Raw genomic sequence first — 72,089 nt, forward strand, 5'->3', positions numbered from 1 at the left:
CCATCACATGGTAGTGTAGTGGTTAGCACAATGCTTTACAGTACCAGTGACCCGGGTTCAATTCCCATCACACGGTAGTGTAGTGGTTAGCACAATGTTTACAGTACCAGTGACCCGGGTTCAATTCCCATCACACGGTAGTGTAGTGGTTAGCACAATGTTTACAGTACCAGTCACCCGGGTTCAATTCCCATCACACGGTAGTGTAGTGGTTAGCACAATGTTTACAGTACCAGTCACCCGGGTTCAATTCCCATCACACGGTAGTGTAGTGGTTAGCACAACGTTTTACAGTACCAGTGACCCGGGTTCAATTCCCATCACACGGTAGTGTAGTGGTTAGCACAACGTTTTACAGTACCAGTGACCCGGGTTCAATTCCCATCACACGGTAGTGTAGTGGTCAGCACAATGTTTACAGTACCAGTGACCCGGGTTCAATTCCCATCACACGGTTGTGTAGTGGTTAGCACAACGTTTACAGTACCAGTGACCCGGGTTCAATTCCCATCACACGGTAGTGTAGTGGTTAGCACAATGTTTACAGTACCAGTGACCCGGGTTCAATTCCCATCACACGGTAGTGTAGTGGTTAGCACAATGTTTACAGTACCAGTGACCCAGGTTCAATTCCCATCACACGGTTGTGTAGTGGTTAGCACAACGTTTACAGTACCAGTGACCCGGGTTCTATTCCCATCACACGGTTGTGTAGTGGTTAGAACAATTTTTACAGTACCAGTGACCCGGGTTCAATTCTCATCACACGGTAGTGTAGTGGTTAGAACAATTTTTACAGTACCAGTGACCCGGGTTCAATTCCCATCACACGGTAGTGTAGTGGTCAGCACAATGTTTACAGTACCAGTGACCCGGGTTCAATTCTCATCACACGGTAGTGTAGTGGTTAGCACAATGTTTACAGTACCAGTGACCCGGGTTCAATTCCCATCACACGGTAGTGTAGTGGTCAGCACAATGTTTACAGTACCAGTGACCCGGGTTCAATTCCCATCACACGGTAGTGTAGTGGTCAGCACAATGTTTACAGTACCAGTGACCCGGGTTCAATTCCCATCACACGGGAGTGTAGTGGTCAGCACAATGTTTACAGTACCAGTGACCCGGGTTCAATTCCCATCACACGGTAGTGTAGTGGTTAGCACAATGTTTACAGTACCAGTGACCCGGGTTCAATTCCCATCACACGGTAGTGTAGTGGTCAGCACAATGTTTACAGTACCAGTGACCCGGGTTCAATTCTCATCACACGGTAGTGTAGTGGTCAGCACAATGTTTACAGTACCAGTGACCCGGGTTCAATTCCCATCACACGGTAGTGTAGTGGTCAGCACAATGTTTACAGTACATGTGACCCGGGTTCAATTCCCATCACACGGGAGTGTAGTGGTCAGCACAATGTTTACAGTACCAGTGACCCGGGTTCAATTCCCATCACACGGTAGTGTAGTGGTTAGCACAATGTTTACAGTACCAGTGACCCGGGTTCAATTCCCATCACACGGTAGTGTAGTGGTTAGCACAATGTTTACAGTACCAGTGACACGGGTTCAATTCCCATCACACGGTAGTGTAGTGGTTAGCACAATGTTTACAGTACCAGTGACCCGGGTTCAATTCCCATCACACGGTACTGTAGTGGTTAGCACAATGTTTACACTACCAGTGACCCGGGTTCAATTCCCATCACACGGTAGTGTAGTGGTTAGCACAATGTTTACAGTACCAGTGACCCGGGTTCAATTCCCATCACACGGTAGTGTAGTGGTTAGCACAATGTTTACAGTACCAGTGACCCGTGTTCAATTCCCATCACACGGTAGTGTAGTGGTTAGCACAATGTTTACAGTTACAGTGACCCGGGTTCAATTCCCATCACACGGTAGTGTAGTGGTTAGCACAATGTTTACAGTACCAGTGACCCGGGTTCAATTCCCATCACACGGTACTGTAGTGGTTAGCACAATGTTTACAGTACCAGTGACCCGGGTTCAATTCTCATCACACGGTAGTGTAGTGGTTAGCACAATGTTTACAGTACCAGTGACCCGGGTTCAATTCCCATCACACGGTAGTGTAGTGGTTAGCACAATGTTTACAGTACCAGTGACCCGTGTTCAATTCCCATCACACGGTAGTGTAGTGGTTAGCACAATGTTTACAGTTACAGTGACCCGGGTTCAATTCCCATCACACGGTAGTGTAGTGGTTAGCACAATGTTTACAGTACCAGTGACCCGGGTTCAATTCCCATCGCATGGTACTGTAGTGGTTAGCACAATGTTTACAGTACCAGTGACCCGGGTTCAATTCCCATCACACGGTAGTGTAGTGGTTAGCACAATGTTTACAGTACCAGTGACCCGGGTTCAATTCCCATCACACGGTAGTGTAGTGGTTAGCACAATGTTTACAGTACCAGTGACCCGTGTTCAATTCCCATCACACGGTAGTGTAGTGGTTAGCACAATGTTTACAGTTACAGTGACCCGGGTTCAATTCCCATCACACGGTAGTGTAGTGGTTAGCACAATGTTTACAGTACCAGTGACCCGGGTTCAATTCCCATCACACGGTAGTGTAGTGGTTAGCACAATGTTTACAGTACCAGTGACCGGGGTTCAATTCCCATCACACAGTAGTGTAGTGGTTAGCACAATGTTTACAGTACCAGTGACCCGGGTTCAATTCCCATCACACGGTAGTGTAGTGGTCAGCACAATGTTTACAGTACCGATGACCCGGGTTCAATTCCCATCACACGGTAGTGTAGTGGTCAGCACAATGTTTACAGTACCAGTGACCCGGGTTCAATTCCCATCACACGGTGGTGTAGTGGTTAGCACAATGTTTACAGTACCAGTGACCCGTGTTCAATTCCCATCACACGGTAGTGTAGTGGTTAGCACAATGTTTACAGTACCAGTGACCCGGGTTTGATTCCCATCACACGGTAGTGTAGTGGTTAGCACAATGTTTACAGTACCAGTGACCCGGGTTCAATTCCCATCAAACGGTACTGTAGTGGTTAGCACAATGTTTACACTACCCGTGACCCGGGTTCAATTCCCATCACACGGTAGTGTAGTGGTCAGCACAATGTTTACAGTACCAGTGACCCGGGTTCAATTCCCATCACACGGTAGTGTAGTGGTTAGCACAATGTTTACAGTACCAGTGACCCGGGTTCAATTCCCATCACACGGTAGTGTAGTGGTCAGCACAACGTTTACAGTACCAGTCACCCGGGTTCAATTCCCATCACATGGTAGTGTAGTGGTTAGCACAACGTTTTACAGTACCAGTGACCCGGGTTCTATTCCCATCACACGGTTGTGTAATGGTTAGAACAATTTTTACAGTACCAGTGACCCGGGTTCAATTCCCATCACACGGTAGTGTAGTGGTTAGCACAATGTTTACAATACCAGTGACCCGGGTTCTATTCCCATCACACGGTAGTGTAGTGGTTAGAACAATGTTTACAGTACCAGTGACCCGGGTTCTATTCCCATCCCACGGTTGTGTAGTGGTTAGCACAATGTTTACAGTACCAGTGACCCGGGTTCAATTCCCATCACACGGTAGTGTAGTGGTCAGCACAATGTTTACAGTACCAGTGACCCGGGTTCAATTCCCATCACACGGTAGTGTAGTGGTTAGCACAATGTTTACAGTACCAGTGACCCGGGTTCAATTCCCATCACACGGTAGTGTAGTGGTTAGCACAACGTATACAGTACCAGTCACCCGGGTTCAATTCCCATCACATGGTAGTGTAGTGGTTAGCACAACGTTTTACAGTACCAGTGACCCGGGTTCTATTCCCATCACACGGTTGTGTAATGGTTAGAACAATTTTTACAGTACCAGTGACCCGGGTTCAATTCCCATCACACGGTAGTGTAGTGGTTAGCACAATGTTTACAATACCAGTGACCCGGGTTCTATTCCCATCACACGGTAGTGTAGTGGTTAGAACAATGTTTACAGTACCAGTGACCCGGGTTCTATTCCCATCCCACGGTTGTGTAGTGGTTAGCACAATGTTTACAGTACCAGTGACCCGGGTTCAAGTCCCATCACACGGTAGTGTAGTGGTTAGAACAATGTTTACAGTACCAGTGACCCGGGTTCTATTCCCATCCCACGGTTGTGTAGTGGTTAGCACAATGTTTACAGTACCAGTGACCCGGGTTCAATTCCCATCACACGTTAGTGTAGTGGTTAGCACAATGTTTACAGTACCAGTGACCCGGGTTCGATTCCCATCACACGGTTGTGTAGTGGTTAGAACAATGTTTACAGTACCAGTGACCCGGGTTCTATTCCCATCACACGGTTGTGTAGTGGTTAGAACAATGTTTACAGTACCAGTGACCCGGGTTCGATTCCCATCACACGGTAGTGTAGTGGTTAGCACAATGTTTACAGTACCAGTGACCCGGGTTCAATTCCCATCACACGGTGGTGTAGTGGTTAGCACAATGTTTACAGTACCAGTGACCCAGGTTCAATTCCCATCACACGGTAGTGTAGTGGTTAGCACAATGTTTACATTACCAGTGACCCGGGTTCAATTCCCATCACACGGTAGTGTAGTGGTTAGCACAATGTTTACAGTACCAGTGACCCGGGTTCAATTCCCATCACACGGTGGTGTAGTGGTTAGCACAATGTTTACAGTACCAGTGACCCAGGTTCAATTCCCATCACACGGTAGTGTAGTGGTTAGCACAATGTTTACATTACCAGTGACCCGGGTTCAATTCCCATCACACGGTAGTGTAGTGGTTAGCACAATGTTTACAGTACCAGTGACCCGGGTTCAATTCCCATCACACGGTAGTGTAGTGGTTAGCACAATGTTTACATTACCAGTGACCCGGGTTCAATTCCCATCACACGGTAGTGTAGTGGTTAGCACAATGTTTACATTACCAGTGACCCGGGTTCAATTCCCATCACACGGTAGTGTAGTGGTTAGCACAATGTTTACAGTACCAGTGACCCGGGTTCAATTCCCATCACACGGTTGTGTAGTGGTCAGCACAACGTTTACAGTACCAGTGACCCGGGTTCTATTCCCATCACACGGTTGTGTAGTGGTTAGCACAATGTTTACAGTACCAGTGACCCGGGTTCAATTCTCATCACACGGTAGTGTAGTGGTTAGAACAATTTTTACAGTACCAGTGACCCGGGTTCAATTCTCATCACACGGTAGTGTAGTGGTCAGCACAAGGTTTACAGTACCAGTGACCCGGGTTCAATTCCCATCACACGGTAGTGTAGTGGTTAGCACAATGTTTACAGTACCAGTGACCCGGGTTCAATTCCCATCACATGGTAGTGTAGTGGTTAGCACAATGTTTACAGTACCAGTGACCCGGGTTCAATTCCCATCACACGGTAGTGTAGTGGTTAGCACAATGTTTACAGTTACAGTGACCCGGGTTCGATTCCCATCACACGGTAGTGTAGTGGTTAGCACAATGTTTACAGTACCAGTGACCAGTGTTCAATTCCCATCACACGGTAGTGTAGTGGTCAGCACAAAGTTTACAGTACCAGTGACCCGGGTTCAATTCCCATCACACGTTAGTGTAGTGGTTAGCACAATGTTTACAGTACCAGTGACCCGGCTTCGATTTCCATCACACGGTAGTGTAGTGGTTAGCACAAAGTTTACAGTACCAGTGACCCGGGTTCAATTCCCATCACACGGTAGTGTAGTGGTTAGCACAATGTTTACAGTACCAGTGACCCGGCTTCGATTTCCATCACACGGTAGTGTAGTGGTTAGCACAAAGTTTACAGTACCAGTGACCCGGGTTCAATTCCCATCACACGGTAGTGTAGTGGTTAGCACAATGTTTACAGTACCAGTGACCCGGGTTCAATTCCCATCACACGGTAGTGTAGTGGTTAGCACAATGTTTACAGTACCAGTGACCCGGGTTCAATTCCCATCATACAGTAGTGTAGTGGTTAGCACAATGTTTACAGTACCAGTGACCCGGGTTCAATTCCCATCACACGGTAGTGTAGTGGTTAGCACAATGTTTACAGTACCAGTGACCCGGGTTCAATTCCCATCACACAGTAGTGTAGTGGTTAGCACAATGTTTACAGTACCAGTGACCGGGGTTCAATTCCCATCACACAGTAGTGTAGTGGTTAGCACAATGTTTACAGTACCAGTGACCCGGGTTCAATTCCCATCACACAGTAGTGTAGTGGTTAGCACAATGTTTACAGTACCAGTGACCGGGGTTCAATTCCCATCACACGGTAGTGTAGTGGTTAGCACAATGTTTACAGTACCAGTGACCGGTGTTCAATTCCCATCACACGGTAGTGTAGTGGTTAGCACAATGTTTACAGTTACAGTGACCCGGGTTCAATTCCCATCACACGGTAGTGTAGTGGTTAGCACAATGTTTACAGTACCAGTGACCGGGGTTCAATTCCCATCACACGGTAGTGTAGTGGTCAGCACAATGTTTACAGTACCAGTGACCCGGGTTCAATTCCCATCACACGGTAGTGTAGTGGTTAGCACAACGTTTACAGTACCAGCGACCGGGTTCAATTACCATCACACGGTAGTGTAGTGGTTAGCACAATGTTTACAGTAGCAGTGACCCGGGTTCAATTCCCATCACACGGTAGTGTAGTGGTTAGCACAATGTTTACAGTACCAGTGACCCGGGTTCAATTCCCATCACACGGTAGTGTAGTGGTTAGCACAATGTTTACAGTACCAGTGACCCGGGTTCAATTCCCATCACACGGTAGTGTAGTGGTTAGCACAATGATTTACAGTATCAGTTACCCGGGTTCGATTCCCATCACACGGTAGTGTAGTGGTTAGCACACTGTTTACAGTACCAGCGACCGGGTTCAATTCCCATCACACGGTAGTGTAGTGGTTAGCACAATGTTTACAGTACCAGTGAACCGGGTTCGATTCCCATCACACGGTAGTGTAGTGGTTAGCACAACGTTTTACAGTTACCAGTGACCCGGGTTCAATTCCCATCACACGGTAGTGTAGTGGTTAGCACAATGTTTACAGTACCAGTGAACCGGGTTCGATTCCCATCACACGGTAGTGTAGTGGTTAGCACAATGTTTACAGTACCAGTGACCCGGGTTCAATTCCCATCACACGGTAGTGTAGTGGTTAGCACAATGTTTACAGTACCAGTGACCCGGGTTCAATTCCCATCACACGGTAGTGTAGTGGTTAGCACAATGTTTACAGTACCAGTGACCCGGGTTCAATTCCCATCGCACGGTACTGTAGTGGTTAGCACAATGTTTACAGTACCAGTGACCCGGGTTCAATTCCCATCACACGGTAGTGTAGTGGTTAGCACAATGTTTACAGTACCAGTGACCCGGGTTCAATTCCCATCACACGGTAGTGTAGTGGTTAGCACAATGTTTACAGTACCAGTGACCCGTGTTCAATTCCCATCACACGGTAGTGTAGTGGTTAGCACAATGTTTACAGTTACAGTGACCCGGGTTCAATTCCCATCACACGGTAGTGTAGTGGTTAGCACAATGTTTACAGTACCAGTGACCCGGGTTCAATTCCCATCACACGGTAGTGTAGTGGTTAGCACAATGTTTACAGTACCAGTGACCGGGGTTCAATTCCCATCACACAGTAGTGTAGTGGTTAGCACAATGTTTACAGTACCAGTGACACGGGTTCAATTCCCATCACACGGTGGTGTAGTGGTTAGCACAATGTTTACAGTACCAGTGACCCGTGTTCAATTCCCATCACACGGTAGTGTAGTGGTTAGCACAATGTTTACAGTACCAGTGACCCGGGTTTGATTCCCATCACACGGTAGTGTAGTGGTTAGCACAATGTTTACAGTACCAGTGACCCGGGTTCAATTCCCATCAAACGGTACTGTAGTGGTTAGCACAATGTTTACACTACCCGTGACCCGGGTTCAATTCCCATCACACGGTAGTGTAGTGGTCAGCACAACGTTTACAGTACCAGTCACCCGGGTTCAATTCCCATCACATGGTAGTGTAGTGGTTAGCACAACGTTTTACAGTACCAGTGACCCGGGTTCTATTCCCATCACACGGTTGTGTAATGGTTAGAACAATTTTTACAGTACCAGTGACCCGGGTTCAATTCCCATCACACGGTAGTGTAGTGGTTAGCACAATGTTTACAATACCAGTGACCCGGGTTCTATTCCCATCACACGGTAGTGTAGTGGTTAGAACAATGTTTACAGTACCAGTGACCCGGGTTCTATTCCCATCCCACGGTTGTGTAGTGGTTAGCACAATGTTTACAGTACCAGTGACCCGGGTTCAATTCCCATCACACGGTAGTGTAGTGGTTAGCACAATGTTTACAGTACCAGTGACCCGGGTTCAATTCCCATCACACGGTAGTGTAGTGGTCAGCACAACGTATACAGTACCAGTCACCCGGGTTCAATTCCCATCACATGGTAGTGTAGTGGTTAGCACAACGTTTTACAGTACCAGTGACCCGGGTTCTATTCCCATCACACGGTTGTGTAATGGTTAGAACAATTTTTACAGTACCAGTGACCCGGGTTCAATTCCCATCACACGGTAGTGTAGTGGTTAGCACAATGTTTACAATACCAGTGACCCGGGTTCTATTCCCATCACACGGTAGTGTAGTGGTTAGAACAATGTTTACAGTGCCAGTGACCCGGGTTCTATTCCCATCCCACGGTTGTGTAGTGGTTAGCACAATGTTTACAGTACCAGTGACCCGGGTTCAAGTCCCATCACACGGTAGTGTAGTGGTTAGAACAATGTTTACAGTACCAGTGACCCGGGTTCTATTCCCATCCCACGGTTGTGTAGTGGTTAGCACAATGTTTACAGTACCAGTGACCCGGGTTCAATTCCCATCACACGTTAGTGTAGTGGTTAGCACAATGTTTACAGTACCAGTGACCCGGGTTCGATTCCCATCACACGGTTGTGTAGTGGTTAGAACAATGTTTACAGTACCAGTGACCCGGGTTCTATTCCCATCACACGGTTGTGTAGTGGTTAGAACAATGTTTACAGTACCAGTGACCCGGGTTCGATTCCCATCACACGGTAGTGTAGTGGTTAGCACAATGTTTACAGTACCAGTGACCCGGGTTCAATTCCCATCACACGGTGGTGTAGTGGTTAGCACGATGTTTACAGTACCAGTGACCCGGGTTCAATTCCCATCAAACGGTACTGTAGTGGTTAGCACAATGTTTACAGTACCAGTGACCCGGGTTCGATTCCCATCACACGGTAGTGTAGTGGTTAGCACAATGTTTACAGTACCAGTGACCCGGGTTCAATTCTCATCACACGGTAGTGTAGTGGTTAGCACAATGTTTACAGTACCAGTGACCCGGGTTCAATTCCCATCACACGGTAGTGTAGTGGTTAGCACAATGTTTACAGTACCAGTGACCCGTGTTCAATTCCCATCACACGGTAGTGTAGTGGTTAGCACAATGTTTACAGTTACAGTGACCCGGGTTCAATTCCCATCACACGGTAGTGTAGTGGTTAGCACAATGTTTACAGTACCAGTGACCCGGGTTCAATTCCCATCGCATGGTACTGTAGTGGTTAGCACAATGTTTACAGTACCAGTGACCCGGGTTCAATTCCCATCACACGGTAGTGTAGTGGTTAGCACAATGTTTACAGTACCAGTGACCCGGGTTCAATTCCCATCACACGGTAGTGTAGTGGTTAGCACAATGTTTACAGTACCAGTGACCCGTGTTCAATTCCCATCACACGGTAGTGTAGTGGTTAGCACAATGTTTACAGTTACAGTGACCCGGGTTCAATTCCCATCACACGGTAGTGTAGTGGTTAGCACAATGTTTACAGTACCAGTGACCCGGGTTCAATTCCCATCACACGGTAGTGTAGTGGTTAGCACAATGTTTACAGTACCAGTGACCGGGGTTCAATTCCCATCACACGGTAGTGTAGTGGTCAGCACAATGTTTACAGTACCAGTGACCCGGGTTCAATTCCCATCACACGGTGGTGTAGTGGTTAGCACAATGTTTACAGTACCAGTGACCCGTGTTCAATTCCCATCACACGGTAGTGTAGTGGTTAGCACAATGTTTACAGTACCAGTGACCCGGGTTTGATTCCCATCACACGGTAGTGTAGTGGTTAGCACAATGTTTACAGTACCAGTGACCCGGGTTCAATTCCCATCAAACGGTACTGTAGTGGTTAGCACAATGTTTACACTACCCGTGACCCGGGTTCAATTCCCATCACACGGTAGTGTAGTGGTCAGCACAATGTTTACAGTACCAGTGACCCGGGTTCAATTCCCATCACACGGTAGTGTAGTGGTTAGCACAATGTTTACAGTACCAGTGACCCGGGTTCAATTCCCATCACACGGTAGTGTAGTGGTCAGCACAACGTTTACAGTACCAGTCACCCGGGTTCAATTCCCATCACATGGTAGTGTAGTGGTTAGCACAACGTTTTACAGTACCAGTGACCCGGGTTCTATTCCCATCACACGGTTGTGTAATGGTTAGAACAATTTTTACAGTACCAGTGACCCGGGTTCAATTCCCATCACACGGTAGTGTAGTGGTTAGCACAATGTTTACAATACCAGTGACCCGGGTTCTATTCCCATCACACGGTAGTGTAGTGGTTAGAACAATGTTTACAGTACCAGTGACCCGGGTTCTATTCCCATCCCACGGTTGTGTAGTGGTTAGCACAATGTTTACAGTACCAGTGACCCGGGTTCAATTCCCATCACACGGTAGTGTAGTGGTCAGCACAATGTTTACAGTACCAGTGACCCGGGTTCAATTCCCATCACACGGTAGTGTAGTGGTTAGCACAATGTTTACAGTACCAGTGACCCGGGTTCAATTCCCATCACACGGTAGTGTAGTGGTTAGCACAACGTATACAGTACCAGTCACCCGGGTTCAATTCCCATCACATGGTAGTGTAGTGGTTAGCACAACGTTTTACAGTACCAGTGACCCGGGTTCTATTCCCATCACACGGTTGTGTAATGGTTAGAACAATTTTTACAGTACCAGTGACCCGGGTTCAATTCCCATCACACGGTAGTGTAGTGGTTAGCACAATGTTTACAATACCAGTGACCCGGGTTCTATTCCCATCACACGGTAGTGTAGTGGTTAGAACAATGTTTACAGTACCAGTGACCCGGGTTCTATTCCCATCCCACGGTTGTGTAGTGGTTAGCACAATGTTTACAGTACCAGTGACCCGGGTTCAAGTCCCATCACACGGTAGTGTAGTGGTTAGAACAATGTTTACAGTACCAGTGACCCGGGTTCTATTCCCATCCCACGGTTGTGTAGTGGTTAGCACAATGTTTACAGTACCAGTGACCCGGGTTCAATTCCCATCACACGTTAGTGTAGTGGTTAGCACAATGTTTACAGTACCAGTGACCCGGGTTCGATTCCCATCACACGGTTGTGTAGTGGTTAGAACAATGTTTACAGTACCAGTGACCCGGGTTCGATTCCCATCACACGGTAGTGTAGTGGTTAGCACAATGTTTACAGTACCAGTGACCCGGGTTCGATTCCCATCACATGGTAGTGTAGTGGTTAGCACAATGTTTACAGTACCAGTGACCCGGGTTCTATTCCCATCACACGGTTGTGTAGTGGTTAGAACAATGTTTACAGTACCAGTGACCCGGGTTCAATTCCCATCACACGGTAGTGTAGTGGTTAGCACAATGTTTACAGTACCAGTGACCCGGGTTCTATTCCCATCACACGGTTGTGTAGTGGTTAGAACAATGTTTACAGTACCAGTGACCCGGGTTCGATTCCCATCACACGGTAGTGTAGTGGTTAGCACAATGTTTACAGTACCAGTGACCCGGGTTCAATTCCCATCACACGGTGGTGTAGTGGTTAGCACAATGTTTACAGTACCAGTGACCCAGGTTCAATTCCCATCACACGGTAGTGTAGTGGTTAGCACAATGTTTACATTACCAGTGACCCGGGTTCAATTCCCATCACACGGTAGTGTAGTGGTTAGCACAATGTTTACAGTACCAGTGACCCGGGTTCAATTCCCATCACACGGTAGTGTAGTGGTTAGCACAATGTTTACATTACCAGTGACCCGGGTTCAATTCCCATCACACGGTAGTGTAGTGGTTAGCACAATGTTTACATTACCAGTGACCCGGGTTCAATTCCCATCACACGGTAGTGTAGTGGTTAGCACAATGTTTACAGTACCAGTGACCCGGGTTCGATTCCCATCACACGGTAGTGTAGTGGTTAGCACAATGTTTACAGTACCAGTGACCCGGGTTCAATTCCCATCACACGGTAGTGTAGTGGTTAGCACAATGTTTACAGTACCAGTGACCCGGGTTCAATTCCCATCACACGGTTGTGTAGTGGTCAGCACAACGTTTACAGTACCAGTGACCCGGGTTCAATTCCCATCACACGGTAGTGTAGTGGTTAGCACAATGTTTACAGTACCGGTGACCCGGGTTCAATTCCCATCACACGGTAGTGTAGTGGTTAGCACAATGTTTACAGTACCAGTGACCGGGGTTCAATTCCCATCACACGGTAGTGTAGTGGTTAGCACAATGTTTACAGTACCAGTGACCCGGGTTCAATTCCCATCACACGGTAGTGTAGTGGTTAGCACAATGTTTACAGTACCAGTGACCCGGGTTCAATTCCCATCACACGGTAGTGTAGTGGTTAGCACAATGTTTACAGTACCAGTGACCCGGGTTCTATTCCCATCACACGGTTGTGTAGTGGTTAGAACAATTTTTACAGTACCAGTGACCCGGGTTCAATTCTCATCACACGGTAGTGTAGTGGTTAGAACAATTTTTACAGTACCAGTGACCCGGGTTCAATTCTCATCACACGGTAGTGTAGTGGTCAGCACAATGTTTACAGTACCAGTGACCCGGGTTCAATTCCCATCACACGGTAGTGTAGTGGTTAGCACAATGTTTACAGTACCAGTGACCCGGGTTCAATTCCCATCACACGGTAGTGTAGTGGTTAGCACAATGTTTACAGTTACAGTGACCCGGGTTCGATTCCCATCACACGGTAGTGTAGTGGTTAGCACAATGTTTACAGTACCAGTGACCAGTGTTCAATTCCCATCACACGGTAGTGTAGTGGTCAGCACAAAGTTTACAGTACCAGTGACCCGGGTTCAATTCCCATCACACGTTAGTGTAGTGGTTAGCACAATGTTTACAGTACCAGTGACCCGGCTTCGATTTCCATCACACGGTAGTGTAGTGGTTAGCACAAAGTTTACAGTACCAGTGACCCGGGTTCAATTCCCATCACACGGTAGTGTAGTGGTTAGCACAATGTTTACAGTACCAGTGACCCGGGTTCGATTTCCATCACACGGTAGTGTAGTGGTTAGCACAAAGTTTACAGTACCAGTGACCCGGGTTCAATTCCCATCACACGGTAGTGTAGTGGTTAGCACAATGTTTACAGTACCAGTGACCCGGGTTCAATTCCCATCACACGGTAGTGTAGTGGTTAGCACAATGTTTACAGTACCAGTGACCCGGGTTCAATTCCCATCATACAGTAGTGTAGTGGTTAGCACAATGTTTACAGTACCAGTGACCCGGGTTCAATTCCCATCACACAGTAGTGTAGTGGTTAGCACCACGTTTACAGTACCAGTGACCGGGGTTCAATTCCCATCACACAGTAGTGTAGTGGTTAGCACAATGTTTACAGTACCAGTGACCCGGGTTCAATTCCCATCACACAGTAGTGTAGTGGTTAGCACAATGTTTACAGTACCAGTGACCGGGGTTCAATTCCCATCACACGGTAGTGTAGTGGTTAGCACAATGTTTACAGTACCAGTGACCGGTGTTCAATTCCCATCACACGGTAGTGTAGTGGTTAGCACAATGTTTACAGTTACAGTGACCCGGGTTCAATTCCCATCACACGGTAGTGTAGTGGTTAGCACAATGTTTACAGTACCAGTGACCGGGGTTCAATTCCCATCACACGGTAGTGTAGTGGTCAGCACAATGTTTACAGTACCAGTGACCCGGGTTCAATTCCCATCACACGGTAGTGTAGTGGTTAGCACAACGTTTACAGTACCAGCGACCGGGTTCAATTACCATCACACGGTAGTGTAGTGGTTAGCACAATGTTTACAGTAGCAGTGACCCGGGTTCAATTCCCATCACACGGTAGTGTAGTGGTTAGCACAATGTTTACAGTACCAGTGACCCGGGTTCAATTCCCATCACACGGTAGTGTAGTGGTTAGCACAATGTTTACAGTACCAGTGACCCGGGTTCAATTCCCATCACACAGTAGTGTAGTGGTTAGCACAATGTTTACAGTACCAGTGACCGGGGTTCAATTCCCATCACACAGTAGTGTAGTGGTTAGCACAATGTTTACAGTACCAGTGACCCGGGTTCAATTCCCATCACACAGTAGTGTAGTGGTTAGCACAATGTTTACAGTACCAGTGACCGGGGTTCAATTCCCATCACACGGTAGTGTAGTGGTTAGCACAATGTTTACAGTACCAGTGACCGGTGTTCAATTCCCATCACACGGTAGTGTAGTGGTTAGCACAATGTTTACAGTTACAGTGACCCGGGTTCAATTCCCATCACACGGTAGTGTAGTGGTTAGCACAATGTTTACAGTACCAGTGACCCGGGTTCAATTCCCATCACACAGTAGTGTAGTGGTTAGCACAATGTTTACAGTACCAGTGACCGGGGTTCAATTCCCATCACACAGTAGTGTAGTGGTTAGCACAATGTTTACAGTACCAGTGACCCGGGTTCAATTCCCATCACACAGTAGTGTAGTGGTTAGCACAATGTTTACAGTACCAGTGACCGGGGTTCAATTCCCATCACACGGTAGTGTAGTGGTTAGCACAATGTTTACAGTACCAGTGACCGGTGTTCAATTCCCATCACACGGTAGTGTAGTGGTTAGCACAATGTTTACAGTTACAGTGACCCGGGTTCAATTCCCATCACACGGTAGTGTAGTGGTTAGCACAATGTTTACAGTACCAGTGACCTGGGTTCAATTCCCATCACACGGTAGTGTAGTGGTTAGCACAATGTTTACAGTACCAGTGACCGGGGTTCAATTCCCATCACACGGTAGTGTAGTGGTCAGCACAATGTTTACAGTACCAGTGACCCGGGTTCAATTCCCATCACACGGTAGTGTAGTGGTCAACACAACGTTTACAGTACCAGTGACCCGGGTTCTATTCCCATCGCATGGTACTGTAGTGGTTAGCACAATGTTTACAGTACCAGTGACCGGGGTTCAATTCCCATCACACGGTAGTGTAGTGGTCAGCACAATGTTTACAGTACCAGTGACCCGGGTTCAATTCCCATCGCATGGTACTGTAGTGGTTAGCACAATGTTTACAGTACCAGTGACCGGGGTTCAATTCCCATCACACGGTAGTGTAGTGGTCAGCACAATGTTTACAGTACCAGTGACCCGGGTTCAATTCCCATCACACGGTAGTGTAGTGGTCAACACAACGTTTACAGTACCAGTGACCCGGGTTCTATTCCCATCACAAGGTTGTGTAGTGGTTAGAACAATTTTTACAGTACCAGTGACCCGGGTTCAATTCCCATCACACGGTAGTGTAGTCTTTAGCACAATGTTTACAATACCAGTGACCCGGGTTCTATTCCCATCACACGGTTGTGTAGTGGTTACAACAATTTTTACAGTACCAGTGACCCGGGTTCAATTCCCATCACACGGTAGTGTAGTGGTTAGCACAATGTTTTACAGTACCAGTGACCCGGGTTCTATTCCCATCACACGGTTGTGTAGTGGTTAGAACAATGTTTACAGTACCAGTGACCCGGGTTCGATTCCCATCACACGGTAGTGTAGTGGTTAGCACAATGTTTACAGTACCAGTGACCCGTGTTCAATTCCCATCACACGGTAGTGTAGTGGTCAGCACAACGTTTTACAGTACCAGTGACCCCGGTTCAATTCCCATCACACGGTAGTGTAGTGGTTAGCACAATGTTTACAGTACCAGTGACCCGGGTTCGATTTCCATCACACGGTAGTGTAGTGGTTAGCACAAAGTTTACAGTACCAGTGACCCGGGTTCAATTCCCATCACACGTTAGTGTAGTGGTTAGCACAATGTTTACAGTACCAGTGACCCGGCTTCAATTTCCATCACACGGTAGTGTAGTGGTTAGCACAAAGTTTACAGTACCAGTGACCCGGGTTCAATTCCCATCACACGGTAGTGTATTGGTTAGCACAATGTTTACAGTACCAGCGACCCGGATTCAATTCCCATCACACGGTAGTGTAGTGGTTAGCACAATGTTTACAGTACCAGTGACCCGGGTTCAATTCCCATCACACGGTAGTGTATTGGTTAGCACAATGTTTACAGTACCAGTGACCCGGGTTCAATTCCCATCACACGGTAGTGTAGTGGTTAGCACAATGTTTACAGTACTGGTGACCCGGGTTCAATTCCCATCACACGGTAGTGTAGTGGTTAGCACAATGTTTACAGTACCAGTGACCCGGGTTCAATTCCCATCACACGGTAGTGTAGTGGTTAGCACAATGTTTACAGTACTGGTGACCCGGGTTCAATTCCCATCACACGGTAGTGTAGTGGTTAGCACAACGTTTTACAGTACCAGTGACCCGGGTTCAATTCCCATCACACGGTAGTGTAGTGGTTAGCACAATGTTTACAGTACCAGTGACCCGGGTTCCATTCCCATCACACGGTAGTGTAGTGGTTAGCACAATGTTTACAGTACCAGTGACCCGGGTTCAATTCCCATCACACGGTAGTGTAGTGGTTAGCAGAATGTTTACAGTACCAGTGACCCGGGTTCAATTCCCATCACACGGTAGTGTAGTGGTTAGCACAACCTTTTACAGTACCAGTGACCCGGGTTCAATTCCCATCACACGGTAGTGTAGTGCTTAGCACAATGTTTACAGTACCAGTGACCCGGGTTCAATTCCCATCACACGGTAGTGTAGTGGTTAGCACAATGTTTACAGTACCAGTGACCCGGGTTCAATTCCCATCACACGGTAGTGTAGTGGTTAGCACAATGTTTACAGTACCAGTGACCCGGGTTCAATTCCCATCACACGGTAGTGTAGTGGTCAGCACAATGTTTACAGTACCAGTGACCCAGGTTCAATTCCCATCACACGGTAGTGTAGTGGTTAGCACAATGTTTACAGTACCAGTGACCCGGGTTCGATTCCCATCACACGGTAGTGTAGTGGTTAGCACAAGGTTTACAGTACCAGTGACCCGGGTTCGATTCCCATCACACGGTAGTGTAGTGGTTAGCACAATGTTTACAGTACCAGTGACCCGGGTTCAATTCCCATCACACGGTAGTGTAGTGGTTAGCACAATGTTTACAGTACCAGTGACCCGGGTTCGATTCCCATCACACGGTAGTGTAGTGGTTAGCACAATGTTTACAGTACCAGTGACCCGGGTTCGATTCCCATCACACGGTACTGTAGCGGTTAGCACAATGTTTACAGTACCAGTGACCCGGGTTCAATTCCCATCACACAGTAGTGTAGCGGTTAGCACAATGTTTACAGTACCAGTGACCCGGGTTCAATTCCCATCACACGGTAGTGTAGTGGTTAGCACAATGTTTACAGTACCAGTGACCCGGGTTCAATTCCCATCACACAGTAGTGTAGCGGTTAGCACAATGTTTACAGTACCAGTGACCCGGGTTCAATTCCCATCACACGGTAGTGTAGTGGTTAGCACAATGTTTACAGTACCAGTGACCGGGGTTCAATTCCCATCACACGGTAGTGTAGTGGTTAGCACAATGTTTACAGTTACAGTGACCCGGGTTCAATTCCCATCACACGGTAGTGTGGTGGTTAGCACAATGTTTACAGTACCAGTCACCCGGGTTCAATTCCCATCACACGGTAGTGTAGTGGTTAGCACAATGTTTACAGTACCAATGACCCGGGTTCGATTCCCATCTCACGGTAGTGTAGTGGTCAGCACAATGTTTACAGTACCAGTGTCCCGGGTTCAATTCCCATCACACGGTAGTGTAGTGGATAGCACAATGTTTACAGTACCAGTGACCCGGGTTCGATTCCCATCACACGGTAGTGTAGTGGTTAGCACAATGTTTACAGTACCAGTGACCCCGGTTCAATTCCCATCACACGGTAGTGTAGTGGTCAGCACAATGTTTACAGTACCAGTGACCCGGGTTCAATTCCCATCACACGGTAGTGTAGTGGTCAGCACAATGTTTACAGTACCAGTGACCCGGGTTCAATTCCCATCACACGCTAGTGTAGTGGTTAGCACAATGTTTACAGTACCAGTGACCCGGGTTCAATTCCCATCACACGGTAGTGTAGTGGTCAGCACAATGTTTACAGTACCAGTGACCCGGGTTCAATTCCCATCACACGCTAGTGTAGTGGTTAGCACAATGTTTACAGTACCAGTGACCCGGGTTCAATTCCCATCACACGGTAGTGTAGTGGTCAGCACAATGTTTACAGTACCAGTGACCCGGGTTCGATTCCCATCACACGGTAGTGTAGTGGTTAGCACAATGTTTACAGTACCAGTGACCCGGGTTCAATTCCCATCACACAGTAGTGTAGTGGTTAGCACAATGTTTACAGTACCAGTGACCCGGGTTCAATTCCCATCACACGGTAGTGTAGTGGTCAGCACAATGTTTACAGTACCAGTGACCCGGGTTCAATTCCCATCACACGCTAGTGTAGTGGTCAGCACAATGTTTACAGTACCAGTGACCCGGGTTCAATTCCCATCACACGGTAGTGTAGTGGTTAGCACAACGTTTTACAGTACCAGTGACCGGTGTTCAATTCCCATCACACGGTAGTGTAGTGGTTAGCACAATGTTTACAGTACCAGTGACCCGGGTTCAATTCCCATCACACAGTAGTGTAGTGGTTAGCACAATGTTTACAGTACCAGTGACCCGGGTTCAATTCCCATCACACAGTAGTGTAGTGGATAGCACAATGTTTACAGTACCAGTGACCCGGGTTCAATTCCCATCACACTGTAGTGTAGTGGTTAGCACAATGTTTACAGTACCAGTGACCCGGGTTCAATTCCCATCACACAGTAGTGTAGTGGTTAGCACAATGTTTACAGTACCAGTGACCCCGGTTCAATTCCCATCACACGGTAGTGTAGTGGTCAGCACAATGTTTACAGTACCAGTGACCCGGGTTCAATTCCCATCACACGCTAGTGTAGTGGATAGCACAATGTTTACAGTACCAGTGACCCGGGTTCAATTCCCATCACACGGTAGTGTAGTGGTTAGCACAATGTTTACAGTACCAGTGACCCGGGTTCAATTCCCATCACACGGTAGTGTAGTGGTTAGCACAATGTTTACAGTACCAGTGACCCGGGTTCAATTCCCATCACACAGTAGTGTAGTGGTTAGCACAATGTTTACAGTACCAGTGACCCGTGTTCAATTCCCATCACACGGTAGTGTAGTGGTTAGCACAATGTTTACAGTACCAGTGACCCGGGTTCAATTCCCATCACACGGTAGTGTAGTGGTTAGCACAATGTTTACAGTACCAGTGACCGGGGTTCAATTCCCATCACACGGTAGTGTAGTGGTTAGCACAATGTTTACAGTACCAGTGACCGGGGTTCAATTTCCATCACACGGTAGTGTAGTGGTTAGCACAATGTTTACAGTACCAGTGACCCGGGTTCAATTCCCATCACACAGTAGTGTAGTGGTTAGCACAATGTTTACAGTACCAGTGACCCGTGTTCAATTCCCATCACACGGTAGTGTAGTGGTTAGCACAATGTTTACAGTACCAGTGACCCGGGTTCAATTCCCATCACACGGTAGTGTAGTGGTTAGCACAATGTTTACAGTACCAGTGACCGGGGTTCAATTCCCATCACACGGTAGTGTAGTGGTTAGCACAATGTTTACAGTACCAGTGACCCGGGTTCAATTCCCATCACACGGTAGTGTAGTGGTTAGCACAATGTTTACAGTACCAGTGACCGGGGTTCAATTCCCATCACACGGTAGTGTAGTGGTTAGCACAATGTTTACAGTACCAGTGACCCGGGTTCAATTCCCATCACACGGTAGTGTAGTGGTTAGCACAATGTTTACAGTACCAGTGACCGGGGTTCAATTCCCATCACACAGTAGTGTAGTGTTCAGCACAATGTTTACAGTACCAGCGACCCGGGTTCAATTCCCATCACACGGTGGTGTAGTGGTTAGCACAATTTTACAGTACCAGTGACCCGTGTTCAATTCCCATCACACGGTAGTGTAGTGGTTAGCACAATGTTTACAGTACCAGTGACCCGGGTTCAATTCCCATCACACGTTAGTGTAGTGGTTAGCACAATGTTTACAGTACCAGTGACCCGGGTTCAATTCCCATCACACGGTAGTGTAGTGGTTAGCACAATGTTTACAGTACCAGTGACCCGGGTTCAATTCCCATCACACGGTAGTGTAGTGGTTAGCACAATGTTTACAGTTCCAGTGACCCGGGTTCAATTCCCTTCACACGGTTGTGTAGTGGTTAGCACAACGTTTACAGAACCAGTGACCCGGGTTCATTTCCCATCAAACGGTAGTGTAGTGGTCAGCACAATGTTTACAGTACCAGTGACCCGGGTTCAATTCCCATCACACGGTTGTGTAGTGGTTAGCACAATGTTTACAGTACCAGTGACCCGGGTTCAATTCTCATCACACGGTTGTGTAGTGGTTAGCACAATGTTTACAGTACCAGTGACCCGGGTTCAATTCTCATCACACGGTTGTGTAGTGGTTAGCACAATGTTTACAGTACCAGTGACCCGGGTTCAATTCCCATCACACGGTAGAGTAGTGGTTAGCACAATGTTTACAGTACCAGTGACCCGGGTTCAATTCCCATCACACGGTAGAGTAGTGGTTAGCACAATGTTTACAGTACCAGTGACCCGGGTTCAATTCCCATCACACGGTAGAGTAGTGGTTAGCACAATGTTTACAGTACCAGTGACCCGGGTTCAATTCTCATCACACGGTTGTGTAGTGGTTAGCACAATGTTTACAGTACCAGTGACCCGGGTTCAATTCCCATCACACGGTAGTGTAGTGGTTAGCACAATGTTTACAGTACCAGTGACCCGGGTTCGATTCCCATCACACGGTAGTGTAGTGGTTAGCACAATGTTTACAGTACCAGTGACCCAGGTTCAATTCCCATCACACGGTAGTGTAGTGGTTAGCACAATGTTTACAGTACCAGTGACCCGGGTTCAATTCCCATCACACGGTAGTGTAGTGGTTAGCACAACGTTTTACAGTACCAGTGACCCGGGTTCAATTCCCATCACACGGTAGTGTAGTGGTTAGCACAATGTTTACAGTACCAGTGACCCGGATTCAATTCCCATCACACAGTAGTGTAGTGGTCAGCACAATGTTTACAGTACCAGTGACCCGGATTCAATTCCCATCACACGGTAGTGTAGTGGTTAGCAGAATGTTATACAGTACCAGTGACCCGGGTTCGATTCCCATCACACGGTAGTGTAGTGGTTAGCAAAATGTTTACAGTACCAGTGACCCGGGTTCAATTCCCATCACACGTTAGTGTAGTGGTTAGCACAATGTTTACAGTACCAGTGACCCGGGTTCAATTCCCATCACACGGTAGTGTAGTGGTTAGCACAATGTTTACAGTACCAGTGACCCGGATTCAATTCCCATCACACAGTAGTGTAGTGGTCAGCACAATGTTTACAGTACCAGTGACCCGGATTCAATTCCCATCACACGGTAGTGTAGTGGTTAGCAGAATGTTATACAGTACCAGTGACCCGGGTTCGATTCCCATCACACGGTAGTGTAGTGGTTAGCAAAATGTTTACAGTACCAGTGACCCGGGTTCAATTCCCATCACACGTTAGTGTAGTGGTTAGCACAATGTTTACAGTACCAGTGACCCGGGTTCAATTCCCATCACATGGTAGTGTGGTGGTTAGCACAATGTTTACAGTACCAGTGACCCGGGTTCAATTCCCATCACACGGTAGTGTAGTGGTCAGCACAATGTTATACAGTACCAGTGACCCGGGTTCGATTCCCATCACACGGTAGTGTAGTGGTTAGCACAATGTTTACAGTACCAGTGACCCAGGTTCAATTCCCATCACACGGTAGTGTAGTCGTTAGCACAATGTTTACAGTACCAGTGACCCGGGTTCGATTCCCATCACACGGTAGTGTAGTGGTTAGCACAATGTTTACAATACCAGTGACCCGGGTTCGATTCCCATCACATGGTAGTGTAGTGGTTAGCACAATGTTTACAATACCAGTGACCCGGGTTCGATTCCCATCACACGGTAGTGTAGTGGTTAGCACAATGTTTACAGTACCAGTGACCCAGGTTCAATTCCCATCACACGGTAGTGTAGTCGTTAGCACAATGTTTACAGTACCAGTGACCCAGGTTCAATTCCCATCACACGGTAGTGTAGTGGTTAGCACAATGTTTACAATACCAGTGACCCGGGTTCGATTCCCATCACACGGTAGTGTAGTGGTTAGCACAATGTTTACAGTACCAGTGACCCAGGTTCAATTCCCATCACACGGTAGTGTAGTGGTTAGCACAATGTTTACAGTACCAGTGACCCGGGTTCAATTCCCATCACACGGTAGTGTAGTGGTTAGCACAATGTTTACAGTACCAGTGACCCGGGTTCAATTCCCATCACACGGTAGTGTAGTGGTTAGCACAATGTTTACAGTACCAGTGACCCGGGTTCTGGGGACAGTTCAATAGTCTGATAACAGCGGGGTAGAAGCTGTCTTATCATACTGGGGACCGTTCAATAGTCTGATAACAGCGGGGTAGAAGCTGTCTTATCGTACTGGGGGACCTTTCAATAGTCTGATAACAGCGGGGTAGAAGCTGTCTTATCGTACTGGGGACCATTCAATAGTCTGATAACAGTGGGGTAGAAGCTGTCTTAACGTAGTGGGGGTCCGTTGAATAATCTGATAACAGCGGGGTAGAAGCTGTCTTATCGTAGTGGGGGACTGTTCAATAATCTGATAACAGCGGGGTAGAAGCTGTCTTATCGTACTGGGGACCGTTCAATAGTCTGATAACAGCGGGGTAGAAGCTGTCTTATCGTACTGGGGTACCGTTCAATAGTCTGATAACAGCGGGGTTGAAGCTGTCTTATCGTACTGGGGAACCGTTCAATAGTCTGATAACAGCGGGGCAGAAGCTGTCTTATCGTACTGGGGGGCCGTTCAATAGTCTGATAACAGACTATTGAAGAAGCTGTCTTATCGTACTGGGGACCGTTCAATAGTCTGATAACAGCGGGGTAGAAGCTGTCCTATCGTACTGGGGACCGTTCAATAGTCTGATAACAGCGGGGTAGAAGCTGTCTTATCGTACTGGGGGACCGTTCAATTGTCTGATGAAAGCGGGGTAGAAGCTGTCTTATCGTACTAGGGGAACGTTCAATAGTTTGATAACAGCGGGGTAGAAGCTGTCTTATCGTAGTGGGGGACCGTTCAATAGTCTGATAACAGCGGGGTAGAAGCTGTCTTATCGTACTGGGGAACCGTTCAATAGTCCGATAACAGCGGGGTAGAAGCTGTCTTATCGTACTGGGGGACAGTTCAATAGTCAGATAACAGCGGGGTAGAAGCTGTGTTATCGTACTGGGGGACCGTTCAATAGTCTGATAACAGCGGGGTAGAAGCTGTCTTATCGTACTGGGGGAACGTTCAATAGTCTGATAACAGCGGGGTAGAAGCTGTCTTATTGTACTGGGGGACCATTCAATAGTCTGATAGCAGCGGGGTAGAAGCTGTCTTATCGTACTGGGGGACAGTTCAATAGTCTGATAACAGAGGGGTAGAAGCTGTCTTATCGTACTGGGGGACAGTTCAATAGTCACATAACAGCGGGGTAGAAGCTGTCTTATTGTACTGGGGGACCATTCAATAGTCTGATAACAGCGGGGTAGAAGCTGTCTTATCGTACTGGGGGACCGTTCAATAGTCTGATAACAGCGGGGTAGAAGCTATCTTATCGTACTGGGGGACAGTTCAATAGTCTGATAACAGCGGGGTAGAAGCTGTCTTATCGTACTGGGGGACAGTTCAATAGTGAGATAACAGCGGGGTAGAAGCTGTCTTATTGTACTGGGGGACCGTTCAATAGTCTGATAACAGCGGGGTAGAAGCTGTCTTATCGTACTGGGGACCGTTCAATAGTCTGATAACAGCGGGGTCGAAGCTGTCTTATCGTACTGGGGGACCGTTCAATAGTCTGATAACAGCGGGGTAGAAGCTGTCTTATCGTACTGGGGACCGTTCAATAGTCTGATAACAGCGGGGTAGAAGCTGTCTTATCGTACTGGGGGACCGTTCAATAGTCTGATAACAGCGGTGTAGAAGCTGTCTTATCGTACTGGGGAACCGTTCAATAGTCTGATAACAGCGGGGTAGAAGCTGTCTTATCGTACTGGGGGACCGTTCAATAGTCTGATAACAGCGGGGTAGAAGCTGTCTTATCGTACTGGGGGACCGTTCAATAGTCTGATAACAGCGGGGTAGAAGCTGTGTTATCGTACTTGGGGACCATTTAATAGTCTGATAACAGCGGGCTAGAAGCTGTCTTATCGTACTGGGGACCGTTCAACAGTCTGATAACAGCGGGGTAGAAGCTGTCTTATCGTACTGGGGGACCGTTCAATAGTCTGATAACAGCGGGGTAGAAGCTGTCTTATCGTACTGGGGGACCATTCAATAGTCTGATAACAGCGGGGTAGAAGCTGTCTTCTCGTACTGGGGGACCATTCAATAGACTGATAACAGCGGGGTAGAAGCTGTCTTATCGTACTGGGGTACCGTTCAATAGTCTGATAACAGCGGGGTAGAAGCTGTCTTATCGTACTGGGGTACCGTTTAATAGTCTGATAACAGCGGGGTAGAAGCTGTCTTATCGTACTGGGGTACCGTTCAATAGTCTGATAACAGCGGGGTAGAAGCTGTCTTATCGTACTGGGGGTCCGTTCAATAATCTGATAACAGCGGGGTAGAAGCTGTCTTATCGTACTGGGGGACCATTCAATAGTCTGATAACAGCGGGGTAGAAGCTGTCTTATCGTACTGGGGGACCGTTCAATAGTCTGATAACAGCGGGGTAGAAGCTGTCTTATCGTACTGGGGGACCGTTCAATAGTCTTATAACAGCGGGGTAGAAGCTGTCTTATCGTACTGCGGGACCGTTCAATAGTCTGATAACAGCGGGGTAGAAGCTGTCTTATCGTACTGCGGGACCGTTCAATAGTCTGATAACAGCGGGGTAGAAGCTGTCTTATCGTACTGGGGGACCGTTCAATAGTCTGATAACAGCGGGGTAGAAGCTGTCTTATCGTACTGGGGGACCGTTCAATAGTCTGATAACAGCGGGGTAGAAGCTGTCTTATCGTACTGCGGGACCGTTCAATAGTCTGATAACAGCGGGGTAGAAGCTGTCTTATCGTACTGCGGGACCGTTCAATAGTCTGATAACAGCGGGGTAGAAGCTGTCTTATCGTACTGGGGGACCGTTCAATAGTCTGATAACAGCGGGGTAGAAGCTGTCTTATCGTACTGGGGGACCGTTCAGTAGTCTGATAACAGCGGGGTAGAAGCTGTCTTATCGTACTGCGGGACCGTTCAATAGTCTGATAACAGCGGGGTAGAAGCTGTCTTATCGTACTGCGGGACCGTTCAATAGTCTGATAACAGCGGGGTAGAAGCTGTCTTATCGTACTGGGGTACCGTTCAATAGTCTGATAACAGCGAGGTAGAAGCTGTCTTATCGTACTGGGGGACGGTTCAATAGTCTGATAACAGCGGGGTAGAAGATGTTTTATCGTAGTGGGGGTCCGTTCAATAATCTGATAACAGCGGGGTAGAAGCTGTCTTATCGTAGTGGGGGTCCGTTCAATAATCTGATATCAGCGGGGTAGAAGCTGTCTTATCGTACTGGGGGACCGTTCAATAGTCTGATAACAGCGGGGTAGAAGCTGTCTTATCGTACTGGGGGGCCGTTCAATAGTCTGATAACAGCGGGGTAGAACCTGTTTTATCGTACTGGGGGGCCGTTCAATAGTCTGATAACAGCGGGGTAGAAGCTGTCTTATCGTACTGGGGGACCGTTCAATTGTCTGATGAAAGCGGGGTAGAAGCTGTCTTATCGTAGTGGGGGTCCGTTCTATAATCTGATAACAGTGGGGTAGAAGCTGTCTTATCGTAGTGGGGGTCCGTTCAATAATCTGATAACAGCGGGGTAGAAGCTGTCTTATCGTACTGGGGGACCGTTCAATAGTCTGATAACAGCGGGGTAGAAGCTGTCTTATCGTACTGGGGGGCCGTTCAATAGTCTGATAACAGCGGGGTAGAAGCTGTCTTATCGTACTGGGGGGCCGTTCTATAGTCTGATAACAGCGGGGTAGAAGCTGTCTTATCGTACTGGGGGACCGTTCAATTGTCTGATGAAAGCGGGGTAGAAGCTGTCTTATCGTACTGGGGGACCGTTCAATAGTCTGATAACAGCGGGGTAGAAGCTGTCTTATCGTACTGGGGGGCCGTTCAATAGTCTGATAACAGCGGGGTAGAACCTGTTTTATCGTACTGGGGGGCCGTTCAATAGTCTGATAACAGCGGGGTAGAAGCTGTCTTATCGTACTGGGGGACCGTTCAATTGTCTGATGAAAGCGGGGTAGAAGCTGTCTTATCGTAGTGGGGGTCCGTTCTATAATCTGATAACAGTGGGGTAGAAGCTGTCTTATCGTAGTGGGGGTCCGTTCAATAATCTGATAACAGCGGGGCAGAAGCTGTCTTATCGTACTGGGGGACCGTTCAATAGTCTGATAACAGCGGGGTAGAAGCTGTCTTATCGTACTGGGGGGCCGTTCAATAGTCTGATAACAGCGGGGTAGAAGCTGTCTTATCGTACTGGGGGGCCGTTCTATAGTCTGATAACAGCGGGGTAGAAGCTGTCTTATCGTACTGGGGGACCGTTCAATTGTCTGATGAAAGCGGGGTAGAAGCTGTCTTATCGTACTGGGGGACCGTTCAATAGTTTGATAACAGCGGGGTAGAAGTTGTCTTATCGTAGTGGGGGACTGTTCAATAGTCTGATAACAGCGGGGTAGAAGCTGTCTTATCGTACTCTGGGACCGTTCAATAGTCTGATAACTGCGGGGTAGAGGCTGTCTTATCGTACTGGGGGTCCGTTCAATAGTCTGATAACAGCGGGGTAGAAGCTGTCTTATCGTACTGCGGGACCGTTCAATAGTCTGATAACAGCGGGGTAGAAGCTGTCTTATCGTACTGCGGGACCGTTCAATAGTCTGATAACAGCGGGGTAGAAGCTGTCTTATCGTACTGGGGTACCGTTCAATAGTCTGATAACAGCGGGGTAGAGGCTGTCTTATCGTACTGGGGGGCCGTTCAATAGTCTGATAACAGCGGGGTAGAAGCTGTCTTATCGTACTGCGGGACCGTTCAATAGTCTGATAACAGCGGGGTAGAAGCTGTCTTATCGTACTGCGGGACCGTTCAATAGTCTGATAACAGCGGGGTAGAAGCTGTCTTATCGTACTGGGGGACCGTTCAATAGTCTGATAACAGCGGGGTAGAAGCTGTCTTATCGTACTGGGGGACCGTTCAATAGTCTGATAACAGCGGGGTAGAAGCTGTCTTATCGTACTGCGGGACCGTTCAATAGTCTGATAACAGCGGGGTAGAAGCTGTCTTATCGTACTGCGGGACCGTTCAATAGTCTGATAACAGCGGGGTAGAAGCTGTCTTATCGTACTGGGGTACCGTTCAATAGTCTGATAACAGCGGGGTAGAAGCTGTCTTATCGTACTGGGGGACGGTTCAATAGTCTGATAACAGCGGGTTAGAAGCTGTCTTATCGTAGTGGGGGTCCGTTCAATAATCTGATAACAGCGGGGTAGAAGCTGTCTTATCGTAGTGGGGGTCCGTTCAATAATCTGATATCAGCGGGGTAGAAGCTGTCTTATCGTACTGGGGGACCGTTCAATAGTCTGATAACAGCGGGGTAGAAGCTGTCTTATCGTACTGGGGGGCCGTTCAATAGTCTGATAACAGCGGGGTAGAACCTGTTTTATCGTACTGGGGGGCCGTTCAATAGTCTGATAACAGCGGGGTAGAAGCTGTCTTATCGTACTGGGGGACCGTTCAATTGTCTGATGAAAGCGGGGTAGAAGCTGTCTTATCGTAGTGGGGGTCCGTTCTATAATCTGATAACAGTGGGGTAGAAGCTGTCTTATCGTAGTGGGGGTCCGTTCAATAATCTGATAACAGCGGGGTAGAAGCTGTCTTATCGTACTGGGGGACCGTTCAATAGTCTGATAACAGCGGGGTAGAAGCTGTCTTATCGTACTGGGGGGCCGTTCAATAGTCTGATAACAGCGGGGTAGAAGCTGTCTTATCGTACTGGGGGGCCGTTCTATAGTCTGATAACAGCGGGGTAGAAGCTGTCTTATCGTACTGGGGGACCGTTCAACTGTCTGATGAAAGCGGGGTAGAAGCTGTCTTATCGTACTGGGGGACCGTTCAATAGTTTGATAACAGCGGGGTAGAAGTTGTCTTATCGTAGTGGGGGACTGTTCAATAGTCTGATAACAGCGGGGTAGAAGCTGTCTTATCGTACTCTGGGACCGTTCAATAGTCTGATAACTGCGGGGTAGAGGCTGTCTTATCGTACTGGGGGTCCGTTCAATAGTCTGATAACAGCGGGGTAGAGGCTGTCTTATCGTACTGGGGGGCCGTTCAATAGTCTGATAACAGCGGGGTAGAAGCTGTCTTATCGTACTGGGGTACCGTTCAATAGTCTGATAACCGCGGGGTAGAAGATGTCTTATCGTACTGGGGGACCGTTCAATAATCTGATAACAGCGGGGTAGAAGCTGTCTTATCGTACTGGGGGACCGTTCAATGGTCTGATAACACGGGGTAGAAGCTGTCTTATCGTGCTGGGGGACGGTTCAATAGTCTGATAACAGCGGGGTAGAAGCTGTCTTATCGTAGTGGGGGTCCGTTCAATAATCTGATAACAGCGGGGTAGAAGCTGTCTTATCGTAGTGGGGGTCCGTTCAATAATCTGATATCAGCGGGGTAGAAGCTGTCTTATCGTACTGGGGGACCGTTCAATAGTCTGATAACAGCGGGGTAGAAGCTGTCTTATCGTACTGGGGGGCCGTTCAATAGTCTGATAACAGCGGGGTAGAACCTGTTTTATCGTACTGGGGGGCCGTTCAATAGTCTGATAACAGCGGGGTAGAAGCTGTCTTATCGTACTGGGGGACCGTTCAATTGTCTGATGAAAGCGGGGTAGAAGCTGTCTTATCGTAGTGGGGGTCCGTTCTATAATCTGATAACAGTGGGGTAGAAGCTGTCTTATCGTAGTGGGGGTCCGTTCAATAATCTGATAACAGCGGGGTAGAAGCTGTCTTATCGTACTGGGGGACCGTTCAATAGTCTGATAACAGCGGGGTAGAAGCTGTCTTATCGTACTGGGGGGCCGTTGAATAGTCTGATAACAGCGGGGTAGAAGCTGGCATATCGTACTGGGGGGCCGTTCTATAGTCTGATAACAGCGGGGTAGAAGCTGTCTTATCGTACTGGGGGACCGTTCAATTGTCTGATGAAAGCGGGGTAGAAGCTGTCTTATCGTACTGGGGACCGTTCAATAGTTTGATAACAGCGGGGTAGAAGTTGTCTTATCGTAGTGGGGGACTGTTCAATAGTCTGATAACAGCGGGGTAGAAGCTGTCTTATCGTACTCTGGGACCGTTCAATAGTCTGATAACTGCGGGGTAGAGGCTGTCTTATCGTACTGGGGGTCCGTTCAATAGTCTGATAACAGCGGGGTAGAGGCTGTCTTATCGTACTGGGGGGCCGTTCAATAGTCTGATAACAGCGGGGTAGAAGCTGTCTTATCGTACTGGGGGGCCGTTCAATAGTCTGATAACAGCGGGGTAGAAGCTGTCTTATCGTACTGGGGGGCCGTTCAATAGTCTGATAACAGCGGGGTAGAAACTGTCTTATCGTACTGGGGGACCGTTCAATTGTCTGATGAAAGCGGGGTAGAGCTGTCTTATCGTAGTGGGGGTCCGTTCTATAATCTGATAACAACGGGGTAGAAGCTGTCTTATCGTACTGGGGGACCGTTCAATAGTCTGATTACAGCGGGGTAGAAGCTGTCTTATCGTACTGGGGTACAGTTCAATAGTCTGATAACCGCGGGGTAGATGCTGTCTTATCGTACTGGGGGACCGTTCAATAATCTGATAGCAGCCGGGTAGAAGCTGTCTTATCGTACTGGGGAACTGTTCAATTGTCTGATAACAGCGGGGTAGAAGCTGTCTTATCGTACTGGGGGACCGTTCAATAGTCTGATAACAGCGGGGTAGAAGCTGTCTTATCGTACTGGGGGGCCGTTCAATAGTCTGATAACAGCGGGGTAGTAGCTGTCTTATCGTACTGGGGGGCCGTTCAATAGTCTGATAACAGCGGGGTAGAAACTGTCTTATCGTACTGGGGGACCGTTCAATTGTCTGATGAAAGCGGGGTAGAGCTGTCTTATCGTAGTGGGGGTCCGTTCTATAATCTGATAACAACGGGGTAGAAGCTGTCTTATCATACTGGGGACCGTTCAATAGTCTGATAACAGCGGGGTAGAAGCTGTCTTATCGTACTGGGGTACCGTTCAATAGTCTGATAACCGCGGGGTAGAAGATGTCTTATCGTACTGGGGGACCGTTCAATAATCTGATAGCAGCCGGGTAGAAGCTGTCTTATCGTACTGGGGAACTGTTCAATAGTCTGATAACAGCAGGGTAGAAGCTGTCTTATCGTAGTGGGGGACCGTTCAATAGTCTGATAACAGCAGGGTAGAAGCTGTCTTATCGTACTGGGGACCGTTCAATAGTCTGATAACAGCAGGGTAGAAGCTGTCTTATCGTACTGGGGGGCCGTTCAATAGTCTGATAACAGCGGGGTAGAAGCTGTCTTATCGTACCGGGGGACCGTTCAATAGTCTGATAACAGCGGGGTAGAAGCTGTCTTATCGTAGTGGGGGACCGTTCAATAGTCTGATAACAGCAGGGTAGTAGCTGTCTTATCGTACTGGGGACCGTTCAATAGTCTGATAACAGCAGGGTAGAAGCTGTCTTATCGTAGTGGGGGACCGTTCAATAGTCTGATAACAGCAGGGTAGAAGCTGTCTTATCGTACTGGGGACCGTTCTATAGTCTGATAACAGCGGGGTAGAAGCTGTCTTATCGTACTGGGGGACCGTTCAATTGTCTGATGAAAGCGGGGTAGAAGCTGTCTTATCGTACTGGGGACCGTTCAATAGTTTGATAACAGCGGGGTAGAAGTTGTCTTATCGTAGTGGGGGACTGTTCAATAGTCTGATAACAGCGGGGTAGAAGCTGTCTTATCGTACTCTGGGACCGTTCAATAGTCTGATAACTGCGGGGTAGAGGCTGTCTTATCGTACTGGGGGTCCGTTCAATAGTCTGATAACAGCGGGGTAGAGGCTGTCTTATCGTACTGGGGGGCCGTTCAATAGTCTGATAACAGCGGGGTAGAAGCTGTCTTATCGTACTGGGGGGCCGTTCAATAGTCTGATAACAGCGGGGTAGAAGCTGTCTTATCGTACTGGGGGGCCGTTCAATAGTCTGATAACAGCGGGGTAGAAACTGTCTTATCGTACTGGGGGACCGTTCAATTGTCTGATGAAAGCGGGGTAGAGCTGTCTTATCGTAGTGGGGGTCCGTTCTATAATCTGATAACAACGGGGTAGAAGCTGTCTTATCGTACTGGGGGACCGTTCAATAGTCTGATTACAGCGGGGTAGAAGCTGTCTTATCGTACTGGGGTACAGTTCAATAGTCTGATAACCGCGGGGTAGATGCTGTCTTATCGTACTGGGGGACCGTTCAATAATCTGATAGCAGCCGGGTAGAAGCTGTCTTATCGTACTGGGGAACTGTTCAATTGTCTGATAACAGCGGGGTAGAAGCTGTCTTATCGTACTGGGGGACCGTTCAATAGTCTGATAACAGCGGGGTAGAAGCTGTCTTATCGTACTGGGGGGCCGTTCAATAGTCTGATAACAGCGGGGTAGTAGCTGTCTTATCGTACTGGGGGGCCGTTCAATAGTCTGATAACAGCGGGGTAGAAACTGTCTTATCGTACTGGGGGACCGTTCAATTGTCTGATGAAAGCGGGGTAGAGCTGTCTTATCGTAGTGGGGGTCCGTTCTATAATCTGATAACAACGGGGTAGAAGCTGTCTTATCATACTGGGGACCGTTCAATAGTCTGATAACAGCGGGGTAGAAGCTGTCTTATCGTACTGGGGTACCGTTCAATAGTCTGATAACCGCGGGGTAGAAGATGTCTTATCGTACTGGGGGACCGTTCAATAATCTGATAGCAGCCGGGTAGAAGCTGTCTTATCGTACTGGGGAACTGTTCAATAGTCTGATAACAGCAGGGTAGAAGCTGTCTTATCGTAGTGGGGGACCGTTCAATAGTCTGATAACAGCAGGGTAGAAGCTGTCTTATCGTACTGGGGACCGTTCAATAGTCTGATAACAGCAGGGTAGAAGCTGTCTTATCGTACTGGGGGGCCGTTCAATAGTCTGATAACAGCGGGGTAGAAGCTGTCTTATCGTACCGGGGGACCGTTCAATAGTCTGATAACAGCGGGGTAGAAGCTGTCTTATCGTAGTGGGGGACCGTTCAATAGTCTGATAACAGCAGGGTAGTAGCTGTCTTATCGTACTGGGGACCGTTCAATAGTCTGATAACAGCAGGGTAGAAGCTGTCTTATCGTAGTGGGGGACCGTTCAATAGTCTGATAACAGCAGGGTAGAAGCTGTCTTATCGTACTGGGGACCGTTCAATAGTCTGATAACAGCGGGGTAGAAGCTGTCTTATCGTACCGGGGGACCGTTCAATAGTCTGATAACAGCGGGGTAGAAGCTGTCTTATCGTAGTGGGGGACCATTCAATAGTCTGATAACAGCAGGGTAGAAGCTGTCTTATCGTACTGGGGAACGTTCAATAGTCTGATAACAGCAGGGTAGAAGCTGTCTTATCGTACTGGGGGGCCGTTCAATAGTCTGATAACAGCGGGGTAGAAGCTGTCTTATCGTACCGGGGACCGTTCAATAGTCTGATAACAGCGGGGTAGAAGCTGTCTTATCGTAGTGGGGGACCGTTCAATAGTCTGATAACAGCAGGGTAGAAGCTGTCTTATCGTACTGGGGACCGTTCAATAGTCTGATAACAGCAGGGTAGAAGCTGTCTTATCGTAGTGGGGGACCGTTCAATAGTCTGATAACAGCAGGGTAGAAGCTGTCTTATCGTACTGGGGACCGTTCAATAGTCTGATAACAGCGGGGTAGAAGCTGTCTTATCGTACCGGGGGACCGTTCAATAGTCTGATAACAGCGGGGTAGAAGCTGTCTTATCGTAGTGGGGGACCATTCAATAGTCCTATAACATCGGGGTAGAAGCTGTCTTATCGTACTGGGGGACCGTACAATAATCTGATAACAGCGGGGTAGAAGCTGTCTTATCGTAGTGGGGGTCCGTTCAATAATCTGATAACAGCGGGGTAGAAGCTGTCTTATCGTACTGCGGGACCGTTCAATAGTCTGATAACAGCGGGGTAGAAGCTGTCTTATCGTACTGGGGGACCGTTCAATAGTCTGATAACAGCGGGGTAGAAGCTGTCTTATCGTACTGGGGGACCGTTCAATAGTCTGATAACAGCGGGGTAGAAGCTGTCTTATCGTACTGCGGGACCGTTCAATAGTCTGATAACAGCGGGGTAGAAGCTGTCTTATCGTACTGCGGGACCGTTCAATAGTCTGATAACAGCGGGGTAGAAGCTGTCTTATCGTACTGGGGTACCGTTCAATAGTCTGATAACAGCGGGGTAGAAGCTGTCTTATCGTACTGGGGGACGGTTCAATAGTCTGATAACAGCGGGTTAGAAGCTGTCTTATCGTAGTGGGGGTCCGTTCAATAATCTGATAACAGCGGGGTAGAAGCTGTCTTATCGTAGTGGGGGTCCGTTCAATAATCTGATATCAGCGGGGTAGAAGCTGTCTTATCGTACTGGGGGACCGTTCAATAGTCTGATAACAGCGGGGTAGAAGCTGTCTTATCGTACTGGGGGGCCGTTCAATAGTCTGATAACAGCGGGGTAGAACCTGTTTTATCGTACTGGGGGGCCGTTCAATAGTCTGATAACAGCGGGGTAGAAGCTGTCTTATCGTACTGGGGGACCGTTCAATTGTCTGATGAAAGCGGGGTAGAAGCTGTCTTATCGTAGTGGGGGTCCGTTCTATAATCTGATAACAGTGGGGTAGAAGCTGTCTTATCGTAGTGGGGGTCCGTTCAATAATCTGATAACAGCGGTGTAGAAGCTGTCTTATCGTACTGGGGGACCGTTCAATAGTCTGATAACAGCGGGGTAGAAGCTGTCTTATCGTACTGGGGGGCCGTTCAATAGTCTGATAACAGCGGGGTAGAAGCTGTCTTATCGTACTGGGGGGCCGTTCTATAGTCTGATAACAGCGGGGTAGAAGCTGTCTTATCGTACTGGGGGACCGTTCAATTGTCTGATGAAAGCGGGGTAGAAGCTGTCTTATCGTACTGGGGGACCGTTCAATAGTTTGATAACAGCGGGGTAGAAGTTGTCTTATCGTAGTGGGGGACTGTTCAATAGTCTGATAACAGCGGGGTAGAAGCTGTCTTATCGTACTCTGGGACCGTTCAATAGTCTGATAACTGCGGGGTAGAGGCTGTCTTATCGTACTGGGGGTCCGTTCAATAGTCTGATAACAGCGGGGTAGAGGCTGTCTTATCGTACTGGGGGGCCGTTCAATAGTCTGATAACAGCGGGGTAGAAGCTGTCTTATCGTACTGGGGTACCGTTCAATAGTCTGATAACCGCGGGGTAGAAGATGTCTTATCGTACTGGGGGACCGTTCAATAATCTGATAGCAGCCGGGTAGAAGCTGTCTTATCGTACTGGGGGACCGTTCAATAGTCTGATAACATCGTGGTAGAAGCTGTCTTATCGTACTGGGGACCGTTCAATAGTCTGATAACAGCGGGGTAGAAGCTGTCTTATCGTAGTGGGGGACCATTCAATAGTCCTATAACATCGGGGTAGAAGCTGTCTTATCGTACTGGGGGACCGTACAATAATCTGATAACAGCGGGGTAGAAGCTGTCTTATCGTAGTGGGGGTCCGTTCAATAATCTGATAACAGCGGGGTAGAAGCTGTCTTATCGTACTGGGGGACCATTCAATAGCCTGATAACAGCGGGGTAGAAGCTGTCTTATCGTACTGGGGGACCGTTCAATAGTCTGATAACAGCGGGGTAGAAGCTGTCTTATCGTACTGGGGGACCGTTCAATAGTCTGATAACAGCGGGGTAGAAGCTGTCTTATCGTACTGCGGGACCGTTCAATAGTCTGATAACAGCGGGGTAGAAGCTGTCTTATCGTACTGCGGGACCGTTCAATAGTCTGATAACAGCGGGGTAGAAGCTGTCTTATCGTACTGGGGTACCGTTCAATAGTCTGATAACAGCGGGGTAGAAGCTGTCTTATCGTACTGGGGTACCGTTCAATAGTCTGATAACAGCGGGGTAGAAGCTGTCTTATCGTAGTGGGGGTCCGTTCAATAATCTGATAACAGCGGGGTAGAAGCTGTCTTATCGTAGTGGGGGTCCGTTCAATAATCTGATATCAGCGGGGTAGAAGCTGTCTTATCGTATTGGGGGACCGTTCAATAGTCTGATAACAGCGGGGTAGAAGCTGTCTTATCGTACTGGGGGGCCGTTCAATAGTCTGATAACAGCGGGGTAGAACCTGTTTTATCGTACTGGGGGGCCGTTCAATAGTCTGATAACAGCGGGGTAGAAGCTGTCTTATCGTACTGGGGGACCGTTCAATTGTCTGATGAAAGCGGGGTAGAAGCTGTCTTATCGTAGTGGGGGTCCGTTCTATAATCTGATAACAGTGGGGTAGAAGCTGTCTTATCGTAGTGGGGGTCCGTTCAATAATCTGATAACAGCGGGGTAGAAGCTGTCTTATCGTACTGGGGGACCGTTCAATAGTCTGATAACAGCGGGGTAGAAGCTGTCTTATCGTACTGGGGGGCCGTTCAATAGTCTGATAACAGCGGGGTAGAAGCTGTCTTATCGTACTGGGGGGCCGTTCTATAGTCTGATAACAGCGGGGTAGAAGCTGTCTTATCGTACTGGGGGACCGTTCAACTGTCTGATGAAAGCGGGGTAGAAGCTGTCTTATCGTACTGGGGGACCGTTCAATAGTTTGATAACAGCGGGGTAGAAGTTGTCTTATCGTAGTGGGGGACTGTTCAATAGTCTGATAACAGCGGGGTAGAAGCTGTCTTATCGTACTCTGGGACCGTTCAATAGTCTGATAACTGCGGGGTAGAGGCTGTCTTATCGTACTGGGGGTCCGTTCAATAGTCTGATAACAGCGGGGTAGAGGCTGTCTTATCGTACTGGGGGGCCGTTCAATAGTCTGATAACAGCGGGGTAGAAGCTGTCTTATCGTACTGGGGTACCGTTCAATAGTCTGATAACCGCGGGGTAGAAGATGTCTTATCGTACTGGGGGACCGTTCAATAATCTGATAACAGCGGGGTAGAAGCTGTCTTATCGTACTGGGGGACCGTTCAATGGTCTGATAACACGGGGTAGAAGCTGTCTTATCGTGCTGGGGGACGGTTCAATAGTCTGATAACAGCGGGGTAGAAGCTGTCTTATCGTAGTGGGGGTCCGTTCAATAATCTGATAACAGCGGGGTAGAAGCTGTCTTATCGTAGTGGGGGTCCGTTCAATAATCTGATATCAGCGGGGTAGAAGCTGTCTTATCGTACTGGGGGACCGTTCAATAGTCTGATAACAGCGGGGTAGAAGCTGTCTTATCGTACTGGGGGGCCGTTCAATAGTCTGATAACAGCGGGGTAGAACCTGTTTTATCGTACTGGGGGGCCGTTCAATAGTCTGATAACAGCGGGGTAGAAGCTGTCTTATCGTACTGGGGGACCGTTCAATTGTCTGATGAAAGCGGGGTAGAAGCTGTCTTATCGTAGTGGGGGTCCGTTCTATAATCTGATAACAGTGGGGTAGAAGCTGTCTTATCGTAGTGGGGGTCCGTTCAATAATCTGATAACAGCGGGGTAGAAGCTGTCTTATCGTACTGGGGGACCGTTCAATAGTCTGATAACAGCGGGGTAGAAGCTGTCTTATCGTACTGGGGGGCCGTTCAATAGTCTGATAACAGCGGGGTAGAAGCTGGCTTATCGTACTGGGGGGCCGTTCTATAGTCTGATAACAGCGGGGTAGAAGCTGTCTTATCGTACTGGGGGACCGTTCAATTGTCTGATGAAAGCGGGGTAGAAGCTGTCTTATCGTACTGGGGGACCGTTCAATAGTTTGATAACAGCGGGGTAGAAGTTGTCTTATCGTAGTGGGGGACTGTTCAATAGTCTGATAACAGCGGGGTAGAAGCTGTCTTATCGTACTCTGGGACCGTTCAATAGTCTGATAACTGCGGGGTAGAGGCTGTCTTATCGTACTGGGGGTCCGTTCAATAGTCTGATAACAGCGGGGTAGAGGCTGTCTTATCGTACTGGGGGGCCGTTCAATAGTCTGATAACAGCGGGGTAGAAGCTGTCTTATCGTACTGGGGGGCCGTTCAATAGTCTGATAACAGCGGGGTAGAAGCTGTCTTATCGTACTGGGGGGCCGTTCAATAGTCTGATAACAGCGGGGTAGAAACTGTCTTATCGTACTGGGGGACCGTTCAATTGTCTGATGAAAGCGGGGTAGAGCTGTCTTATCGTAGTGGGGGTCCGTTCTATAATCTGATAACAACGGGGTAGAAGCTGTCTTATCGTACTGGGGGACCGTTCAATAGTCTGATTACAGCGGGGTAGAAGCTGTCTTATCGTACTGGGGTACAGTTCAATAGTCTGATAACCGCGGGGTAGATGCTGTCTTATCGTACTGGGGGACCGTTCAATAATCTGATAGCAGCCGGGTAGAAGCTGTCTTATCGTACTGGGGAACTGTTCAATAGTCTGATAACAGCGGGGTAGAAGCTGTCTTATCGTACTGGGGGACCGTTCAATAGTCTGATAACAGCGGGGTAGAAGCTGTCTTATCGTACTGGGGGGCCGTTCAATAGTCTGATAACAGCGGGGTAGTAGCTGTCTTATCGTACTGGGGGGCCGTTCAATAGTCTGATAACAGCGGGGTAGAAACTGTCTTATCGTACTGGGGGACCGTTCAATTGTCTGATGAAAGCGGGGTAGAGCTGTCTTATCGTAGTGGGGGTCCGTTCTATAATCTGATAACAACGGGGTAGAAGCTGTCTTATCATACTGGGGACCGTTCAATAGTCTGATAACAGCGGGGTAGAAGCTGTCTTATCGTACTGGGGTACCGTTCAATAGTCTGATAACCGCGGGGTAGAAGATGTCTTATCGTACTGGGGGACCGTTCAATAATCTGATAGCAGCCGGGTAGAAGCTGTCTTATCGTACTGGGGAACTGTTCAATAGTCTGATAACAGCAGGGTAGAAGCTGTCTTATCGTAGTGGGGGACCGTTCAATAGTCTGATAACAGCAGGGTAGAAGCTGTCTTATCGTACTGGGGACCGTTCAATAGTCTGATAACAGCAGGGTAGAAGCTGTCTTATCGTACTGGGGGGCCGTTCAATAGTCTGATAACAGCGGGGTAGAAGCTGTCTTATCGTACCGGGGGACCGTTCAATAGTCTGATAACAGCGGGGTAGAAGCTGTCTTATCGTAGTGGGGGACCGTTCAATAGTCTAATAACAGCAGGGTAGTAGCTGTCTTATCGTACTGGGGACCGTTCAATAGTCTGATAACAGCAGGGTAGAAGCTGTCTTATCGTAGTGGGGGACCGTTCAATAGTCTGATAACAGCAGGGTAGAAGCTGTCTTATCGTACTGGGGACCGTTCAATAGTCTGATAACAGCGGGGTAGAAGCTGTCTTATCGTACCGGGGGACCGTTCAATAGTCTGATAACAGCGGGGTAGAAGCTGTCTTATCGTAGTGGGGGACCATTCAATAGTCCTATAACATCGGGGTAGAAGCTGTCTTATCGTACTGGGGGACCGTACAATAATCTGATAACAGCGGGGTAGAAGCTGTCTTATCGTAGTGGGGGTCCGTTCAATAATCTGATAACAGCGGGGTAGAAGCTGTCTTATCGTACTGGGGGACCGTTCAATAGCCTGATAACAGCGGGGTAGAAGCTGTCTTATCGTACTGGGGGACCGTTCAATAGTCTGATAACAGCGGGGTAGAAGCTGTCTTATCGTACTGGGGGACCGTTCAATAGTCTGATAACAGCGGGGTAGAAGCTGTCTTATCGTACTGCGGGACCGTTCAATAGTCTGATAACAGCGGGGTAGAAGCTGTCTTATCGTACTGCGGGACCGTTCAATAGTCTGATAACAGCGGGGTAGAAGCTGTCTTATCGTACTGGGGTACCGTTCAATAGTCTGATAACAGCGGGGTAGAAGCTGTCTTATCGTACTGGGGGACGGTTCAATAGTCTGATAACAGCGGGGTAGAAGCTGTCTTATCGTAGTGGGGGTCCGTTCAATAATCTGATAACAGCGGGGTAGAAGCTGTCTTATCGTAGTGGGGGTCCGTTCAATAATCTGATATCAGCGGGGTAGAAGCTGTCTTATCGTACTGGGGGACCGTTCAATAGTCTGATAACAGCGGGGTAGAAGCTGTCTTATCGTACTGGGGGGCCGTTCAATAGTCTGATAACAGCGGGGTAGAACCTGTTTTATCGTACTGGGGGGCCGTTCAATAGTCTGATAACAGCGGGGTAGAAGCTGTCTTATCGTACTGGGGGACCGTTCAATTGTCTGATGAAAGCGGGGTAGAAGCTGTCTTATCGTAGTGGGGGTCCGTTCTATAATCTGATAACAGTGGGGTAGAAGCTGTCTTATCGTAGTGGGGGTCCGTTCAATAATCTGATAACAGCGGGGTAGAAGCTGTCTTATCGTACTGGGGGACCGTTCAATAGTCTGATAACAGCGGGGTAGAAGCTGTCTTATCGTACTGGGGGGCCGTTCAATAGTCTGATAACAGCCGGGTAGAAGCTGTCTTATCGTACTGGGGGGCCGTTCAATAGTCTGATAACAGCGGGGTAGAAGCTGTCTTATCGTACTGGGGGACCGTTCAATTGTCTGATGAAAGCGGGGTAGAAGCTGTCTTATCGTACTGGGGGACCGTTCAATAGTTTGATAACAGCGGGGTAGAAGTTGTCTTATCGTAGTGGGGGACTGTTCAATAGTCTGATAACAGCGGGGTAGAAGCTGTCTTATCGTACTCTGGGACCGTTCAATAGTCTGATAACTGCGGGGTAGAGGCTGTCTTATCGTACTGGGGGTCCGTTCAATAGTCTGATAACAGCGGGGTAGAGGCTGTCTTATCGTACTGGGGGGCCGTTCAATAGTCTGATAACAGCGGGGTAGAAGCTGTCTTATCGTACTGGGGTACCGTTCAATAGTCTGATAACCGCGGGGTAGAAGATGTCTTATCGTACTGGGGGACCGTTCAATAATCTGATACCAGCCGGGTAGAAGCTGTCTTATCGTACTGGGGGACCGTTCAATAGTCTGATAACATCGTGGTAGAAGCTGTCTTATCGTACTGGGGACCGTTCAATAGTCTGATAACAGCGGGGTAGAAGCTGTCTTATCGTAGTGGGGGACCATTCAATAGTCCTATAACATCGGGGTAGAAGCTGTCTTATCGTACTGGGGGACCGTACAATAATCTGATAACAGCGGGGTAGAAGCTGTCTTATCGTAGTGGGGGTCCGTTCAATAATCTGATAACAGCGGGGTAGAAACTGTCTTATCGTACTGGGGGACCATTCAATAGCCTGATAACAGCGGGGTAGAAGCTGTCTTATCGTACTGGGGGACCGTTCAATAGTCTGATAACAGCGGGGTAGAAGCTGTCTTATCGTACTGGGGGACCGTTCAATAGTCTGATAACAGCGGGGTAGAAGCTGTCTTATCGTACTGCGGGACCGTTCAATAGTCTGATAACAGCGGGGTAGAAGCTGTCTTATCGTACTGCGGGACCGTTCAATAGTCTGATAACAGCGGGGTAGAAGCTGTCTTATCGTACTGGGGGACGGTTCAATAGTCTGATAACAGCGGGGTAGAAGCTGTCTTATCGTAGTGGGGGTCCGTTCAATAATCTGATAACAGCGGGGTAGAAGCTGTCTTATCGTAGTGGGGGTCCGTTCTATAATCTGATAACAGTGGGGTAGAAGCTGTCTTATCGTACTGGGGGACCGTTCAATAGTCTGATAACAGCGGGGTAGAAGCTGTCTTATCGTACTGGGGGACCGTTCAATAGTCTGATAACAGCGGGGTAGAAGCTGTCTTATCGTACTGGGGGGCCGTTCAATAGTCTGATAACAGCGGGGTAGAAGCTGTCTTATCGTACTGGGGGGCCGTTCTATAATCTGATAACAGCGGGGTAGAAGCTGTCTTATCGTACTGGGGGACCGTTCAACTGTCTGATGAAAGCGGGGTAGAAGCTGTCTTATCGTACTGGGGGACCGTTCAATAGTCTGATAACAGCGGGGTAGAAGCTGTCTTATCGTACTGGGGGACCGTTCAATAGTCTGATAACAGCGGGGTAGAAGTTGTCTTATCGTAGTGGGGGACTGTTCAATAGTCTGATAACAGCGGGGTAGAAGCTGTCTTATCGTACTCTGGGACCGTTCAATAGTCTGATAACTGCGGGGTAGAGGCTGTCTTATCCTACTGGGGGTCCGTTCAATAGTCTGATAACAGCGGGGTAGAGGCTGTCTTATCGTACTGGGGGGCCGTTCAATAGTCTGATAACCGCGGGGTAGAAGATGTCTTATCGTACTGGGGGACCGTTCAATAATCTGATAACAGCGGGGTAGAAGCTGTCTTATCGTACTGGGGGACCGTTCAATGGTCTGATAACACGGGGTAGAAGCTGTCTTATCGTGCTGGGGGACGGTTCAATAGTCTGATAACAGCGGGGTAGAAGCTGTCTTATTGTAGTGGGGGTCCGTTCAATAATCTGATAACAGTGGGGTAGAAGCTGTCTTATCGTAGTGGGGGTCCGTTCAATAATCTGATATCAGCGGGGTAGAAGCTGTCTTATCGTACTGGGGGACCGTTCAATAGTCTGATAACAGCGGGGTAGAAGCTGTCTTATCGTACTGGGGGGCCGTTCAATAGTCTGATAACAGCGGGGTAGAACCTGTTTTATCGTACTGGGGGGCCGTTCAATAGTCTGATAACAGCGGGGTAGAAGCTGTCTTATCGTACTGGGGGACCGTTCAATTGTCTGATGAAAGCGGGGTAGAAGCTGTCTTATCGTAGTGGGGGTCCGTTCTATAATCTGATAACAGTGGGGTAGAAGCTGTCTTATCGTAGTGGGGGTCCGTTCAATAATCTGATAACAGCGGGGTAGAAGCTGTCTTATCGTACTGGGGGACCGTTCAATAGTCTGATAACAGCGGGGTAGAAGCTGTCTTATCGTACTGGGGGGCCGTTCAATAGTCTGATAACAGCGGGGTAGAAGCTGGCTTATCGTACTGGGGGGCCGTTCTATAGTCTGATAACAGCGGGGTAGAAGCTGTCTTATCGTACTGGGGGACCGTTCAATTGTCTGATGAAAGCGGGGTAGAAGCTGTCTTATCGTACTGGGGGACCGTTCAATAGTTTGATAACAGCGGGGTAGAAGTTGTCTTATCGTAGTGGGGGACTGTTCAATAGTCTGATAACAGCGGGGTAGAAGCTGTCTTATCGTACTCTGGGACCGTTCAATAGTCTGATAACTGCGGGGTAGAGGCTGTCTTATCGTACTGGGGGTCCGTTCAATAGTCTGATAACAGCGGGGTAGAGGCTGTCTTATCGTACTGGGGGGCCGTTCAATAGTCTGATAACAGCGGGGTAGAAGCTGTCTTATCGTACTGGGGGGCCGTTCAATAGTCTGATAACAGCGGGGTAGAAGCTGTCTTATCGTACTGGGGGGCCGTTCAATAGTCTGATAACAGCGGGGTAGAAACTGTCTTATCGTACTGGGGGACCGTTCAATTGTCTGATGAAAGCGGGGTAGAGCTGTCTTATCGTAGTGGGGGTCCGTTCTATAATCTGATAACAACGGGGTAGAAGCTGTCTTATCGTACTGGGGGACCGTTCAATAGTCTGATTACAGCGGGGTAGAAGCTGTCTTATCGTACTGGGGTACAGTTCAATAGTCTGATAACCGCGGGGTAGAAGCTGTCTTATCGTACTGGGGGACCGTTCAATAATCTGATAGCAGCCGGGTAGAAGCTGTCTTATCGTACTGGGGAACTGTTCAATAGTCTGATAACAGCGGGGTAGAAGCTGTCTTATCGTACTGGGGACCGTTCAATAGTCTGATAACAGCAGGGTAGAAGCTGTCTTATCGTACTGGGGGGCCGTTCAATAGTCTGATAACAGCGGGGTAGAAGCTGTCTTATCGTACCGGGGGACCGTTCAATAGTCTGATAACAGCGGGGTAGAAGCTGTCTTATCGTAGTGGGGGACCGTTCAATAGTCTGATAACAGCAGGGTAGTAGCTGTCTTATCGTACTGGGGACCGTTCAATAGTCTGATAACAGCAGGGTAGAAGCTGTCTTATCGTAGTGGGGGACCGTTCAATAGTCTGATAACAGCGGGGTAGAAGCTGTCTTATCGTACCGGGGGACCGTTCAATAGTCTGATAACAGCGGGGTAGAAGCTGTCTTATCGTAGTGGGGGACCATTCAATAGTCCTATAACATCGGGGTAGAAGCTGTCTTATCGTACTGGGGGACCGTACAATAATCTGATAACAGCGGGGTAGAAGCTGTCTTATCGTAGTGGGGGTCCGTTCAATAATCTGATAACAGCGGGGTAGAAGCTGTCTTATCGTACTGGGGGACCGTTCAATAGCCTGATAACAGCGGGGTAGAAGCTGTCTTATCGTACTGGGGGACCGTTCAATAGTCTGATAACAGCGGGGTAGAAGCTGTCTTATCGTACTGGGGGACCGTTCAATAGTCTGATAACAGCGGGGTAGAAGCTGTCTTATCGTACTGCGGGACCGTTCAATAGTCTGATAACAGCGGGGTAGAAGCTGTCTTATCGTACTGCGGGACCGTTCAATAGTCTGATAACAGCGGGGTAGAAGCTGTCTTATCGTACTGGGGTACCGTTCAATAGTCTGATAACAGCGGGGTAGAAGCTGTCTTATCGTACTGGGGGACGGTTCAATAGTCTGATAACAGCGGGGTAGAAGCTGTCTTATCGTAGTGGGGGTCCGTTCAATAATCTGATAACAGCGGGGTAGAAGCTGTCTTATCGTAGTGGGGGTCCGTTCAATAATCTGATATCAGCGGGGTAGAAGCTGTCTTATCGTACTGGGGGACCGTTCAATAGTCTGATAACAGCGGGGTAGAAGCTGTCTTATCGTACTGGGGGGCCGTTCAATAGTCTGATAACAGCGGGGTAGAACCTGTTTTATCGTACTGGGGGGCCGTTCAATAGTCTGATAACAGCGGGGTAGAAGCTGTCTTATCGTACTGGGGGACCGTTCAATTGTCTGATGAAAGCGGGGTAGAAGCTGTCTTATCGTAGTGGGGGTCCGTTCTATAATCTGATAACAGTGGGGTAGAAGCTGTCTTATCGTAGTGGGGGTCCGTTCAATAATCTGATAACAGCGGGGTAGAAGCTGTCTTATCGTACTGGGGGACCGTTCAATAGTCTGATAACAGCGGGGTAGAAGCTGTCTTATCGTACTGGGGGGCCGTTCAATAGTCTGATAACAGCCGGGTAGAAGCTGTCTTATCGTACTGGGGGGCCGTTCAATAGTCTGATAACAGCGGGGTAGAAGCTGTCTTATCGTACTGGGGGACCGTTCAATTGTCTGATGAAAGCGGGGTAGAAGCTGTCTTATCGTACTGGGGGACCGTTCAATAGTTTGATAACAGCGGGGTAGAAGTTGTCTTATCGTAGTGGGGGACTGTTCAATAGTCTGATAACAGCGGGGTAGAAGCTGTCTTATCGTACTCTGGGACCGTTCAATAGTCTGATAACTGCGGGGTAGAGGCTGTCTTATCGTACTGGGGGTCCGTTCAATAGTCTGATAACAGCGGGGTAGAGGCTGTCTTATCGTACTGGGGGGCCGTTCAATAGTCTGATAACAGCGGGGTAGAAGCTGTCTTATCGTACTGGGGTACCGTTCAATAGTCTGATAACCGCGGGGTAGAAGATGTCTTATCGTACTGGGGGACCGTTCAATAATCTGATACCAGCCGGGTAGAAGCTGTCTTATCGTACTGGGGGACCGTTCAATAGTCTGATAACATCGTGGTAGAAGCTGTCTTATCGTACTGGGGACCGTTCAATAGTCTGATAACAGCGGGGTAGAAGCTGTCTTATCGTAGTGGGGGACCATTCAATAGTCCTATAACATCGGGGTAGAAGCTGTCTTATCGTACTGGGGGACCGTACAATAATCTGATAACAGCGGGGTAGAAGCTGTCTTATCGTAGTGGGGGTCCGTTCAATAATCTGATAACAGCGGGGTAGAAACTGTCTTATCGTACTGGGGGACCATTCAATAGCCTGATAACAGCGGGGTAGAAGCTGTCTTATCGTACTGGGGGACCGTTCAATAGTCTGATAACAGCGGGGTAGAAGCTGTCTTATCGTACTGGGGGACCGTTCAATAGTCTGATAACAGCGGGGTAGAAGCTGTCTTATCGTACTGCGGGACCGTTCAATAGTCTGATAACAGCGGGGTAGAAGCTGTCTTATCGTACTGCGGGACCGTTCAATAGTCTGATAACAGCGGGGTAGAAGCTGTCTTATCGTACTGGGGTACCGTTCAATAGTCTGATAACAGCGGGGTAGAAGCTGTCTTATCGTACTGGGGGACGGTTCAATAGTCTAATAACAGCGGGGTAGAAGCTGTCTTATCGTAGTGGGGGTCCGTTCAATAATCTGATAACAGCGGGGTAGAAGCTGTCTTATCGTAGTGGGGGTCCGTTCAATAATCTGATATCAGCGGGGTAGAAGCTGTCTTATCGTACTGGGGGACCGTTCAATAGTCTGATAACAGCGGGGTAGAAGCTGTCTTATCGTACTGGGGGGCCGTTCAATAGTCTGATAACAGCGGGGTAGAACCTGTTTTATCGTACTGGGGGGCCGTTCAATAGTCTGATAACAGCGGGGTAGAAGCTGTCTTATCGTACTGGGGGACCGTTCAATTGTCTGATGAAAGCGGGGTAGAAGCTGTCTTATCGTAGTGGGGGTCCGTTCTATAATCTGATAACAGTGGGGTAGAAGCTGTCTTATCGTACTGGGGGACCGTTCAATAGTCTGATAACAGCGGGGTAGAAGCTGTCTTATCGTACTGGGGGACCGTTCAATAGTCTGATAACAGCGGGGTAGAAGCTGTCTTATCGTACTGGGGGGGCCGTTCAATAGTCTGATAACAGCGGGGTAGAAGCTGTCTTATCGTACTGGGGGGCCGTTCTATAATCTGATAACAGCGGGGTAGAAGCTGTCTTATCGTACTGGGGGTCCGTTCAACTGTCTGATGAAAGCGGGGTAGAAGCTGTCTTATCGTACTGGGGGACCGTTCAATAGTTTGATAACAGCGGGGTAGAAGTTGTCTTATCGTAGTGGGGGACTGTTCAATAGTCTGATAACAGCGGGGTAGAAGCTGTCTTATCGTACTCTGGGACCGTTCAATAGTCTGATAACTGCGGGGTAGAGGCTGTCTTATCGTACTGGGGGTCCGTTCAATAGTCTGATAACAGCGGGGTAGAGGCTGTCTTATCGTACTGGGGGGCCGTTCAATAGTCTGATAACAGCGGGGTAGAAGCTGTCTTATCGTACTGGGGTACCGTTCAATAGTCTGATAACCGCGGGGTAGAAGATGTCTTATCGTACTGGGGGACCGTTCAATAATCTGATAACAGCGGGGTAGAAGCTGTCTTATCGTACTGGGGGACCGTTCAATGGTCTGATAACACGGGGTAGAAGCTGTCTTATCGTGCTGGGGGACGGTTCAATAGTCTGATAACAGCGGGGTAGAAGCTGTCTTATTGTAGTGGGGGTCCGTTCAATAATCTGATAACAGTGGGGTAGAAGCTGTCTTATCGTAGTGGGGGTCCGTTCAATAATCTGATATCAGCGGGGTAGAAGCTGTCTTATCGTACTGGGGGACCGTTCAATAGTCTGATAACAGCGGGGTAGAAGCTGTCTTATCGTACTGGGGGGCCGTTCAATAGTCTGATAACAGCGGGGTAGAACCTGTTTTATCGTACTGGGGGGCCGTTCAATAGTCTGATAACAGCGGGGTAGAAGCTGTCTTATCGTACTGGGGGACCGTTCAATTGTCTGATGAAAGCGGGGTAGAAGCTGTCTTATCGTAGTGGGGGTCCGTTCTATAATCTGATAACAGTGGGGTAGAAGCTGTCTTATCGTAGTGGGGGTCCGTTCAATAATCTGATAACAGCGGGGTAGAAGCTGTCTTATCGTACTGGGGGACCGTTCAATAGTCTGATAACAGCGGGGTAGAAGCTGTCTTATCGTACTGGGGGGCCGTTCAATAGTCTGATAACAGCGGGGTAGAAGCTGGCTTATCGTACTGGGGGGCCGTTCTATAGTCTGATAACAGCGGGGTAGAAGCTGTCTTATCGTACTGGGGGACCGTTCAATTGTCTGATGAAAGCGGGGTAGAAGCTGTCTTATCGTACTGGGGGACCGTTCAATAGTTTGATAACAGCGGGGTAGAAGTTGTCTTATCGTAGTGGGGGACTGTTCAATAGTCTGATAACAGCGGGGTAGAAGCTGTCTTATCGTACTCTGGGACCGTTCAATAGTCTGATAACTGCGGGGTAGAGGCTGTCTTATCGTACTGGGGGTCCGTTCAATAGTCTGATAACAGCGGGGTAGAGGCTGTCTTATCGTACTGGGGGGCCGTTCAATAGTCTGATAACAGCGGGGTAGAAGCTGTCTTATCGTACTTAAGGGCCGTTCAATAGTCTGATAACAGCGGGGTAGAAGCTGTCTTATCGTACTGGGGGGCCGTTCAATAGTCTGATAACAGCGGGGTAGAAACTGTCTTATCGTACTGGGGGACCGTTCAATTGTCTGATGAAAGCGGGGTAGAGCTGTCTTATCGTAGTGGGGGTCCGTTCTATAATCTGATAACAACGGGGTAGAAGCTGTCTTATCGTACTGGGGGACCGTTCAATAGTCTGATTACAGCGGGGTAGAAGCTGTCTTATCGTACTGGGGTACAGTTCAATAGTCTGATAACCGCGGGGTAGAAGCTGTCTTATCGTACTGGGGGACCGTTCAATAATCTGATAGCAGCCGGGTAGAAGCTGTCTTATCGTACTGGGGAACTGTTCAATAGTCTGATAACAGCGGGGTAGAAGCTGTCTTATCGTACTGGGGGACCGTTCAATAGTCTGATAACAGCGGGGTAGAAGCTGTCTTATCGTACTGGGGGACCGTTCAATAGTCTGATAACAGCGGGGTAGAAGCTGTCTTATCGTACTGGGGACCGTTCAATAGTCTGATAACAGCGGGGTAGAAGCTGTCTTATCGTACTGGGGGACCGTTCAATAGTCTGATAACAGCGGGGTAGAAGCTGTCTTATCGTACTGGGGGACCGTTCAATAGTCTGATAACAGCGGGGTAGAAGCTGTCTTATCGTACTGGGGGACCGTTCAATAGTCTGATAACAGCGGGGTAGAAGCTGTCTTATCGTACTGGGGGACCGTTCAATAGTCTGGTAACAGCGGGGTAGAAGCTGTCTTATCGTACTGCGGGACCGTTCAATAGTCTGATAACAGCGGGGTAGAAGCTGTCTTATCGTACTGGGGTACCGTTCAATAGTCTGATAACAGCGGGGTAGAAGCTGTCTTATCGTACTGGGGAACCGTTCAATAGTCCGATAACAGCGGGGTAGAAGCTGTCTTATCGTACTGGGGACCGTTCAATAATCTGATAACAGCGGGGTAGAAGCTGTCTTATCGTAGTGGGGGTCCGTTCAATAATCTGATATCAGCGGGGTAGAAGCTGTCTTATCGTACTCTGGGACCGTTCAATAGTCTGATAACTGCGGGGTAGAGGCTGTCTTATCGTAATGGGGGTCCGTTCAATAGTCTGATAACAGCGGGGTAGAAGCTGTCTTATCGTACTGGGGGGCCGTTCAATAGTCTGATAACAGCGGGGTAGAAGCTGTCTTATCGTACTGGGGGGCCGTTCAATAGTCTGATAACAGCGGGGTAGAAGCTGTCTTATCGTACTGGGGGGCCGTTCAATAGTCTGATAACAGCGGGGTAGAAACTGTCTTATCGTACTGGGGGACCGTTCAATTGTCTGATGAAAGCGGGGTAGAGCTGTCTTATCGTAGTGGGGGTCCGTTCTATAATCTGATAACAACGGGGTAGAAGCTGTCTTATCGTACTGGGGGACCGTTCAATAGTCTGATAACAGCGGGGTAGAAGCTGTCTTATCATACTGGGGACCGTTCAATAGTCTGATTACAGCGGGGTAGAAACTGTCTTATCGTACTGGGGTACCGTTCAATAGTCTGATAACCGCGGGGTAGAAGCTGTCTTATCGTACTGGGGGACCGTTCAATAATCTGATAGCAGCCGGGTAGAAGCTGTCTTATCGTAGTGGGGGACCGTTCAATAGTCTGATTACAGCGGGGTAGAAGCTGTCTTATCGTACTGGGGGACCGTTCAATAGTCTGATAACAGCGGGGTAGAAGCTGTCTTATCGTACTGGGGACCGTTCAATAGTCTGATAACAGCGGGGTATAAGCTGTCTTATCGTACTGGGGACCGTTCAATAGTCTGATAACAGCGGGGTAGAAGCTGTCTTATCGTACTGGGGACCGTTCAATAGTCTGATAACAGCGGGGTAGAAGCTATCTTATCGTACTGGGGGACCGTTCAATAGTCTGATTACAGCGGGGTAGAAGCTGTCTTATCGTACTGGGGGACCGTTCAATAGTCTGATAACAGCGGGGTAGAAGCTGTCTTATCGTACTGGGGACCGTTCAATAGTCTGATAACAGCGGGGTAGAAGCTGTCTTATCGTACTGGGGACCGTTCAATAGTCTGATAACAGCGGGGTAGAAGCTGTCTTATCGTACTGGAGACCGTTCAATAGTCTGATAACAGCGGGGTAGAAGCTGTCTTATCGTACTTGGGACCGTTCAATAGTCTGATAACCGCGGGGTAGAAGCTGTCTTATCGTACTGGGGACCGTTCAATAGTCTGATAACAGCGGGGTAGAAGCTGTCTTATCGTACTGGGGACCGTTCAATAGTCTGATAACAGCGGGGTAGAAGCTGTCTTATCGTACTGGGGGACCGTTCAATGGTCTGATAACACGGGGTAGAAGCTGTCTTATCGTGCTGGGCGACCATTCAATAGTCTGATAACAGCGGGGTAGAAGCTGTCTTATCGTACTGCGGGACCGTTCAATAGTCTGATAACAGCGGGGTAGAAGCTGTCTTATCGTACTGGGGGACCGTTCAATAGTCTGATAACAGCGGGGTAGAAGCTGTCTTATCGTACTGGGGGACCGTTCAATAGTCTGATAACAGCGGGGTAGAAGCTGTCTTATCGTACTGCGGGACCGTTCAATAGTCTGATAACAGCGGGGTAGAAGCTGTCTTATCGTACTGCGGGACCGTTCAATAGTCTGATAACAGCGGGGTAGAAGCTGTCTTATCGTACTGGGGGACCGTTCAATAGTCTGATAACAGCGGGGTAGAAGCTGTCTTATCGTACTGGGGGACCGTTCAATAGTCTGATAACAGCGGGGTAGAAGCTGTCTTATCGTACTGCGGGACCGTTCAATAGTCTGATAACAGCGGGGTAGAAGCTGTCTTATCGTACTGCGGGACCGTTCAATAGTCTGATAACAGCGGGGTAGAAGCTGTCTTATCGTACTGGGGTACCGTTCAATAGTCTGATGAAAGCGGGGTAGAAGCTGTCTTATCGTAGTGGGGGTCCGTTCTATAATCTGATAACAGTGGGGTAGAAGCTGTCTTATCGTACTGGGGGACCGTTCAATAGTCTGATAACAGCGGGGTAGAAGCTGTCTTATCGTACTGGGGGACCGTTCAATAGTCTGATAACAGCGGGGTAGAAGCTGTCTTATCGTACTGGGGGGCCGTTCAATAGTCTGATAACAGCGGGGTAGAAGCTGTCTTATCGTACTGGGGGGCCGTTCTATAATCTGATAACAGCGGGGTAGAAGCTGTCTTATCGTACTGGGGGTCCGTTCAACTGTCTGATGAAAGCGGGGTAGAAGCTGTCTTATCGTACTGGGGGACCGTTCAATAGTTTGATAACAGCGGGGTAGAAGTTGTCTTATCGTAGTGGGGGACTGTTCAATAGTCTGATAACAGCGGGGTAGAAGCTGTCTTATCGTACTCTGGGACCGTTCAATAGTCTGATAACTGCGGGGTAGAGGCTGTCTTATCGTACTGGGGGTCCGTTCAATAGTCTGATAACAGCGGGGTAGAGGCTGTCTTATCGTACTGGGGGGCCGTTCAATAGTCTGATAACAGCGGGGTAGAAGCTGTCTTATCGTACTGGGGTACCGTTCAATAGTCTGATAACCGCGGGGTAGAAGATGTCTTATCGTACTGGGGGACCGTTCAATAATCTGATAACAGCGGGGTAGAAGCTGTCTTATCGTACTGGGGGACCGTTCAATGGTCTGATAACACGGGGTAGAAGCTGTCTTATCGTGCTGGGGGACGGTTCAATAGTCTGATAACAGCGGGGTAGAAGCTGTCTTATTGTAGTGGGGGTCCGTTCAATAATCTGATAACAGTGGGGTAGAAGCTGTCTTATCGTAGTGGGGGTCCGTTCAATAATCTGATATCAGCGGGGTAGAAGCTGTCTTATCGTACTGGGGGACCGTTCAATAGTCTGATAACAGCGGGGTAGAAGCTGTCTTATCGTACTGGGGGGCCGTTCAATAGTCTGATAACAGCGGGGTAGAACCTGTTTTATCGTACTGGGGGGCCGTTCAATAGTCTGATAACAGCGGGGTAGAAGCTGTCTTATCGTACTGGGGGACCGTTCAATTGTCTGATGAAAGCGGGGTAGAAGCTGTCTTATCGTAGTGGGGGTCCGTTCTATAATCTGATAACAGTGGGGTAGAAGCTGTCTTATCGTAGTGGGGGTCCGTTCAATAATCTGATAACAGCGGGGTAGAAGCTGTCTTATCGTACTGGGGGACCGTTCAATAGTCTGATAACAGCGGGGTAGAAGCTGTCTTATCGTACTGGGGGGCCGTTCAATAGTCTGATAACAGCGGGGTAGAAGCTGGCTTATCGTACTGGGGGGCCGTTCTATAGTCTGATAACAGCGGGGTAGAAGCTGTCTTATCGTACTGGGGGACCGTTCAATTGTCTGATGAAAGCGGGGTAGAAGCTGTCTTATCGTACTGGGGGACCGTTCAATAGTTTGATAACAGCGGGGTAGAAGTTGTCTTATCGTAGTGGGGGACTGTTCAATAGTCTGATAACAGCGGGGTAGAAGCTGTCTTATCGTACTCTGGGACCGTTCAATAGTCTGATAACTGCGGGGTAGAGGCTGTCTTATCGTACTGGGGGTCCGTTCAATAGTCTGATAACAGCGGGGTAGAGGCTGTCTTATCGTACTGGGGGGCCGTTCAATAGTCTGATAACAGCGGGGTAGAAGCTGTCTTATCGTACTGGGGGGCCGTTCAATAGTCTGATAACAGCGGGGTAGAAGCTGTCTTATCGTACTGGGGGGCCGTTCAATAGTCTGATAACAGCGGGGTAGAAACTGTCTTATCGTACTGGGGGACCGTTCAATTGTCTGATGAAAGCGGGGTAGAGCTGTCTTATCGTAGTGGGGGTCCGTTCTATAATCTGATAACAACGGGGTAGAAGCTGTCTTATCGTACTGGGGGACCGTTCAATAGTCTGATTACAGCGGGGTAGAAGCTGTCTTATCGTACTGGGGTACAGTTCAATAGTCTGATAACCGCGGGGTAGAAGCTGTCTTATCGTACTGGGGGACCGTTCAATAATCTGATAGCAGCCGGGTAGAAGCTGTCTTATCGTACTGGGGAACTGTTCAATAGTCTGATAACAGCGGGGTAGAAGCTGTCTTATCGTACTGGGGGACCGTTCAATAGTCTGATAACAGCGGGGTAGAAGCTGTCTTATCGTACTGGGGGACCGTTCAATAGTCTGATAACAGCGGGGTAGAAGCTGTCTTATCGTACTGGGGACCGTTCAATAGTCTGATAACAGCGGGGTAGAAGCTGTCTTATCGTACTGGGGGACCGTTCAATAGTCTGATAACAGCGGGGTAGAAGCTGTCTTATCGTACTGGGGGACCGTTCAATAGTCTGATAACAGCGGGGTAGAAGCTGTCTTATCGTACTGGGGGACCGTTCAATAGTCTGATAACAGCGGGGTAGAAGCTGTCTTATCGTACTGGGGGACCGTTCAATAGTCTGGTAACAGCGGGGTAGAAGCTGTCTTATCGTACTGCGGGACCGTTCAATAGTCTGATAACAGCGGGGTAGAAGCTGTCTTATCGTACTGGGGTACCGTTCAATAGTCTGATAACAGCGGGGTAGAAGCTGTCTTATCGTACTGGGGAACCGTTCAATAGTCCGATAACAGCGGGGTAGAAGCTGTCTTATCGTACTGGGGACCGTTCAATAATCTGATAACAGCGGGGTAGAAGCTGTCTTATCGTAGTGGGGGTCCGTTCAATAATCTGATATCAGCGGGGTAGAAGCTGTCTTATCGTACTCTGGGACCGTTCAATAGTCTGATAACTGCGGGGTAGAGGCTGTCTTATCGTAATGGGGGTCCGTTCAATAGTCTGATAACAGCGGGGTAGAAGCTGTCTTATCGTACTGGGGGGCCGTTCAATAGTCTGATAACAGCGGGGTAGAAGCTGTCTTATCGTACTGGGGGGCCGTTCAATAGTCTGATAACAGCGGGGTAGAAGCTGTCTTATCGTACTGGGGGGCCGTTCAATAGTCTGATAACAGCGGGGTAGAAACTGTCTTATCGTACTGGGGGACCGTTCAATTGTCTGATGAAAGCGGGGTAGAGCTGTCTTATCGTAGTGGGGGTCCGTTCTATAATCTGATAACAACGGGGTAGAAGCTGTCTTATCGTACTGGGGGACCGTTCAATAGTCTGATAACAGCGGGGTAGAAGCTGTCTTATCATACTGGGGACCGTTCAATAGTCTGATTACAGCGGGGTAGAAACTGTCTTATCGTACTGGGGTACCGTTCAATAGTCTGATAACCGCGGGGTAGAAGCTGTCTTATCGTACTGGGGGACCGTTCAATAATCTGATAGCAGCCGGGTAGAAGCTGTCTTATCGTAGTGGGGGACCGTTCAATAGTCTGATTACAGCGGGGTAGAAGCTGTCTTATCGTACTGGGGGACCGTTCAATAGTCTGATAACAGCGGGGTAGAAGCTGTCTTATCGTACTGGGGACCGTTCAATAGTCTGATAACAGCGGGGTATAAGCTGTCTTATCGTACTGGGGGACCGTTCAATAGTCTGATAACAGCGGGGTAGAAGCTGTCTTATCGTACTGGGGACCGTTCAATAGTCTGATAACAGCGGGGTAGAAGCTATCTTATCGTACTGGGGGACCGTTCAATAGTCTGATTACAGCGGGGTAGAAGCTGTCTTATCGTACTGGGGGACCGTTCAATAGTCTGATAACAGCGGGGTAGAAGCTGTCTTATCGTACTGGGGACCGTTCAATAGTCTGATAACAGCGGGGTAGAAGCTGTCTTATCGTACTGGGGACCGTTCAATAGTCTGATAACAGCGGGGTAGAAGCTGTCTTATCGTACTGGAGACCGTTCAATAGTCTGATAACAGCGGGGTAGAAGCTGTCTTATCGTACTTGGGACCGTTCAATAGTCTGATAACCGCGGGGTAGAAGCTGTCTTATCGTACTGGGGACCGTTCAATAGTCTGATAACAGCGGGGTAGAAGCTGTCTTATCGTACTGGGGACCGTTCAATAGTCTGATAACAGCGGGGTAGAAGCTGTCTTATCGTACTGGGGGACCGTTCAATGGTCTGATAACACGGGGTAGAAGCTGTCTTATCGTGCTGGGCGACCATTCAATAGTCTGATAACAGCGGGGTAGAAGCTGTCTTATCGTACTGCGGGACCGTTCAATAGTCTGATAACAGCGGGGTAGAAGCTGTCTTATCGTACTGGGGGACCGTTCAATAGTCTGATAACAGCGGGGTAGAAGCTGTCTTATCGTACTGGGGGACCGTTCAATAGTCTGATAACAGCGGGGTAGAAGCTGTCTTATCGTACTGCGGGACCGTTCAATAGTCTGATAACAGCGGGGTAGAAGCTGTCTTATCGTACTGCGGGACCGTTCAATAGTCTGATAACAGCGGGGTAGAAGCTGTCTTATCGTACTGGGGGACCGTTCAATAGTCTGATAACAGCGGGGTAGAAGCTGTCTTATCGTACTGGGGGACCGTTCAATAGTCTGATAACAGCGGGGTAGAAGCTGTCTTATCGTACTGCGGGACCGTTCAATAGTCTGATAACAGCGGGGTAGAAGCTGTCTTATCGTACTGCGGGACCGTTCAATAGTCTGATAACAGCGGGGTAGAAGCTGTCTTATCGTACTGGGGTACCGTTCAATAGTCTGATAACAGCGGGGTAGAAGCTGTCTTATCGTACTGGGGGACGGTTCAATAGTCTGATAACAGCGGGGTAGAAGATGTTTTATCGTAGTGGGGGTCCGTTCAATAATCTGATAACAGCGGGGTAGAAGCTGTCTTATCGTAGTGGGGGTCCGTTCAATAATCTGATATCAGCGGGGTAGAAGCTGTCTTATCGTACTGGGGGACCGTTCAATAGTCTGATAACAGCGGGGTAGAAGCTGTCTTATCGTACTGGGGGGCCGTTCAATAGTCTGATAACAGCGGGGTAGAACCTGTTTTATCGTACTGGGGGGCCGTTCAATAGTCTGATAACAGCGGGGTAGAAGCTGTCTTATCGTACTGGGGGACCGTTCAATTGTCTGATGAAAGTGGGGTAGAAGCTGTCTTATCGTAGTGGGGGTCCGTTCTATAATCTGATAACAGTGGGGTAGAAGCTGTCTTATCGTAGTGGGGGTCCGTTCAATAATCTGATAACAGCGGGGTAGAAGCTGTCTTATCGTACTGGGGGACCGTTCAATAGTCTGATAACAGCGGGGTAGAAGCTGTCTTATCGTACTGGGGGGCCGTTCAATAGTCTGATAACAGCGGGGTAGAAGCTGTCTTATCGTACTGGGGGGCCGTTCTATAGTCTGATAACAGCGGGGTAGAAGCTGCCTTATCGTGCTGGGGGACCGTTCAATTGTCTGATGAAAGCGGGGTAGAAGCTGTCTTATCGTACTGGGGGACCGTTCAATAGTTTGATAACAGCGGGGTAGAAGTTGTCTTATCGTAGTGGGGGACTGTTCAATAGTCTGATAACAGCGGGGTAGAAGCTGTCTTATCGTACTCTGGGACCGTTCAATGGTCTGATAACTGCGGGGTAGAGGCTGTCTTATCGTACTGGGGGTCCGTTCAATAGTCTGATAACAGCGGGGTAGAGGCTGTCTTATCGTACTGGGGGGCCGTTCAATAGTCTGATAACAGCGGGGTAGAAGCTGTCTTATCGTACTGCGGGACCGTTCAATAGTCTGATAACAGCGGGGTAGAAGCTGTCTTATCGTACTGCGGGACCGTTCAATAGTCTGATAACAGCGGGGTAGAAGCTGTCTTATCGTACTGGGGTACCGTTCAATAGTCTGATAACAGCGGGGTAGAAGCTGTCTTATCGTACTGGGGGACTGTTCAATAGTCTGATAACAGCGGGGTAGAAGCTGTCTTATCGTAGTGGGGGTCCGTTCAATAATCTGATAACAGCGGGGTAGAAGCTGTCTTATCGTAGTGGGGGTCCGTTCAATAATCTGATATCAGCGGGGTAGAAGCTGTCTTATCGTACTCTGGGACCGTTCAATAGTCTGATAACTGCGGGGTAGAGGCTGTCTTATCGTACTGGGGGTCCGTTCAATAGTCTGATAACAGCGGGGTAGAAGCTGTCTTATCGTACTGGGGGGCCATTCAATAGTCTGATAACAGCGGGGTAGAAGCTGTCTTATCGTACTGGGGGGCCGTTCAATAGTCTGATAACAGCGGGGTAGTAGCTGTCTTATCGTACTGGGGGGCCGTTCAATAGTCTGATAACAGCGGGGTAGAAACTGTCTTATCGTACTGGGGGACCGTTCAATTGTCTGATGAAAGCGGGGTAGAGCTGTCTTATCGTAGTGGGGGTCCGTTCTATAATCTGATAACAACGGGGTAGAAGCTGTCTTATCAGACTGGGGACCGTTCAATAGTCTGATAACAGCGGGGTAGAAGCTGTCTTATCGTACTGGGGTACCGTTCAATAGTCTGATAACCGCGGGGTAGAAGATGTCTTATCGTACTGGGGGACCGTTCAATAATCTGATAGCAGCCGGGTAGAAGCTGTCTTATCGTACTGGGGAACTGTTCAATAGTCTGATAACAGCAGGGTAGAAGCTGTCTTATCGTAGTGGGGGACCGTTCAATAGTCTGATAACAGCAGGGTAGAAGCTGTCTTATCGTACTGGGGACCGTTCAATAGTCTGATAACAGCAGGGTAGAAGCTGTCTTATCGTAGTGGGGGACCGTTCAATAGTCTGATAACAGCAGGGTAGAAGCTGTCTTATCGTACTGGGGGGCCGTTCAATAGTCTGATAACAGCGGGGTAGAAGCTGTCTTATCGTACCGGGGGACCGTTCAATAGTCTGATAACAGCGGGGTAGAAGCTGTCTTATCGTAGTGGGGGACCGTTCAATAGTCTGATAACAGCAGGGTAGAAGCTGTCTTATCGTACTGGGGACCGTTCAATAGTCTGATAACAGCAGGGTAGAAGCTGTCTTATCGTAGTGGAGGACCGTTCAATAGTCTGATAACAGCAGGGTAGAAGCTGTCTTATCGTACTGGGGACCGTTCAATAGTCTGATAACAGCGGGGTAGAAGCTGTCTTATCGTACCGGGGGACCGTTCAATAGTCTGATAACAGCGGGGTAGAAGCTGTCTTATCGTAGTGGGGGACCATTCAATAGTCCTATAACATCGGGGTAGAAGCTGTCTTATCGTACTTGTGGACCGTACAATAATCTGATAACAGCGGGGTAGAAGCTGTCTTATCGTAGTGGGGGTCCGTTCAATAATCTGATAACAGCGGGGTAGAAGCTGTCTTATCGTACTGGGGGACCGTTCAATAGCCTGATAACAGCGGGGTAGAAGCTGTCTTATCGTACTGGGGGACCGTTCAATAGTCTGATAACAGCGGGGTAGAAGCTGTCTTATCGTACTGGGGGACCGTTCAATAGTCTGATAACAGCGGGGTAGAAGCTGTCTTATCGTACTGCGGGACCGTTCAATAGTCTGATAACAGCGGGGTAGAATCTGTCTTATCGTACTGCGGGACCGTTCAATAGTCTGATAACAGCGGGGTAGAAGCTGTCTTATCTTACTGGGGTACCGTTCAATAGTCTGATAACAGCGGGGTAGAAGCTGTCTTATCGTACTGGGGGACGGTTCAATAGTCTGATAACAGCGGGGTAGAAGCTGTCTTATCGTAGTGGGGGTCCGTTCAATAATCTGATAACAGCGGGGTAGAAGCTGTCTTATCGTAGTGGGGGTCCGTTCAATAATCTGATATCAGCGGGGTAGAAGCTGTCTTATCGTACTGGGGGACCGTTCAATAGTCTGATAACAGCGGGGTAGAAGCTGTCTTATCGTACTGGGGACCGTTCAATAGTCTGATAACAGCGGGGTAGAAGCTGTCTTATCGTAGTGGGGGACCATTCAATAGTCCTATAACATCGGGGTAGAAGCTGTTTTATCGTACTGGGTGACCGTACAATAATCTGATAACAGCGGGGTAGAAGCTGTCTTATCGTATTGGGGGTCCGTTCAATAATCTGATAACAGCGGGGTAGAAGCTGTCTTAGCGTACTGGGGGACCATTCAATAGCCTGATAACAGCGGGGTAGAAGCTGTCTTATCGTACTGGGGGACCGTTCAATAGTCTGATAACAGCGGGGTAGAAGCTGTCTTATCGTACTGGGGGACCGTTCAATAGTCTGATAACAGCGGGGTAGAAGCTGTCTTATCGTACTGCGGGACCGTTCAATAGTCTGATAACAGCGGGGTAGAAGCTGTCTTATCGTACTGCGGGACCGTTCAATAGTCTGATAACAGCGGGGTAGAAGCTGTCTTATCGTACTGGGGTACCGTTCAATAGTCTGATAACAGCGGGGTAGAAGCTGTCTTATCGTACTGGGGGACGGTTCAATAGTCTGATAACAGCGGGGTAGAAGCTGTCTTATCGTAGTGGGGGTCCGTTCAATAATCTGATAACAGCGGGGTAGAAGCTGTCTTATCGTAGTGGGGGTCCGTTCAATAATCTGATATCAGCGGGGTAGAAGCTGTCTTATCGTACTGGGGGACCGTTCAATAGTCTGATAACAGCGGGGTAGAAGCTGTCTTATCGTACTGGGGGGCCGTTCAATAGTCTGATAACAGCGGGGTAGAACCTGTTTTATCGTACTGGGGGGCCGTTCAATAGTCTGATAACAGCGGGGTAGAAGCTGTCTTATCGTACTGGGGGACCGTTCAATTGTCTGATGAAAGCGGGGTAGAAGCTGTCTTATCGTAGTGGGTGTCCGTTCTATAATCTGATAACAGTGGGGTAGAAGCTGTCTTATCGTAGTGGGGGTCCGTTCAATAATCTGATAACAGCGGGGTAGAAGCTGTCTTATCGTACTGTGGGACCGTTCAATAGTCTGATAACAGCGGGGTAGAAGCTGTCTTATCGTACTGGGGGGCCGTTCAATAGTCTGATAACAGCGGGGTAGAAGCTGTCTTATCGTACTGGGGGGCCGTTCTATAGTCTGATAACAGCGGGGTAGAAGCTGTCTTATCGTACTGGGGGACCGTTCAATTGTCTGATGAAAGCGGGGTAGAAGCTGTCTTATCGTACTGGGGGACCGTTCAATAGTTTGATAACAGCGGGGTAGAAGTTGTCTTATCGTAGTGGGGGACTGTTCAATAGTCTGATAACAGCGGGGTAGAAGCTGTCTTATCGTACTCTGGGACCGTTCAATAGTCTGATAACTGCGGGGTAGAGGCTGTCTTATCGTACTGGGGGTCCGTTCAATAGTCTGATAACTGCGGGGTAGAGGCTGTCTTATCGTACTGGGGGGCCGTTCAATAGTCTGATAACAGCGGGGTAGAAGCTGTCTTATCGTACTGGGGTACCGTTCAATAGTCTGATAACAGCGGGGTAGAAGCTGTCTTATCGTACTGGGGTACCGTTCAATAGTCTGATAACCGCGGGGTAGAAGATGTCTTATCGTACTGGGGGACCGTTCAATAATCTGATAACAGCGGGGTAGAAGCTGTCTTATCGTACTGGGGGACCGTTCAATGGTCTGATAACACGGGGTAGAAGCTGTCTTATCGTGCTGGGGGACGGTTCAATAGTCTGATAACAGCGGGGTAGAAGCTGTCTTATCGTAGTGGGGGTCCGTTCAATAATCTGATAACAGCGGGGTAGAAGCTGTCTTATCGTAGTGGGGGTCCGTTCAATAATCTGATATCAGCGGGGTAGAAGCTGTCTTATCGTACTGGGGGACCGTTCAATAGTCTGATAACAGCGGGGTAGAAGCTGTCTTATCGTACTGGGGGGCCGTTCAATAGTCTGATAACAGCGGGGTAGAACCTGTTTTATCGTACTGGGGGGCCGTTCAATAGTCTGATAACAGCGGGGTAGAAGCTGTCTTATCGTACTGGGGGACCGTTCAATTGTCTGATGAAAGCGGGGTAGAAGCTGTCTTATCGTAGTGGGGGTCCGTTCTATAATCTGATAACAGTGGGGTAGAAGCTGTCTTATCGTAGTGGGGGTCCGTTCAATAATCTGATAACAGCGGGGTAGAAGCTGTCTTATCGTACTGGGGGACCGTTCAATAGTCTGATAACAGCGGGGTAGAAGCTGTCTTATCGTACTGGGGGGCCGTTCAATAGTCTGATAACAGCGGGGTAGAAGCTGTCTTATCGTACTGGGGGGCCGTTCTATAGTCTGATAACAGCGGGGTAGAAGCTGTCTTATCGTACTGGGGGACCGTTCAATTGTCTGATGAAAGCGGGGTAGAAGCTGTCTTATCGTACTGGGGGACCGTTCAATAGTTTGATAACAGCGGGGTAGAAGTTGTCTTATCGTAGTGGGGGACTGTTCAATAGTCTGATAACAGCGGGGTAGAAGCTGTCTTATCGTACTCTGGGACCGTTCAATAGTCTGATAACTGCGGGGTAGAGGCTGTCTTATCGTACTGGGGGACGGTTCAATAGTCTGATAACAGCGGGGTAGAAGCTGTCTTATCGTAGTGGGGGTCCGTTCAATAATCTGATAACAGCGGGGTAGAAGCTGTCTTATCGTAGTGGGGGTCCGTTCAATAATCTGATATCAGCGGGGTAGAAGCTGTCTTATCGTACTGGGGGACCGTTCAATAGTCTGATAACAGCGGGGTAGAAGCTGTCTTATCGTACTGGGGGGCCGTTCAATAGTCTGCTAACAGCGGGGTAGAACCTGTTTTATCGTACTGGGGGGCCGTTCAATAGTCTGATAACAGCGGGGTAGAAGCTGTCTTATCGTACTGGGGGACCGTTCAATTGTCTGATGAAAGCGGGGTAGAAGCTGTCTTATCGTAGTGGGGGTCCGTTCTATAATCTGATAACAGTGGGGTAGAAGCTGTCTTATCGTAGTGGGGGTCCGTTCAATAATCTGATAACAGCGGGGTAGAAGCTGTCTTATCGTACTGGGGGACCGTTCAATAGTCTGATAACAGCGGGGTAGAAGCTGTCTTATCGCACTGGGGGGCCGTTCAATAGTCTGATAACAGCGGGGTAGAAGCTGTCTTATCGTACTGGGGGGCCGTTCTATAGTCTGATAACAGCGGGGTAGAAGCTGTCTTATCGTACTGGGGGACCGTTCAATTGTCTGATGAAAGCGGGGTAGAAGCTGTCTTATCGTACTGGGGGACCGTTCAATAGTTTGATAACAGCGGGGTAGAAGTTGTCTTATCGTAGTGGGGGACTGTTCAATAGTCTGATAACAGCGGGGTAGAAGCTGTCTTATCGTACTCTGGGACCGTTCAATAGTCTGATAACTGCGGGGTAGAGGCTGTCTTATCGTACTGGGGGTCCGTTCAATAGTCTGATAACAGCGGGGTAGAGGCTGTCTTATCGTACTGGGGGGCCGTTCAATAGTCTGATAACAGCGGGGTAGAAGCTGTCTTATCGTACTGGGGGGCCGTTCAATAGTCTGATAACAGCGGGGTAGAAACTGTCTTATCGTACTGGGGGACCGTTCAATTGTCTGATGAAAGCGGGGTAGAGCTGTCTTATCGTAGTGGGGGTCCGTTCTATAATCTGATAACAACGGGGTAGAAGCTGTCTTATCGTACTGGGGGGCCGTTCAATAGTCTGATAACAGCGGGGTAGTAGCTGTCTTATCGTACTGGGGGGCCGTTCAATAGTCTGATAACAGCGGGGTAGAAACTGTTTTATCGTACTGGGGGACCGTTCAATAGTCTGATAACAGCGGGGTAGAAGCTGTCTTATCGTACCGGGGGACCGTTCAATAATCTGATAACAGCGGGGTAGAAGCTGTCTTATCGTAGTGGGGGACCGTTCAATAGTCTGATAACAGCAGGGTAGAAGCTGTCTTATCGTACTGGGGACCGTTCAATAGTCTGATAACAGCAGGGTAGAAGCTGTCTTATCGTAGTGGGGGACCGTTCAATAGTCTGATAACAGCAGGGTAGAAGCTGTCTTATCGTACTGGGGACCGTTCAATAGTCTGATAACAGCGGGGTAGAAGCTGTCTTATCGTACTGGGGGACCGTTCAATTGTCTGATGAAAGCGGGGTAGAAGCTGTCTTATCGTAGTGGGTGTCCGTTCTATAATCTGATAACAGTGGGGTAGAAGCTGTCTTATCGTAGTGGGGGTCCGTTCAATAATCTGATAACAGCGGGGTAGAAGCTGTCTTATCGTACTGTGGGACCGTTCAATTGTCTGATGAAAGCGGGGTAGAAGCTGTCTTATCGTACTGGGGGACCGTTCAATAGTTTGATAACAGCGGGGTAGAAGTTGTCTTATCGTAGTGGGGGACTGTTCAATAGTCTGATAACAGCGGGGTAGAAGCTGTCTTATCGTACTCTGGGACCGTTCAATAGTCTGATAACTGCGGGGTAGAGGCTGTCTTATCGTACTGGGGGTCCGTTCAATAGTCTGATAACTGCGGGGTAGAGGCTGTCTTATCGTACTGGGGGGCCGTTCAATAGTCTGATAACAGCGGGGTAGAAGCTGTCTTATCGTACTGGGGTACCGTTCAATAGTCTGATAACAGCGGGGTAGAAGCTGTCTTATCGTACTGGGGTACCGTTCAATAGTCTGATAACCGCGGGGTAGAAGATGTCTTATCGTACTGGGGGACCGTTCAATAATCTGATAACAGCGGGGTAGAAGCTGTCTTATCGTACTGGGGGACCGTTCAATGGTCTGATAACACGGGGTAGAAGCTGTCTTATCGTGCTGGGGGACGGTTCAATAGTCTGATAACAGCGGGGTAGAAGCTGTCTTATCGTAGTGGGGGTCCGTTCAATAATCTGATAACAGCGGGGTAGAAGCTGTCTTATCGTAGTGGGGGTCCGTTCAATAATCTGATATCAGCGGGGTAGAAGCTGTCTTATCGTACTGGGGGGCCGTTCAATAGTCTGATAACAGCGGGGTAGAACCTGTTTTATCGTACTGGGGGGCCGTTCAATAGTCTGATAACAGCGGGGTAGAAGCTGTCTTATCGTACTGGGGGACCGTTCAATTGTCTGATGAAAGCGGGGTAGAAGCTGTCTTATCGTAGTGGGGGTCCGTTCTATAATCTGATAACAGTGGGGTAGAAGCTGTCTTATCGTAGTGGGGGTCCGTTCAATAATCTGATAACAGCGGGGTAGAAGCTGTCTTATCGTACTGGGGGACCGTTCAATAGTCTGATAACAGCGGGGTAGAAGCTGTCTTATCGTACTGGGGGGCCGTTCAATAGTCTGATAACAGCGGGGTAGAAGCTGTCTTATCGTACTGGGGGGCCGTTCTATAGTCTGATAACAGCGGGGTAGAAGCTGTCTTATCGTACTGGGGGACCGTTCAATTGTCTGATGAAAGCGGGGTAGAAGCTGTCTTATCGTACTGGGGGACCGTTCAATAGTTTGATAACAGCGGGGTAGAAGTTGTCTTATCGTAGTGGGGGACTGTTCAATAGTCTGATAACAGCGGGGTAGAAGCTGTCTTATCGTACTCTGGGACCGTTCAATAGTCTGATAACTGCGGGGTAGAGGCTGTCTTATCGTACTGGGGGACGGTTCAATAGTCTGATAACAGCGGGGTAGAAGCTGTCTTATCGTAGTGGGGGTCCGTTCAATAATCTGATAACAGCGGGGTAGAAGCTGTCTTATCGTAGTGGGGGTCCGTTCAATAATCTGATATCAGCGGGGTAGAAGCTGTCTTATCGTACTGGGGGACCGTTCAATAGTCTGATAACAGCGGGGTAGAAGCTGTCTTATCGTACTGGGGGGCCGTTCAATAGTCTGCTAACAGCGGGGTAGAACCTGTTTTATCGTACTGGGGGGCCGTTCAATAGTCTGATAACAGCGGGGTAGAAGCTGTCTTATCGTACTGGGGGACCGTTCAATTGTCTGATGAAAGCGGGGTAGAAGCTGTCTTATCGTAGTGGGGGTCCGTTCTATAATCTGATAACAGTGGGGTAGAAGCTGTCTTATCGTAGTGGGGGTCCGTTCAATAATCTGATAACAGCGGGGTAGAAGCTGTCTTATCGTACTGGGGGACCGTTCAATAGTCTGATAACAGCGGGGTAGAAGCTGTCTTATCGCACTGGGGGGCCGTTCAATAGTCTGATAACAGCGGGGTAGAAGCTGTCTTATCGTACTGGGGGGCCGTTCTATAGTCTGATAACAGCGGGGTAGAAGCTGTCTTATCGTACTGGGGGACCGTTCAATTGTCTGATGAAAGCGGGGTAGAAGCTGTCTTATCGTACTGGGGGACCGTTCAATAGTTTGATAACAGCGGGGTAGAAGTTGTCTTATCGTAGTGGGGGACTGTTCAATAGTCTGATAACAGCGGGGTAGAAGCTGTCTTATCGTACTCTGGGACCGTTCAATAGTCTGATAACTGCGGGGTAGAGGCTGTCTTATCGTACTGGGGGTCCGTTCAATAGTCTGATAACAGCGGGGTAGAGGCTGTCTTATCGTACTGGGGGGCCGTTCAATAGTCTGATAACAGCGGGGTAGAAGCTGTCTTATCGTACTGGGGGGCCGTTCAATAGTCTGATAACAGCGGGGTAGAAACTGTCTTATCGTACTGGGGGACCGTTCAATTGTCTGATGAAAGCGGGGTAGAGCTGTCTTATCGTAGTGGGGGTCCGTTCTATAATCTGATAACAACGGGGTAGAAGCTGTCTTATCGTACTGGGGGGCCGTTCAATAGTCTGATAACAGCGGGGTAGTAGCTGTCTTATCGTACTGGGGGGCCGTTCAATAGTCTGATAACAGCGGGGTAGAAACTGTCTTATCGTACTGGGGGACCGTTCAATTGTCTGATGAAAGCGGGGTAGAGCTGTCTTATCGTAGTGGGGGTCCGTTCTATAATCTGATCACAACGGGGTAGAAGCTGTCTTATCATACTGGGGACCGTTCAATAGTCTGATAACAGCGGGGTAGAAGCTGTCTTATCGTACTGGGGTACCGTTCAATAGTCTGATAACCGCGGGGTAGAAGATGTCTTATCGTACTGGGGGACCGTTCAATAATCTGATAGCAGCCGGGTAGAAGCTGTCTTATCGTACTGGGGAACTGTTCAATAGTCTGATAACAGCAGGGTAGAAGCTGTCTTATCGTAGTGGGGGACCGTTCAATAGTCTGATAACAGCAGGGTAGAAGCTGTCTTATCGTACTGGGGACCGTTCAATAGTCTGATAACAGCAGGGTAGAAGCTGTCTTATCGTAGTGGGGGACCGTTCAATAGTCTGATAACAGCAGGGTAGAAGCTGTCTTATCGTACTGGGGGGCCGTTCAATAGTCTGATAACAGCGGGGTAGAAGCTGTCTTATCGTACCGGGGGACCGTTCAATAATCTGATAACAGCGGGGTAGAAGCTGTCTTATCGTAGTGGGGGACCGTTCAATAGTCTGATAACAGCAGGGTAGAAGCTGTCTTATCGTACTGGGGACCGTTCAATAGTCTGATAACAGCAGGGTAGAAGCTGTCTTATCGTAGTGGGGGACCGTTCAATAGTCTGATAACAGCAGGGTAGAAGCTGTCTTATCGTACTGGGGACCGTTCAATAGTCTGATAACAGCGGGGTAGAAGCTGTCTTATCGTACCGGGGGACCGTTCAATAGTCTGATAACAGCGGGGTAGAAGCTGTCTTATCGTAGTGGGGGACCATTCAATAGTCCTATAACATCGGGGTAGAAGCTGTCTTATCGTACTGGGGGACCGTACAATAATCTGATAACAGCGGGGTAGAAGCTGTCTTATCGTAGTGGGGGTCCGTTCAATAATCTGATAACAGCGGGGTAGAAGCTGTCTTATCGTACTGGGGGACCGTTCAATAGCCTGATAACAGCGGGGTAGAAGCTGTCTTATCGTACTGGGGGACCGTTCAATAGTCTGATAACAGCGGGGTAGAAGCTGTCTTATCGTACTGGGGGACCGTTCAATAGTCTGATAACAGCGGGGTAGAAGCTGTCTTATCGTACTGCGGGACCGTTCAATAGTCTGATAACAGCGGGGTAGAAGCTGTCTTATCGTACTGCGGGACCGTTCAATAGTCTGATAACAGCGGGGTAGAAGCTGTCTTATCGTACTGGGGTACCGTTCAATAGTCTGATAACAGCGGGGTAGAAGCTGTCTTATCGTACTGGGGGACGGTTCAATAGTCTGATAACAGCGGGGTAGAAGCTGTCTTATCGTAGTGGGGGTCCATTCAATAATCTGATAACAGCGGGGTAGAAGCTGTCTTATCGTAGTGGGGGTCCGTTCAATAATCTGATATCAGCGGGGTAGAAGCTGTCTTATCGTACTGGGGGACCGTTCAATAGTCTGATAACAGCGGGGTAGAAGCTGTCTTATCGTACTGGGGGGCCGTTCAATAGTCTGATAACAGCGGGGTAGAACCTGTTTTATCGTACTGGGGGGCCGTTCAATAGTCTGATAACAGCGGGGTAGAAGCTGTCTTATCGTACTGGGGGACTGTTCAATAGTGTGATAAAAGCGGGGTAGAAGCTGTCTTATCGTACTCTGGGACCGTTTAATAGTCTGATAACTGCGGGGTAGAGGCTGTCTTATCGTACTGGGGGTCCGTTCAATAGTCTGATAAAAGCGGGGTAGAGGCTGTCTTATCGTACTGGGGGGCCGTTCAATAGTCTGATAACAGCGGGGTAGTAGCTGTCTTATCGTACTGGGGGGCCGTTCAATAGTCTGATAACAGCGGGGTAGAAACTGTCTTATCGTACTGGGGGACCGTTCAATTGTCTGATGAAAGCGGGGTAGAGCTGTCTTATCGTAGTGTGGGTCCGTTCTATAATCTGATAACAACGGGGTAGAAGCTGTCTTATCATACTGGGGACCGTTCAATAGTCTGATAACAGCGGGGTAGAAGCTGTCTTATCGTACTGGGGTACCGTTCAATAGTCTGATAACCGCGGGGTAGAAGATGTCTTATCGTACTGGGGGACCGTTCAATAATCTGATAGCAGCCGGGTAGAAGCTGTCTTATCGTACTGGGGAACTGTTCAATACTCTGATAACAGCAGGGTAGAAGCTGTCTTATCGTAGTGGGGGACCGTTCAATAGTCTGATAACAGCAGGGTAGAAGCTGTCTTATCGTACTGGGGACCGTTCAATAGTCTGATAACAGCAGGGTAGAAGCTGTCTTATCGTAGTGGGGGACCGTTCAATAGTCTGATAACAGCAGGGTAGAAGCTGTCTTATCGTACTGGGGGGCCGTTCAATAGTCTGATAACAGCGGGGTAGAAGCTGTCTTATCGTACCGGGGGACCGTTCAATAATCTGATAACAGCGGGGTAGAAGCTGTCTTATCGTAGTGGGGGACCGTTCAATAGTCTGATAACAGCAGGGTAGAAGCTGTCTTATCGTACTGGGGACCGTTCAATAGTCTGATAACAGCAGGGTAGAAGCTGTCTTATCGTAGTGGGGGACCGTTCAATAGTCTGATAACAGCAGGGTAGAAGCTGTCTTATCGTACTGGGGACCGTTCAATAGTCTGATAACAGCGGGGTAGAAGCTGTCTTATCGTACCGGGGGACCGTTCAATAGTCTGATAACAGCGGGGTAGAAGCTGTCTTATCGTAGTGGGGGACCATTCAATAGTCCTATAACATCGGGGTAGAAGCTGTCTTATCGTACTGGGGGACCGTACAATAATCTGATAACAGCGGGGTAGAAGCTGTCTTATCGTAGTGGGGGTCCGTTCAATAATCTGATAACAGCGGGGTAGAAGCTGTCTTATCGTACTGGGGGACCGTTCAATAGCCTGATAACAGCGGGGTAGAAGCTGTCTTATCGTACTGGGGGACCGTTCAATAGTCTGATAACAGCGGGGTAGAAGCTGTCTTATCGTACTGGGGGACCGTTCAATAGTCTGATAACAGCGGGGTAGAAGCTGTCTTATCGTACTGCGGGACCGTTCAATAGTCTGATAACAGCGGGGTAGAAGCTGTCTTATCGTACTGCGGGACCGTTCAATAGTCTGATAACAGCGGGGTAGAAGCTGTCTTATCGTACTGGGGTACCGTTCAATAGTCTGATAACAGCGGGGTAGAAGCTGTCTTATCGTACTGGGGGACGGTTCAATAGTCTGATAACAGCGGGGTAGAAGCTGTCTTATCGTAGTGGGGGTCCATTCAATAATCTGATAACAGCGGGGTAGAAGCTGTCTTATCGTAGTGGGGGTCCGTTCAATAATCTGATATCAGCGGGGTAGAAGCTGTCTTATCGTACTGGGGGACCGTTCAATAGTCTGATAACAGCGGGGTAGAAGCTGTCTTATCGTACTGGGGGGCCGTTCAATAGTCTGATAACAGCGGGGTAGAACCTGTTTTATCGTACTGGGGGGCCGTTCAATAGTCTGATAACAGCGGGGTAGAAGCTGTCTTATCGTACTGGGGGACTGTTCAATAGTGTGATAAAAGCGGGGTAGAAGCTGTCTTATCGTACTCTGGGACCGTTTAATAGTCTGATAACTGCGGGGTAGAGGCTGTCTTATCGTACTGGGGGTCCGTTCAATAGTCTGATAAAAGCGGGGTAGAGGCTGTCTTATCGTACTGGGGGGCCGTTCAATAGTCTGATAACAGCGGGGTAGAAGCTGTCTTATCGTACTGGGGTACCGTTCAATAGTCTGATAACCGCGGGGTAGAAGATGTCTTATCGTACTGGGGGACCGTTCAATAATCTGATAGCAGCCGGGTAGAAGCTGTCTTATCGTAATGGGGGACCGTTCAATAGTCTGATAACATCGTGGTAGAAGCTGTCTTATCGTACTGGGGACCGTTCAATAGTCTGATAACAGCGGGGTAGAAGATGTCTTATCGTAGTGGGGGACCATTCAATAGTCCTATAACATCGGGGTAGAAGCTGTCTTATCGTACTGGGGGACCGTACAATAATCTGATAACAGCGGGGTAGAAGCTGTCTTATCGTAGTGGGGGACCGTTCAATAGTCTGATAACAGCGGGGTAGAAGCTGTCTTATCGTACTGCGGGACCGTTCAATAGTCTGATAACAGCGGGGTAGAAGCTGTCTTATCGTACTGCGGGACCGTTCAATAGTCTGATAACAGCGGGGTAGAAGCTGTCTTATCGTACTGGGGTACCGTTCAATAGTCTGATAACAGCGGGGTAGAAGCTGTCTTATCGTACTGGGGGACCGTTCAATTGTCTGATGAAAGCGGGGTAGAAGCTCTCTTATCGTAGTGGGGGTCCGTTCTATAATCTGATAACAGTGGGGTAGAAGCTGTCTTATCGTAGTGGGGGTCCGTTCAATAATCTGATAACAGCGGGGTAGAAGCTGTCTTATCGTACTGGGGGACCGTTCAATAGTCTGATAACAGCGGGGTAGAAGCTGTCTTATCGTACTGGGGTACCGTTCAATAGTCTGATAACCGCGGGGTAGAAGATGTCTTATCGTACTGGGGGACCGTTCAATAATCTGATAGCAGCCGGGTAGAAGCTGTCTTATCGTACTGGGGAACTGTTCAATAGTCTGATAACAGCAGGGTAGAAGCTGTCTTATCGTAGTGGGGGACCGTTCAATAGTCTGATAACAGCAGGGTAGAAGCTGTCTTATCGTACTGGGGACCGTTCAATAGTCTGATAACAGCAGGGTAGAAGCTGTCTTATCGTAGTGGGGGACCGTTCAATAGTCTGATAACAGCAGGGTAGAAGCTGTCTTATCGTACTGGGGGGCCGTTCAATAGTCTGATAACAGCGGGGTAGAAGCTGTCTTATCGTACCGGGGGACCGTTCAATAATCTGATAACAGCGGGGTAGAAGCTGTCTTATCGTAGTGGGGGACCGTTCAATAGTCTGATAACAGCAGGGTAGAAGCTGTCTTATCGTACTGGGGACCGTTCAATAGTCTGATAACAGCAGGGTAGAAGCTGTCTTATCGTAGTGGGGGACCGTTCAATAGTCTGATAACAGCAGGGTAGAAGCTGTCTTATCGTACTGGGGACCGTTCAATAGTCTGATAACAGCGGGGTAGAAGCTGTCTTATCGTACCGGGGGACCGTTCAATAGTCTGATAACAGCGGGGTAGAAGCTGTCTTATCGTAGTGGGGGACCATTCAATAGTCCTATAACATCGGGGTAGAAGCTGTCTTATCGTACTGGGGGACCGTACAATAATCTGATAACAGCGGGGTAGAAGCTGTCTTATCGTAGTGGGGGTCCGTTCAATAATCTGATAACAGCGGGGTAGAAGCTGTCTTATCGTACTGGGGGACCGTTCAATAGCCTGATAACAGCGGGGTAGAAGCTGTCTTATCGTACTGGGGGACCGTTCAATAGTCTGATAACAGCGGGGTAGAAGCTGTCTTATCGTACTGGGGGACCGTTCAATAGTCTGATAACAGCGGGGTAGAAGCTGTCTTATCGTACTGCGGGACCGTTCAATAGTCTGATAACAGCGGGGTAGAAGCTGTCTTATCGTACTGCGGGACCGTTCAATAGTCTGATAACAGCGGGGTAGAAGCTGTCTTATCGTACTGGGGTACCGTTCAATAGTCTGATAACAGCGGGGTAGAAGCTGTCTTATCGTACTGGGGGACGGTTCAATAGTCTGATAACAGCGGGGTAGAAGCTGTCTTATCGTAGTGGGGGTCCATTCAATAATCTGATAACAGCGGGGTAGA

This window comes from Hemitrygon akajei, chromosome 24 (assembly GCF_048418815.1).
Source record: "Hemitrygon akajei chromosome 24, sHemAka1.3, whole genome shotgun sequence".
Lineage (NCBI taxonomy): Eukaryota > Metazoa > Chordata > Chondrichthyes > Myliobatiformes > Dasyatidae > Hemitrygon > Hemitrygon akajei.